Source organism: Mytilus galloprovincialis, chromosome 9 (genome assembly GCF_965363235.1).
Source record: "Mytilus galloprovincialis chromosome 9, xbMytGall1.hap1.1, whole genome shotgun sequence".
NCBI lineage: Eukaryota > Metazoa > Mollusca > Bivalvia > Mytilida > Mytilidae > Mytilus > Mytilus galloprovincialis.
In genome coordinates, this window is record NC_134846.1 from 5,926,667 (window position 1) to 5,998,755 (window position 72,089).

Consider the following 72,089-nt stretch of genomic DNA (forward strand, 5'->3'; position numbering starts at 1 on the left):
TTAAGCGTTTTACTCTTAACAGACGTATAACCAACCCGATTAACAGACCAATCGCCCATATAGCCGCATACTCAATATAGATTAACCGACCAATCTCTCGGTTAGCCGAGTGTCGGCCGTGCAAACCTAACAAAGAGCAGCGTAAACAGCCCAAGGCCACCGATGGGTCTTCAACGAAGTGAAGAAATCTCGCACCAAAAGAGGGTTTTCAACTTGCCCCAAACAATAATGTTTGCTAGCTCAGCGCATTTTACATGTATTCGCAGGATGAAACTGTTTTGTAAATATTATCATTCATTACGACAGCCAAAATTAGATAATCTTCATAGTACTACATCTTCATGCCAACATATATGATGTACTGGGTTACAGAAGTGGTTTCTTCTTATATATAAGCTGTATTTTCTTAACCCTTTTGAGTTGAATTAACAAAATAGAAAGCTAATCAAAACTTTATTTCAATCACTGTTATGACAAAAAAGATTTCATATACTGCCGAAAGAAAGTTGCAATGTGTTGCAATCACTACTGAGAATAACATGTACACAATGACTTGAATTTGCAATACAACTCATGAATTTTTCAACATAATTGGTAAACATGATGAATTTTTAAGCTTTCTTTGAAAGAACAAAAGACAAATTTAACTTTAAAAAAACACGTTGGAACTCAAATATTAAATCTCGTATGTTTACACATGGTTTTACCATATGCTTCGATCATATTTTCTACAGCAGCCGCCGACAGCCCGTTGTCGCACTCACGGATCATGGATGCACCATGTTCAGATTGTCAACAAACCATTAATTGTAAACGAATAAATAAAAGAGGTTGCTTTTTAAATTGTTCATCATAACACATGTCAGACGAAACTCGCTTTATATTTATTTACTAATTTTATCAATTACATTCTATACCTTTAGAATAAACCAATGTTAAGAATACAAAAACATTTCCTTTCATCTGTACGAAGGAATTATCGTTTATGTCAATTATCATACGAAATTTATATCCACGCAAGTGCAATAGTTGACAAAAAACGATACCTCGTCACATTATTTATGTTCGTGTCGCAAATCAAGTGCCTGTTACTCAGTGGTTTTCGTTGCTTCAGGTCTGTCACATTTGTTTTTCATAAATTGTTTTGTTATGAATTAAGCCGTTAGTTTTAAAAAATAACTAGTTTCATAATTTCCATCGCGGGGCCTTTAATAACCGACTTTACAGTTTTGATTTTCATTGTTGAAGGCCGTGCGGTTGCCTATAATTGCTAGCATCCACTTCATTTGAATTTGATGGACAGTTGTCTTTATGGCAGTTTTACCGACTCAAGTGCCATTTGGGAAATCAATAAAACAAAAAATTATTAATAAACATGTAACGGTCACAGAAAAAGTTTGCGCATCAAATGAAAATTAGTAGTATTTAACTTTTTTAACATTACATAAGCAAAAAATTGCTATCATTACATACAGATCAAATAAGGTGTTGCACTGGAAATAAAGATAATAGCGATTGTATTAAGGTGGTACCCAACACCTTCACTAAAATTAATTTGGCTCGGTTAATTTCATAAATTTTTGAGAAAGTATTTACTTTCACACTATGACAAAAAAATAAAAATTTCAAAAAATTTGAACCAACCATTTAATCAGAAAAAATACACTGGTTATATAATAGTTTGACAAACACTAATTTTGATTATTGAGAAGCTTAATATTCCGTTAACAACACAACGTAATTAAAACGTATAGCTGATTTTATTGTCAGGTACCACCTTAAGTACTGGTATCTGTATAAAATCAAGCACGTAGATGCACATGAGGGATGTTAGATTTGACTCATTCTTATTGTTTGCATGTTATTAGATAAGTCATTTATGATTTTTCTGTTTTTGGTATATTGTTCATCTGGTGCCATGGTACATGTAGCATCCATGCGCTTAGTTAGAGTGGTAAAAATGACAGAACTCTCGGCTAAAAATAGCATGTTTCATCACTTTATTCTCAAAAGACACAATCTTTGTAGGTATAATTATGAATTGCATATTGATCAATGTCTTTTATGATTTCAAAAAAACATATAATGAAAATATTAATCAAAGTTGCAATGGTAACCAACAAGTTATTACAGAGTTTAGAATTTCCTCAACATTTGAAAAAAACCGACATTTTTTTGCCATTTTTATTATATACCCCAAATAGCATTACATTTTTCATTGGTTTTTAAAGGGAAAAGTATTGCAAATAGAGTGTTTTTTTTTTATTTCTAATAAATTTTTCCACAATTTAAAAAACTGCTAATTGTACATAATTTCAGGATAAATTTTGATCAAATTTCAATTCAAGACTTGCAGACTCGACATTAGTACTGAGATTTTCCAAGAAAGGTATACAATTCAGTGTGTTAAGTATTTATATAGCATCATAATCAATAAACAACCATTTATTATAGCAACAGTTGTATTTTCAAAAATAACTGAACTCGATTTCATTGTAGTCATGTAAGTTCTTTCTTTAAAACTATGTACTAAAGTCTGATGATTAAAATACATGAAAAAGTCATGCTAAAATAATTATAGCAATAATTTCATTTTAGATAATAACTGGGAAATTGGGTAATCTTGCAAGTGGTACATGTTTCTATTGAACAAAAGTGAATATATATATATATTTGACATATGTGTAATATTAAGTAATAGGAATACAACCAGCATTAAAAAAACTGTCACTGATGTTATGGAGGGTTGAAATGAAAGAATACACATTCATTCAAAATCTGTCTAATTTATCACGTAAACTAATGAATGTTACTAATTCAAGTTAATTTAGCTCAGTCTGTTTTTTTTACTGATAATAATTTTTTCTCTCCCAAAAAAATTTCAACTGATATTGACACAAAATATAACTTTTAACTTTATTTCAATTACATACCAATATTTGCTTTGTCCTAATGACTGCAAGTTAATCTAGAATTAGCCAACCATAAAAAATTTATGTATAAATATACCTTGCATCCTACTTAGTATTGTTATAAGACCGCAAAAACTTGTGCGGTCGTATATTGGTATCACTTTGCGTCGTCCGAAGACGGATGGTTTCCAGATAATAACTTTAGAATAAGTTAATAGAAATCAATAAAATTTTAACACAATGTTTATAATCACAAAAAGAAGGTTGGGATTGATTTTGGGGGTTATGGTCCCATCGGGGGAATAAGGGGCCCAAAGGGGCCCCAAACATACATTTATGTTGTGTATAAGTATTTCAATTACTCTGAAATTGTACCACAATGTTCATACCTTTTAAGTAGAAGGTTGGGATTTATTTGAAGGGTTATGGGGCAAACAGTCTAGGAATTGAGGGTCAAAAAGGGGCCAAAAAAAGCATTTTTGAAGTTTTGGGACAATAACTTATGTACCACAAGGTTCCATATAATGAAGGGAAGGCTTGGTTTCAGTTTAGGATTAATATCTATTGACATTTAGTAATAAGGAGCCAAAAAAGGGCCAACAAGAAGCATTTTTGCAGTTTACAGATAATAACTTGTGTTTAAGTGTATGGATCTTTCTGAAACTATACTACAAGGTTTCTTACTACAAAGTAAAGGATTGAATTGAGTTTTGGGGTTCTTGCTCCAAGGGGGGTTTCAATAAGTGAGGGACCAAAAAGGGGCCCAAATAAGCATGTTTGTAGTTTTCAGTCAATAACCTGTGTTTAAGTGTATTAAACTCTCTGAAATTATACCACAAGTTTCCATACTACAAAGGGATGGCTATAGGGGTAATGGATGAAATTATTAAGCAATTAGGGGCAAAAAAGGGGAGGAAAAAAGGTTTTTCTGGACAATTTAAAAGCAGTGTAAGGGAGATAATCCAATTCCAATTAAAATTTAAAGAAAACTGTTATATATATGTTTGATTACTTGATTACCTCCCTTACACTGCTTGAAAATTATGTTAAAGGAAGTGATAGTTGTCTTGAGATGTCTAGCTGTAAATTTATTTTAAGAAGTTACTGTTAATTAATATTAATTTTAAACCATGACTGTAAGTTATTTTATATTTTAATACTTTATGATGAATTTAAATGAGTAGTTATTGTTGCTATAAATGCTTGAAATGAGAATATTTTTGGAATAAGGGATTGGGGGAAGTGAAAAAAATGGGGAGGGTAAGGGATTATATTTTTCTCATTTCAGATTTCAGAAATTAAAAAGAATTTTTCTTCAAATAGTTTTTTTTGAGGGGATTTATATTCAACAGCATAGTGTATTGCTCATAAGCCAAAAAAAAAATAAGTTCGTTAGACCACATACATTCTGTGTCAGAAACCTTTGCTGTGTCAAATATTTAATCACTATCCAAATTCAGAGCTGTATCAAGCTTGAAAGTTGTGTCCTTACTTGCCCCAACTGTTCAGGGTTCAACCTCTGCGGTTGTATAAAGCTGCGACCTGTGGAGCATCTAGTTGTTAAAAAGTGAATTTTATTTAAATGATTAAATTTGTCATGTTCATGATGCTGATTGGTTATATGTGTGGTGTGACACTTGAAGTTAGTTGCTTAATTGAAGCAGTTTTAATTTTTTTAGACAGATCTAATAAAAGAGGAACGAAAGATACCAAAGGGACAGTCAAACTCAGAAATCTAAAATAAACTGACAATGCCATGGCTAAAAATAAAAAGAAAAAGACAAACAATAATACACATGACACAACATAGAAAACTAAAGAATAAACAACACGAACCCCACCAAAAATTAGGGGTGATCTCAGGTGCTCCGGAAGGGTAAGCAGATCCTGCTCCACATGTGGTACCCGTCGTGTTGCTTATGTGATAACAAATCCGGTAAATAGTCTAATTCGGTAGGTCACATTCATGAAAGGGAAGGGGATTGTAGTTACGACGTAAGGAACATATCCGATATCATTACCAGAGGGGAATATTTTATTTAACTAAGTAGAAAGTTTTGTGTATATATTTATTTAAGTGCACTTCATACCAGTGTTTTTGTTAAATTTAAATAAAATAAACATTTTATGTAAGAAGTTGATTCGTGTTTGAAAGGAATGTTTTTTTTAGCTTACACAGCCCCAAAAGCCATGTGAGCTTTTGAAATCACTTGGCGTCTGCTGTAGTCGTCCCTTGTTTGCCTGTCTGTTGTAATTTACTTTTAGATAAAATCTATTATGGCTATTTTGTTCATTTTTCCTTTGATGTTTTTTTGTGATAATTTTTCACATCATGCTACTCGCTTTAGATGGAAACTAAGAAGACATGTGGCGTTGCTAATGAAATTGATATGAAATTGACAACTTCGTCATAGGTAAAATAGCGAAAAAAAGATTATCATTAGTCATCTCAACTCGATTGCTTTTCTCGCTTTCCCCGTAAAGGCTCAAGCGAAAAAATCAATTTTATTGAGATGATCAACAATAATCTATAATTCTCTGAAATAACTTTGCAAAGTGTAAGCAAACTTTAACTGAATGATGTTATGGTATTTTGTGTTAAATAATAATCTCAATTTGATTCATTAACAAGTATGTCTGCTGTTGATGGGTGAAATGCAGTTTCGGCTTATATAAACAAAAGTAGATAGAGCAAAGCTTATATCTAAAAAAAAAGCAGATAGAGCAAATGTGATTATGGTTAAAATTATCAGTAGGTCAAGGTCGACCTGGTGAATTTTCAGAAAAATATCACAAACCGCTTTGAAGTTATTGCCCATATAGCTTTAGATAGTAAAAATGTTTAACAAAATATGATCTTCAAGTCATCCAACATTGATGTTTTGTAAATTGACTCAATGTAGGATTTTTTGTAAATAAGAAGATGTGGTATGAGTGCCAATGAGACAACTCTCCATCTTAGTCATGTGTTAAAAGTAAAAACTATAATTTGAAGTATGGTCTTCAACATGGAGCTTTGGTCCTCAACGAACAACAAGCTATACATGGCCAACAATGACTTGTAGAAAACAATTCGAGCAGGAAAACCAAATGTTTTATCTATATTAAAAAGTCTGCCAACATGTTTACATCTGAAATTTGGATCTTCTAAGGTAGCACTGACCAACATTAACCAAAGATTAATTAGCTGAAATTAATAGTTGGGTTTCTTGTTACTTATGTTATTGGACGTTGCATCCACTGTTAAATTCAACATATCTTTAAGTTGAATTATATGACACATTATTCCAATTCGTTATAGTTTATGATTGATTCTTTACATCTAGAGGTTAAAAATATCAATTGGATATTCGAACTCACAATAAACTGAAAAACGATCAAAAGAAAAACAGTAAACAAAGCACAATATAGAAAACTGCAGACGGAGCACCAGGAGCCCCACTAAAAACCAGGGGTGATATCAGATGCTCCAGAAGGGTGAGCATAATTAGCCTGATTCACATATGACACTTGTCGTGTTGCTCATGCATTTACAAGCCCGGTGAAAATTTGGTAGGTCACATTCGAAGCAACCAGGACAACACTATGGTTACATTACTTTGAAGATATCTGACGTCATCCTTCAGCATATATACCATAACGATCAACCAACTCGTGATGGCGTCTGTAATCATCAAAGGAAGGATTTCAACTTCTCTTTTAACTATTGTATACTTAGCTTCCTTGTAAGCTATTTTTATCCTTTATTTCAAGTTTAAATATATTGAAGCTAGAGGATAATGATCGATTCTTTTTCATCCTTCCCAAGAAGCTTTTGTATGGAGTCTTATATGTATGACGCAACAAGTCTGGAAGAAGAAAACAACAGTTTGTTTCCATTAAAATGCTGATTGTTTTTGAAAACCACGTCCTCCAAACGTACAAAAATAGTCCGTTTCTATGCATGTTTGTGTTTGTTTTTGTAGCATTTCAGTACATGTTTTTGTTGTTCCATTGTTTTCTTCTTTTTTCAAAGTTATTGTGTTTCCTTTTTGAAATTTCCTCGGAGTTCAGTATCTTTGTAATTTTAACTTTTTCCTTCGGTTTTGGTTTGTGAAACAGATTAATTTTCGCTTAATCGATTTATGAGTATTGAACGGAGGTATACTTCTGTTTACTTTATATATCGATCAAGAAATCAAGGACGATGATGATCAGTCAGGGGCATTACTTAAACAAGTATTTTTTTTTAGTAACTTATATAGGTAAGTTTTGTTTTAAAAAATTATAAAATAACTCAATAGAGTTATTTTAAATTTCAATAGAAGCATGGACTAAATGTAGTTTTCATGAATTTTTACAGCATTTTATATCATAAAATGAAGAATTTATTAGATTTAAGAGGAGTATAGAGATTAAGGGTTACTTTAAAAATAATGACAAAAATATTACTTGAATAAGTTATTTTATACATCTTTGAAAGAATTATTTAACGAACATATATAATTGTTTTGGGTTACAAATTATAAATAACTTCAAGTCTTAATTAGTTCACAAGTTTCTATCTATTTATATCTGTCTACCTTTTAGATTTTTGAGGAAAATGATATTTTAATAGTCCCAAGATACCAATCTTTGACCCAAAAGCGTCGATATGAAAGATAAGTGCGTCAGAAAGGCAATTAGTGTTTCAGAAAGATAAGAATTCATATTTCCCTGGGAAAAATAACCAGATGACTGCGAAAATTTGTTAAAGCTAGTAAAATCTGTATAGTTGGACAGTTTTTGGTGGGGTTCGTGTTGCGTATTCTTTAGTTTCCTATGTTCTGTCATGTGTACTATCATTTGTCTGTTTGTCTTTTTCATTTTTAGCCATGCCGTTGTTAGCTTATTTTCTATTGATGAGTTTGACTGTCCCTCTGGTATCTTTCGTCCCTCTTTTACAGCTTTTTGCTGGTAAATAATAAACATGATTTAACGATATTTGTAAGAATATCATATTTTAAGTATCGCTTCTATTCTATGGAAAAAGTGAAATAACAAAAATACTGACCTCCGAGGAAAATTCAAAACAGAAACTCCCTAATCAAATAGCAAAATCAAAAGCTCAAACACATCAAACGAATGAACAACTGTCATATTCCTGACTTGGTACAGGCATTTTGTTATGTAGAAAATGGTGGATTGAACCTGGTTTCATAGCTAGCTAAACCTCTCACTTGTATGACAGTCACATCAAATTCCATTATATTGACAACGATGAGTGAACAAAACTAACAGAAATAATAGGTAAAAATGTCATAAATACAGCAGTCATCATTGTGTCATACTCTTAATCACGAAATAAAAACCATACACATATGTAACAAAGAAGCAAGTTGTATCCGCTGTAAAATTCAACATTTCTTACTTTGAATTATATGATATATTATTCCAATTCGTTTTAGTTTTGTTCACTCATCGTTGTCAAAAGACAAACAGTAAACAATGCACAATAGATAAAAATGTCATAAATACAGTTGTCAACATTGTGTTATAATCTTAAACACTAAAAACATACATATATGTAACAAAAAGGACAAAATGATATACAGACCAAGCATATAAGCAGAAATTAAAGACAAGAATACACAAATTTACCATATAACTACTATTGTATTCATGAATAGATTCTAATTGCTTTTTTAAAAGGTAAAGGACAAAATGATATACAGACCAAGCATATAAGCAGAAATTAAAGACAAGAATACACAAATTTACCATATAACTACTATTGTATTCATGAATAGATTCTAATTGCTATTTTAAAAGGTCTTGTACAAACGAAAAAGTTGCGCGAGCCTCGGAAAGGGACGGAAGGGGTAGAAAAAGAATCAATACGTGAAAGGTTATATTACATTACCTGTCTCCTTTGACTTACAAATGGTTTGTTTTGAGCGTTTATGTTGGTGGTAAATCAAAAAAGGGGCATTGAATTCATAAAGTATTTTCTTATAATTGAAACCCCGTTGACCTTGTCAATGTGATGTTCAAATTTGTACAGTTTGTTTTGGTGGAAACGGTGTAAACTATTTGTATAAAGATTTATATTTAGAAAGAAGAAGCCAAGTATGCTTCATACACTGTATGGATATACATTCTGCGTGGTTCAGTAACTACTTTTTCGCAGTTAAATACTCACTTATAAAAAGAAATTGTATATGGTATATGGTTCATTGAAACGTCTACATATCCATCAGGAAGGGTTTACCTGACAGCTACTTCATTTCATGGATCAGTGATCAGGGTTAAAGTTAGCGGTCAAGATCATATCTCGAATACTATAAGCAATATAATTGGTGTATGGAATTATTGTAAGGTGTACATGTCCAACTGGTAGGTTTAATTTGACCTTGACCCAAGTTTCATGATTCATTGGACAAGGTTTAGTTTTTGTGGTTTGGACTAGTATGAGCAATGTGTCAATCATACTGGTATATGGTAAGATTGTAACAGTTACTGTACACGTCTGTCTAACTGTCAAACATGATTCATCTGACCGTGACATAAATTCTATACATCTTTGATAATGCTTAGTATATATGATACTTGTAGAATAAACATTCATATTATTGACTTACAACATAAATGCACCATAAGTAAAGCGAGACATATCAGCATGAGCACTATTGAATTGAGTGATATCGCCAACACAACAACAGAAAAAACAATAAAAAAATTAAAATTGTATTTGAAAGTTAAAAACGAAACAAAATCAAATGGCATGTGTTCTGTAGACCAGACAATGAAAGAGAAGTCATAATAAACAACCAAGATAAATCTTCTAAAAAAGAGTTTGACAATTAATTTGTAGAACAAACAAATTCTCGGTGTTTAAATTTTATTTTTATTTATCGTAGATCAAAAGTCATCTAAGATTTTAGATTGCGCTGGAATCAAGGAGCTCCAATATTGATTTTGTGATGGTCGCATAAAATTGTACCATATTCTGTCAGCATATTCTCAACAGCAGATGCGTGTTGCTTTTCTCCACACTGTTGGAACATCAACGCACAGTTTTTCAGGCCGTCCACAAACCTGTAATTGAAACCAAAAAATGCAAAGGGCTTTTGTCGGCACATGAGCATTTAATCAGAAAATTTTGTCATTTTATTTCAATTGTTTGTTATGCATGCAGCCATCTTTTATAAAAGACGACACATCTTAATATCACATAGGTACACACTACTTACATGTATACACCAGTTAAAACTTTTACAAAGTGGTTGTAAAATAATTTGGTACATATCAAGTAACCATCGCTTCATGCTAAAAAATAACATAGGCCGAGTGCCCCTCTGTTTGAAATAAGAACAAACCCCCACATTATCATAGTAAACAAACATTCAAAACTTTAAAATGTTTTTCTTCACAACCAGTCTATGGAAGAAGCGAATCGATAAAAACTTTTCTTATATCACATAGCAATATTTTCTAATATCAGTTGTAAATATGCAGATGACCCCGTATATGACGCGTTATTGGTGACGTCGTCAATAAATTTTGTTGTGTTTCATTGTTTATTTTTCGACAAAACGCAGCAGAAAAAGTCCAGCTTGCGATAAATTCATTATACGGTTAAATACTGACCCCATACGGATCCTTATAGGGCGAATAAAATCCATAGGGAATTCGGCCTCCGGCCTCAACCCCTATGGAATTTCTTAAGGGGGTCAGTAGCAAACCATATAACTTATAATAGGATACCTCTATTGGATGTTTTGGTTTCTTGAAACATCTAAATGTGTGTCATCGAGGGTTTACCAGACCGCCTCCTCATTTCATTAATATGAGATCAAAGTTAAAATAAGGTCAAGTCCTTATCTCAGATAATATAAGCAGCTATATTTGGTGTAAGGAATGATTGCAAGGAGTGCATGAATGTAAGGTGTACATATAGATGAACTATATTTGGTGAAATGAATGATTGTAAGGTGTACATATCCGACTGGTAGGTATCATCTGAGCTTGAACTCATTTTTTGCTATTTTCAACACAATATGTCAATCATATACAATTGAAAGGTGTACATGCCTGTCTATCTGGCATGTTCATCTGACCGACAAGTCACACCACAGGAATAAATTACAATTGTATTTCAAAACAATACTATACAAAATCCTGATGCACCTTAGGATAGATAATATCTGAGCTTTAACTCATTTTTTGTCATTTTCAACACAAGAAAATGCCTGTACCAAGTCAGGAATATGACAGTTGCTAAACATACGTATAATGTGTTTACGATTTTTGTTTTGCCATTTGATTAGGGACTTATCGTTTTGAATTTTTCACTGAATTCAGTTTGTTTGTTGTTTTACTTGGTTCATTTGACGATTTTCATATTTTAATTTTGGACTGTTTCCCGGATACTACATGTACCAGTAATATGTCAATCATATACAATTGAAAGGTGTACATACGTGTCTATCTGGCATGTTCATCTGACCGACGAGTCATACCACAGGAATAAATTACAATTGTATTTCAAAACAATATTTTACAAAATCCTGATGCATCTTAGGATTCCTTAATTTTGAATATGATTAATACAACACACAGAGAAACGAACTATAATATACACTGCCATTTTCTTGACTCGGTACAAATGATGGGTTGAACCGGATTTTGTGGCTAGCCAAATTACGCGTTTTTATGCGGAAAGGCGTGTCCAATTTGAATACTTCATACCTTGTTTGCATAAAACTTATATTACAAAGTTTTCTTCCGTTTTTTTTACATTGTCCTTGACCTCATTTTCATGGTTAAGTGACTGCTTGAACACTTACTCAGTGACTATTATCGTATCGCGGGTTAATTATCACGTTATGATTGGTTTAACGCCGTCACGTTGTGACCCCGTATAAGACCCCGTATATGACGCGTTATTGGTGACGTCGTCAATAAATTTTGTTGTGTTTCATTGTTTATTTTTCAACAAAACGCAGCAGAAAAAGTCCAGCTTGCGATAAATTCATTATACGGTTAAATACTGACCCCCTACGGATCCTTATAGGGTGAATAAAATCCATAGGGAATTCGGCCTCCGACCTCAACCCCTATGGACTTTACTAAGGGGGTCAGTAGCAAACCATATAACTTATAATAGGATACCTCTATTGGATGTTTTGGTTTCTTGAAACATCTAAATGTGTGTCACCGAGGGTTTACCAGACCGCCTCCTCATTTCATATGAGATCAAAGTTAAAATAAGGTCAAGTCCTTATCTCAGATAATATAAGCAGCTATATTTGGTGTAAGGAATGATTGCAAGGAGTGCATGATTGTAAAGTGTACATTTAGATCAACTATTTTTGTTGAAATGAATGATTGTAAGGTGTACATATCCGACTGGTAGGTATCATCTGAGCTTGAACTCATTTTTTGCCATTTTCAACACAAGAAAATGCCTGTACCAAGTCAGGAATATGACAGTTGCTAAACATACGTATAATGTGTTTACGACTTTTGTTTTGCCATTTGATTAGGGACTTATCGTTTTGAATTTTCCACTGAATTCAGCATGTTTGTTATTTTACTTTGTTCATTTGACGATTTTCATATCTATTTCCTTAAGAAAATGAGAAAACTCCTGTCAAGGTTTGGTATCATTAAACTGTTGATTTATAATGATCTTAGAAATTTTGTTTTAAGACAGATCTAATAAATCATGTGTTTACTACCTAGAGGATGATTTTAATTGGATTTTGTTGAAAGTCTCGTGTATATATTTGTGTAGGTTCACTTGATACCAGTGCTGGTGTTTTTGTTAGATTTAAATAAAATAAACATTTTATGTAAGATGTTGATTTGTGTTTAAAAGAGAATGTATTTTTAGCTCACAGCCTAAAAAAGCGATGTGAGCTTTTGATATCACTTGACATCTGTCGTGGTGGTCCCTGATATCTCAAAAACAAAAGCAGATAATGCAAGTCTGGTTATGGTAAAAATGATCAGTAGGTCAAGGTTGAACTGTTGAATTTTCAGAAAAATAGGACAACCCATTTTGGAGTTATTGCCCATTTAATCTTTAGATAGTTAAAATGTTTAACAAAATACGATCCACAAGCCAACATCGATGTTTTGTCAATTGGCACCTTGTATATGATGTAGGAGTTATTGTAAATAAGAAGATGTGGTATGAGTGCCAATGAGACAACTCTCCATCCAAGTCACAATGTATAAAAAGTAATTATAGGTCAAAGTACGTCCTTCAACACGGAGCCTTGGTTCACACCGAAAATATATAGGACCCAAAAATGATTAGTGGAAAACAATTGAAACAGGAAAACCAACTGGATTATCTATATAAAAAAGTCTGTCAATCTTTACATCTGAAATTTGTATCTTCAAAGGAGAGCACTAACCGAATTTATCCAAAGATTAATTAACTGAAATTTATAGTTGGATTACTTGTGACTTGTGTTCATGGACATTGTATCCACTGTAAATTAAACATATCTTACAGTTAAATTTTGTGACACATTATTTTGTTTTGTTTTAGTTTTCGATAAAACCTTTACAATGAGAGGCGAAACATACCAAAGGGATATTCGAACTCAAAAGTCGAAAACAAATTGACAATTTCATTAAAGAAAATAAAAACGATCAAAAGACTAAACAAAATACAAGATAGAAAACTAAAGACGGAGCACCAGGAATCCCACCAAAAACCGGGGGAACTATCATTTTCTCAAGAAGGGTAAGCATAATTATCCTGCTACACATGTGACACTTGTCTTGTTGCTAATGTAAGTATAAGCCCGGTGATAAGTATAATTCAGAAGTACACATCCAATAAAAAGAGGAAGCATCATGGTTACCATGCACAATTGGAAGATATCATGTCATCCTGAAGCATATATACCATAAAGGTCAAACAACTCGTGATGGCGTCTGTAATCTTGAAGGGAGGATTTCAACTTCATCTCTTGTAACTTTTGGTTGATAAGCTTCCTTGTAAGCTTTTACTATCTTTGTATTCTTTATTTCAAGTTCGACGGAACAGATGCGTTGAACATAGTCCCCTAACTTTGAATTATATTGAATCTAGAGAATAATGCTTGCTTCTTTTCATTCTTCCTAAAAGCTTCTGTATGGAGTCAGCTTTATATGAATAACGTAGCAAGTCTGCAAGAAGAGGACCACAGTTGGTTCCCATTAAAAAGCCGATTGTTTGCTGAGAAAACACGTCCCCAAAACGTAGCAAATAGTCCGTTTCTATGTATGTTGGTGTTTGTTCTTGTAGAATTTCAGTGTTTTTGTTGTTCCGTTGGTTTCCTTTTAAAGTTGATGTGTTTCCCTCGGGTTTATTTGTGACCCGGATTCGTTTTCTCTTAATCGATTTATGACTGTCGAACAGCGGTATACTACTGTCGCCTTTATTTATCTTGATAGTGTCAGTTTCAGAGATTTTTTTTTAAAATTAGGATTTCTCCCTCCTAAAGACAAGATACAATGGTTTCTTTGATTTATTCAAGTGTTATGCATTAAAATACATAGTCTTTTAGTCAAAAGTATAACGGAATACATGCTCTTTTAGTCAAAAGTGTAACGGAATACATGTTCTTTTAGTCAAAAGTGTAACGGAATACATGTTCTTTTAGCATGTTTCGTCAAAGATATTACAAATCTTATTTATCACAAATCATTAAGGTGGACATATTAAAGACATTCTGAAAAATCAGCAAAATTAATCTCTCTTTACAGAGCAGCTTTTATTTTCAAATCTTATCTCATTACACAAGGATTCTTGTGACACACTCACAAAGCCTTTCATCTGTGTGTGTATCATGTATTTCTGCAAGTACGGTTATCAAATTCTAAAAATGTGATTAAGGATTTTAAGTAAGTAACTTATAATTTCAAACTGGTAGCTGCTTTCTGCTGTTAAATAATAAACATGATTTATCGAAATTTGTAACAATATCTTACTTTCAGAACAATTTAAACAAACAGAATACCACATATCAGGAAGAATGTTGTGTGGAATTCTTGCCAAGTGTTATTACAAATCCTTGAAAATTGGTATTTAATTGCTATGCACATGTCACGGATCACGGAGTCATAATTATGTTTCTGGGCAGGATATGCCTTCCTGCGGAATTTGTTAAGTAGCAATTATAAAATTATCCGGCTCACCTTGTGAACTTGCGCTTATAAAATCATCTGGCTCAGTGTTACAGTCTAGTACAAAGTATAGGTTTTAATTCATATCTCATAATCATCTTCTTGTCCTAAATATGCATTTAAGCTGCATAGCTCTTGACGTTAAAATATTTATGGTACCAATTTGCATGCTTCAGATTCTCATTTCGACTAAAAAAAGTCTCTTTAGTGATGCTTAAGGCTTAAGTGTTTGAAACACTGACATGACTGAAACGTTACTAAACAGACGTTGAATAACAAATCAAAATGGACCTAAAATATAGACAAATCCGCAAAATGAATACAAGTTTTTCATCACATTTTTGTTGATTTCTTGGGTACAGGTTTACCAACAAAGTACCTATAATCTACAAGCTTGTATGTAGACTTTGACAAAACCACTGTTAAAGTTGGGGTAAGAAGTGGCTTTTATCCTTGCCGTCCCATTAAACATGTTAAATGCAGTCATGGAAAAGGCCTTTCGACATGTCTTTGTTTAAATGAAATAGATTTTCCGATTATCTCCTTAAGGATGTTCGCTCCTCTGTTTCAAAATAACAAGCCCTGTAAAAGACTGTTATAAATTGATATTATATGAATAACGGAACTAAAATAACAGAAAAAAAGGACCGCGTCCTTGTTCTTGAGATACAGTCAATTATATTTGCGGGAAATAATTCTCTCTAGATTTTTCATGCATTTAACATTGGCACTTTTTTTTCTGTCAAAAACTATGAAAAAATAACAAGAATTTTATAAGATTTTCAAAAATAGCTTTTTAAACTATATGTAAAAAATTATGAAATAAAAAGTATGGGTTACTAGTAGCTGGCAAAATTATCATTGGTAATACATATATTAACCTTGAGGATTCAGGATATTTGACAAAAAGTCAAAAACAAAAGTAAAGAGTAGCAACCATCCTTAAATCTCTTCTATTATATAAAACATATAACTACAAATTGTTAAGATGAAAAACTCTGATTGCACTTATAAAAGGTCCTGCCCGCAACCTCGTTTCATGGATCAGTGATTAAGATTTAAGTTAAGTGGTCAAGTCTGTATCTCAGATACTATAAGCAATAAGTCGACCATATTTGGTGTTAAAGTGTATGTGATACTTGCAGTAAAACCTTTATACTACAGACTTCCAAAATATATTCAATCATAAGTAAAGCAGGCGAGACATACCAGTGTATGCACTCTAGAATTGAGTGACGTCGCTCTCAAAAAGAATTAAATTAAAACAAATAAAAATTGTAGTTGAAAGTGTCTAACGGTAGCAAAAACAGGTAAATGTGTATTTTTAGACTTGATTACAAGAAAGAAGTCAACATAACCAACCGAGATAAATTTAAAACAGTTTACTAATTAATTTGTTAAACACAAAGATTCACGGTGTTTCAGTTTTATTCTTATTTATGGTAGATCAAAATTCATCTAAGGTTTAAGATTGATCATGAGCAAAAATCAAACAGCTCCAATATTGAATTTGTGATGCTTGCATAGTGTTGTACCATATTCGCTGAGCATATTCGCAACAGCAGATGCGTGTTGCTTGTCTCCGCACTGCTGGAACATTGAAGCACAGTTTTTCAGGCCGTCCACAAACCTGTAATTGAAAATCAAAAATTGCCAAGGGTTTCTACCGGAACTTGTGCATTTAATCAGAGAATTCTCTAATTTGATTTTATTGGTTTGTCATGCAGCCATCTTTGTTTTTCATTTTCGTTTCGTTTCATTTCATCATGGCTGAAACTAAATTAAATCTAAGTAGAATAAACGCGTGCTCCAAAAGGGATATGGTACTGTTTCAGATTATGAGTAATTCCTCTTTGTTTTAAACGTATAACCGTACTAAACATGTGTAAACTCCAGACGTGTATTATCGGTAGCGGCAGTTAATTTTAAACAAAACAACATAAAATGTTGCTATAATGAAAATGAAAAACTGCAAAAAACTGATCCTATGGTGTCTTTCATGACTGAAGATAAATATTCTGCCATAAAATATGTTTTTAATTTACAAATGAAAAAAATTGACAAACTGGTAAAATGTTGTATAAAAAGAATTGTTTAAATACAAATTTGATCGCCTATTGTTGATATAAAACGCTAGTTGCCTGGAGTAAAACTTACCCACACGTATTTGGATTATAGTCTGTAAAGGAACCTTGTACACATTCCACGAACTTTGATCTGAACTCTGGTTCATTGTAGCATGGTGTTAAACCTTGAATGTCTGAAATGTTAACAGCATTATAAGTATAGGATAAACAACACTTGTAATCTAAATTGACGAACTGCGTCGGTTTTCAATACCCATAACTCACAGGATAACGATCAAAAGGATGACAAAACAATCCTACAAAAACATATATCATTCTAGTTCTGTCTGAGTCTTCCTTGTTCCTACATTGGCCACGTACTACAACAGACAAAGAGGAATCACCTGTAATTTAACATTAGTCAACCAGAGAATTCGACAAAAGGAGATTGAGTGGATTGGCTTAAAGAGATGATTTTTTTTCTCTCTGATAGTCTTTAATCAGGACTCTATGTATTCGGCATTTTCTCATTCTGAACTGATTTTAACTTTTCCACGCGGATGTTAATCTTATCTATATTTTTAAATAACGACTTGTTCCGACAATCTCAGCTTAAAGAATCGAAATCCAATTCTGAATTAAATTTCCTTTTTGTTCACTGGAACCGTATCTTAAGACAGGAAAACATAGATTTCAATACAAAATAGTAGACACACATAAAATCAATGGATATAAAACACTTAATATCAATACTCAGTATTCAATTAGTAATATTTTAGAAAATAAAAGATAAACTCATAATTATTTTCGATTTCAGTTTAAATTCAACTAGCCATAATTGTATACAAAATGTTACCAAAATTTGTGGCATTGCTCATTTACTGTATATTGACCGTAGCATGAAAATATAAATGTCATAGACTGTATACAAAGATCGTCGATGTCCTACAACAATACTAAAATAACTTAGAAAGACATGTCATTATAAAATCTTTAACAAATATAGTAGAAAGTGTAAACACACAAGTTCTAAATAAGACGTTATGAATTACGGTAACGCTGACTACTACAGGGTTAGTCTTTGATCTAATGCAAATGATATCCAAACCTTTTTTATACTCAACACAAACAGCTCTTTCTATATCAGCCATCATTTCAGTTACAAAATCCATCATTTTACACTTGTCTGCCTTCTTACAAATGGATTGTTTCTTCAAATGTCTGCAATACAATATGAAACATCAACATAACAATCTAAAGAATATGAGTAATGAAATAACTCTGGAAACCAACTTATTTTCGCAGATACTTTATTTGGCGTTAAACCCGTTTTAGCCGACTTCGTGGCGATTTATTTTTTACGATTTTCTTAGTTCCTTGATGAATTTATAGTGATGATTCAAATTTTACACAATCGCAACGTTTTATATACCCTTTATTTTTCTACTCTGGGAAAGTCTCGAAAATTAGTTGATTTACAGTAAGAATAATTTTCTACTATCATACTTGTTTTGTTGAAAACTGTAATACCGCAGTGTTGACGTCTAGAGGCTAACATTTTGTGTTGTTTTGGGCGCGCTTTTCCATTTTCGGATACCGCTCATCTTCTTTAATTAATTGCTTCAAAATTAAAAAAAAATACGAGATGAGGTATGATTGCCAATGAGACAGCTATCCACCAAAATTTAAATAAAATGGATATAAGCCGTTATAGGCAACAGTACGGTCTTCAACAGTGAAAAAAAACATAAAGTATAGTCGGCTATAAAAGGCCCGACATGAACAATATGAAACAATTCAATTTAGAAAACTAAAGGTCTAACTTATTACAAAACAATTAACGAAAATCATGGTTTGATTGTTCTTTTTAATTTTAAATGGAATGCTTATAAAACATTATTTAAAGTGTAAAAATGCAGATTAGCTCTTTTGTCAATTACAGCAAAATGATTTGAGTGTGTAGGTAAAGGTAACATCTTTGGTAAGCTTGCTTGCTAGCTGAACCATGAAATCGTATTTAGCTAAGGTATCATCTTCCTTTGGGCGGGGTCAATTATTACAGTTTTGAATTAAAGTAGATAACCAATTAAAAGTAAGGACTGTATAAACATTGTGAAACAAAGTTTGTAAATATGTTTTCAATCTAAATTCAAAATATAGTGTCAACTATAAGCTAAATCACAAGCATGTTGAAGGTGTATTTGATTTGTCGATTTTATTTTAATCGAATAGATGCAATACCTTTTCTATAATAGCATGTGTGAGAAGAACATTTCAAAGATTGGACCCGACTTTTTTACACCTTCTGTAGCACTCCTCTCAAAATAAAATGAAAATGCAAACAAGACAAAGATAATGATATCCATATTATATATATATATATACATATATAATAAGATATTTTTTTAATCGATTAAATCATAATGTTATGTAGAACTAAATATGTACAACATCTAGTTATAATTGAACAGAGGTTATTGATTGAAATGCAATTGACAAATCAAACTCACCTACAAACTGCAAACTTGTCTAACTTGCTGTTCCTCTATATGATTGGTTCCCTACTTTACAATTAAATCCGCCCAAAAGAAGGTAGTACCCTAGCTAATAATGATTTCATTGTTAAGATAGCAAGCAAGCAAACATAAGTCAATGTGGTATAAACTTAAGTAACATTATGCAAGGACTGAAAATAAGTCATAGATTAAATAATCATTTTGGTTGACAAAAAATAGCAACCATTTTCGTTTAGTAAGTTATATACATGTGTAAACTGAAATATAGTCAAATCTTAAAAACGAAAAACATAATGTGTAAACATTAGATAGTGTTCAATATTGTATCTTTTATATTGAAACCAACCAGATTAAAGTTCACGATATTCTGAATTGGAAAATGCTGATACCTTTATTTATTTCTACGGCTCAACATAATTTCAATACCGATGGTTTTTATTTTGTGACAAGTGAAAGAAATATACACATACTGGCATAGCTCGTCAACAGTTTCTGCACCGACATCCTTTAAAGCATCGCCATCATAGAAGAAGTTTCCAACATCTAGAAACTTGTAAGAACAACTAAACACTGGATAGCATTCTTCAGGAACACCCCAGGATGTACCTGCAACTATATGAACACGTTTTGTTAGAAAATTAATTTCTGTCATCACTGAGGTTGTGAGTACGAATCCCCCACGAGACAGGTGCGTTCGACTCATATCTTCATATCTTAATTTACTGGCATTGTGAGTTTTCCTACCGAAGGTCGGTGGTACTCTCCGGGCACTCCGGCTTCCGTCATCTATAAAAACTGAACGCCACAAAATAGCACACTAGTGATGAAACACTAACCAATCAATCAACCATGTAAGAACATTCTGTAACTTGTTAATGTAGGATTGTAGTGATGTTTATAAATTATCTGATATTCGAACAGTAACCAACGTCGAACTTTTGTCGAGGGTTTTTTTTAAAAATCAATTTAAATTATAAAAAGGAAATTTTATAAACAGTTACCTTTATTTGTCTCTTGATAATTAAATTACGATATTAGAACATCGGTACTTATGTTGCTTTAATTTGTTTTGTCTAATGCTTTGAGTTACAATGTAAATACTCATTAAGCATAACAGGCTAATATTTTTTTATACTCGGGTATTGTTAACAAAAGACTCATCAGTGACATTCGAATCAAAATAGTTGGAACGCCTTATCAAAAACCAAGTTAGGGAACATATATTTATTCTAGTCAGCTTCCTCCAGGCATGCTTGGAGGATGCTCCGAGCATTTTAGAGAAGCTAATATCGTTAATAAACCATTACACTCCCATTAATGTCAATCAAATAGAAGAGTTTATAGTTAAGAGCTTGTATGAGCTTTTTGTGAGCCTTTTGTTCGCCTGTAATAATAAAGTTTTACTATGTTGCCCTAGAAAATTAGTTAATTGACACAAAAATAGATACATTAAAACTTGAGGTTAAACAGTTTAGGGACATTTCATCAACATGAGATGAAAAAGCTCTAATTTAACTAAAACATCTTTATATAAATTCGATAAAAGTTACACAACGGTGGTTTCAAATAAATTTGATTACATCCAAACAGTAACAAGTCACCTTAACAGTTATAATTACATGAAAATAAATGTTAACGTTGTTGTCAAATCTATAAAAGATATTGTTGAAAACTATACAGGAAAAAAGAAGTAGATTCATAAACTTATACTTTTTTTAAGAATGATAACAAATCAAAACATGGACACATATTATACCTTCTTCTGAAAATTCATCAAATCAATCTAGAAATAATTAATGAGGCATTTCGAACTGGTCAAATAGGTAGCAACATAAACATTTCTTACTGACCAATCATCAATAAGTGTAACTCTACCACGAGACGTATTGAAAGATTACTGGATCTAATTCTAAAACCATTATTGAAGAGTCATCACTTTTACAATCAAGATACGAAAGACTTCATTTATAAAATAGAGTCACACAAGGTCAAGAAAGAATGCATTTTTTGCCTATGATGTAACGTCAATGTACACAAATATGAAGATTGATAACTAAGAAGAAACAGTTATCAATGCATTTTCATTAGTTGACAAACAAGAATATGCTTTAAAAATTTCAAACAAACAGAATAAACGGCATTTGTAAAGTTAAGTAACAATGAACTCGAATTAAACTGACAGTTATACAAACAAATTATTGGAGCACCTTTTGGTGGTATATTTTCTCCGACATGCAGATTTACATCTGTCTGTCCTATTAAAAATATCTTAGATAAGTTCCAATGGATAGAAAACATCAAATTGTACTGTCAATACCAAGACGACAATTTTATGTTCTTCACAGGCACATTAAAACAGATTGAAGATTTCTTTTACACAGCGAACAACATTGACCCTCTGCTTCAAATCACATTTGAGGTGTCTAGATTTAGTATGACCTATTTAGAATTTACCGAAGTGTACAAAGGTGAAAGATTCCATAATAATTACTTACTTTTTGTTAAATAAAATATACAAAAACACGAAACGTATCAATATTTACCAATCACTAGTGCCCATCCTAAACGCACATTAAAAAGTATTACAGTGTGTTAATATATATGTCATATTAGAAATAATAGTCACATCGCTGAATTAGATAAACATTTAACATTCAAATATTGATACGTTTCGTGTTTTTTTTTTTTTTATATTTGATTGAACATCAAGTATGTTATTATTATTGAATCTTTCACCTTTGTACACTTCGGTAAATAAATAGGTCATACTAAATCTAGACACTTCAAATGTGATTATAAGCAGAGGGTCAATGTTGTTCGCTGTGTTAAAATAATCTTCAGCCTGTTTTAATGTGCCTGTGAAGAACATAAAATTGTCGTCTTGGTATTGACAGTACAATTGGATGTTTTCTATCAATTGGAACTTAATATCTAAGATATGTTTAATAGACCAGACAGATGTAAAATCATATACCACCAGTAGGCGCTCGTATTATTTGTTTGTATAAATAAAATTGAGAAAGGAAATGGGGAATGTGCCAAAGCGACAACAACCCGACCATAGAGCAGACAACAGCCATGTCCATTTAATTCAAGTTCAATGTTTCTTAACTTAACAAATGCCGTTTATTCTGTTTGTTTGAAATTTTTAGAATATATACTTGTTTGTCAAATGATGAAAATGCATTGATAACTGTTGCATAACAGACAATGAGAATGCATTCTTAATGTACCTTCTGCGACTCTATTTTATAAATGAAGTCTTTGGTATCTTGAATGGAAAAGTGATTACTCTTCAATAATGGTTGTAGAATTAGATCCAGTAATCTTTCAATGCGTCTCGTGGTAGAGTTACACTTATGGATGATTGGTCGGTAAGAAATGTTTATGTTGCTAACTATGTGACCAGGTCAAAATGCCTCATTAATTATTTCTAAATTGATTTTTATGAATTTTCGGAAGAAGGTACATGTGTCTATGTTTTGATTCGTTATCATTCTTCAAAAAATTGTAAGTTTGTGAATCTATTTCTTTTTTCCTATATAGTTTTCAACAATATCTTTTATAGATTTGACAGCAACGTTAATATTTATTTTCAAGTAATGATAACTGTTAAGGTGACTTGTTTCTGGTTTGATTTAATCCTTTTTTTTACAACCACTGTTGTGTTATTTTGATCGGCTTTATATAAATATGCTTTAGTCATATTAGAACTTTTCGTTCTCATGTTGATGAAATGTCCCTAAACTGTTTAACCTCAAGTTTTGATTTATCTATTTTTGTGTCAATTAACTAGTTTTCGAGGGCAACATAGTAAAACTTTATTAATACAGGCGAACAAAAGGCTCACAAAAAGCTCATACAAGCTCTTAACTGTTACTTTTATATTTGATTGACATTAATGGGAATGTAATGGTGTATTAACGATATTAGCTTCTCTAAAATGCTCGGAGCATCCTCCAAGCATGCCTGGAGGAAGCTCACTAGAATAAATATATGTTCTCTTATAAATCAAACTGAAAATTACATAAAGTTATGCCAATAATGACAAATATCGCGTGGTTAATAAACTTTGCATTGCCAGAAACCTAACATTTTATAAACAGTAAAACAGATATTCTGTGTCAACATTAAAGTGCGGACTTTTGGGCTGTTGAAACACTCATGGATGAAACGTTCACCAGCCGTGTCATCGACCCAGTATAAAATCACCAACAGGCAAATAATCATCCCCTTGGACATTTGTATATTCTGTTACTAGTATTAGACAGTGTAATTTTAGCGGTACTCTTGCTTTTTCATTATGAACTTAAGAGTATACAATACTTTCTTGTCAAGTGGGAACTTCAATCATCTAACTAAAGAATATTAACAAACACGAAGTACGACATTACCATCCACAATTGGTTTGTCATGTCTTTTTAAAATAAAAAAGGCACATCTGAAAGCACCTCAAATTAAGCTTTGTACCACGAAATTCAGGTTTTCATGTTTGCCAACCACTCTGTTTATGCTTTTGTTCTACGCAACCAGTATTGATGGAAAGACAACGAGTTATTTATCAATAAATTATAATTCAAGCCAGCATGAAAGGGATGGCAATATTCTAAAAAAAATATATAAACATAGACACCAACTGAACACCATCTTCAAGCGCAATGAATCAGCAGCCTATATATACATGTACATGTACTAACGACCCTTTTCAATTCAGTAATAACATTAACGGTACCAATTTTTCTGCACCAGGTGCGCATTTCGGCAATACATGTCTCTTCATTGATGCTCGTGGCCAAAATATGTAAAATCCAAAGCTTATATAAAAAATGAAGAACTATAATCTTAAAGTCCCAAACAGTATAGTCAAATTCGTGTAAGGAATCAGAGCTTTGCATGAGGGAGAAACATTCCTTAATTTATAATGTTTTTTAATATTTTGTAACAGCAAATTTAATACCACAAAAAATCAGTAAATCCCACTGTATACAAATATGCCTAGATTGAATGTTGTTTGTTTAATGTCTAGTGGCATATATTTCATGTTCAGGACGAACACAAATTTTCAATAAATACAAAAGGTAGGTATTGTAAGGAAAGGGTAAAATGGGATAAAGAAATTGTTTTACTTGTTAATTATAGAGCGAAACAAATATTTTTACGACGAGAGATAACAATATTGACATAAATCAATTTTGTTTGGAAAAATATACGAAGAAACTGTTTTCTGAAATCGCAGCTACATTGAAATAGTTGATTTAGTATTTCATGAATGTTCCAAAAATGTATAAAAAGTAGAATATTTAATTTGTATTTTTGAAGAGCCGGCAATTTTTGTATTGTATTTATATAATATATGTATAACTTACACAAAATTCTTCTGTAGATAAAAAAGAACTGTTATGATGTATCTGGTTATCTGTATATAAAATCGTTTTTTCTCCATCAAGATAACGGTAGAACATGTTAAGTAAAATTAAAAAAATCTAGAATTTAAAGTTCATCTGTTCTAATTGACGGAAGGAACAAAATAAGATAAAAATATTGATAGGTTATGGAGCTCATTTTGGTGGGAACGGGCATATTCGGACTTTTACTTGATATTTGCTTTGGTATTATTCTGGTGTAAAATCGACAGAAAGGAATTCTCGAATCTGCTTAAATTTTGGTAAATGACCTTTCAAAAGCTATTGAAGTCTAATGTGAAAATAAAATGGGTGTTATTGGGCAAAATATTTACCCTGTAACGTTGGGAAAAACCAAGGAGTCCGAACATCTAACACAAATTCCTACACCTGACCTAAGTACATCCTTAATTGAAGTAATGCACCTTTTATTAGAGATGTTGCAGAACTGAAGTATTTAGATACGTATACGTATCAAGGTATCCATATACGTGCGATATAGTTTAAATGAGTATCTTTTATTCTGACCCGATAACTTAATCAATGTACATGTATTAATCAAATCAAAAAGTAGTAGTGTACTTGGTTTCTTCTTATTCTTAATTTGTATACAAAACATTGAAATACTGAAGAATGACATTTAAAGATATGAAACAGTACATAATGTAACTTCTAGATTCGAGTGTATCGTAATACTTTCGAGTGGACGTTAACTACTAAAGAATAATCCTAAACGTGTGTAGTTAAAATATATGCAGGTTTCCTTATGTATTAATAATTTAAGTAAGACTATTGAGAACAAGGTCATTCAGGCATTTTCACAAGAAATATCTTGGCAATATGTTAAATTATTCTCTTTTGTTATTCATAATTCATGCAGGTATGCAGGCGTAGGGCATTTCATATCTTGCAATTCGCTACGGTACATGTTTATGTTTGTTAAACAATACGTAAATATTTTGTTTTGCTTATTTATCCCTACATACTAGTTACTGTACTTTGACGAAATCCAGATAAAAAAATACAATCATTTTAATGAAAGATAGTCCGGCCGATTGGTGCAGATATAGAGCAGAATTGTTCACTTGATGAGGAAAGCACGAAACTTTGCATAGTAGTTCTTGGTTATATACCCTTTGATTTCAGCTATGGACCCACTCTGAAAAATCCAATATGGCTGCCATTTTCAAGATGGCGGAAAAACGGTATAAAAATCAAGATTGTCCTAAAGGTATTCTATATAATTTCGGAAATTAAAGTTATGATTCTTCAAAAATGGACTTCATGTTCTTGAATTTGTTATCAATTAATTTTAAAATATAAAAAAAAATAATTTGGTTATTTCTATTACACATACATTTGCAAATATGGCTGCACATACAAAAATAGTGAAATTCAAAATGTTAATCAATATGTTACATGTTATTCTTTAAACGCTTTCAGTTTTAATGGTTGGTATGAAATATGTTGAAACGAGTCGATTGAACGTTAATATAAGTCGGTTAAATGTGGTGGAATAGTAGATAACTCATCTGAACTTTGAGGCAGTGCCGAGGGCACCCTGTCTCGTGTCTCTTCAATGTAACGTCTTACGTCACTTATCGCGTTTTCATCTGCCGTACGCACTACATCGTCAAATTGTTCTATGTAATCAATAGGTGTACCTTTCTTCAGGCGGAATAGGCGATTCCCATCATTTAAAATGGTTAAGGGGCTACTATTTCCTTTTCCAACGACGTGCGAAACCAATTCGCAACTATTCAGCGAGCATGGTCCTAAAATGCACTCCTGAACAGCACTTTTATTAGTTTTAATGGTAACAGTCATTTCTGAGTTTGGTGGAACTGTGATGGTTCGTTTTATGCAAACTTGCTGAGTTGAAATCTCGTTTCCATCGTTAACAAATGCCGCATTTATCACTTTATTGTTGATGGTAATTGTGGGAGTACTCAGGTTTATCACTGCGCTCAGTATGTCCAAAATATCTAGCCTAAGTATAACATCGTCTGTTTACTCTATTAATGTCGAGAGTCGTTCTTTATAGTCTTCCCAATAACAAGCTGTTAACACAAACCACGTAGCATTACGTTCTCAAAATCTCCATTTTTTGCCGTAATTAATTTCTCATTTACTAATGTTATCATTGCAGCAGTGTCCACAATCATGCTCACATTCTGGTCATGTATAGTACCTCGTTCTGCTAAGCTCTTTCAAATGGTTCGTCTGATCACAATATCGGACGAGGCCGTGGGCCTCTGTTCGATTTTGTGATGAGGTGATGTTTCATGGCCAATGGACTTTGGAATCGTGCGTTGGCCTACTGGCCCGACCCTTTGCTGTTTAAAGACTCCATTGTTGGAGTAGCACTTTGATTTGTTCCGTATCCTTGTGAAGGTGATCGTTGTCTGAAATAACCGGGATTTCTGGAGTTTGCCCGTGGAGATGCTAACCGTTGTCTTTGGGGACTATATGATCTCTACCTTAGTGGGTGTGTTGCTGATCGATAGGCATTAAGCTTGGGTGTAATCTATCAGGCGATCTACCGCGAATGTATTGCTCAGGAGATCCTCCATGTGTATATTGATCAGGTGATCTTCCATGATTATTTGATCAGAAGATCCGAGGTTATACTGATCGGTCAATCCACGGCTATGCTGATTAGTTGAAAGCATAATATCAGCTAGTTTTGTGACAATTTGTGCGAGGTTATGCCCCTCATTATCCAAAGGTCTACTCATATTTCCTTTATCGGTCGGTGATACTGCGCCATCAGCAAAGTAGATTTGTCGATGGTTATAATTGGCACTTTTTGATTCATATATCGCCATCTGGTTTGCTATTGAGGTTTTTAGTTGATTCAATGCGTCGTTGAAATTTTCTGGGTTCCTCTTTATTACATGCCTTGAAGAATCTTTGTCTTTACATTCTCGATGGAATGCTTCGATTCCAATCAGGTTTGGTCGTCTGTCTTGCTGAAGCGCTGCTCCAAATGAATGCTTTTTTAAGGCCTTGGAATCATCATCTGTGCGAGCGTACTCAAAGCCAACATCGGCCTGCAATATGGGGCCTACACACATTTTTCTGTTTTCCCATTGTCATCTACCGGCAAATCGTTCAAATTGGCAAATGAACGCCTCCCAAGTCATGGATCCTCTCCAATTGAGTTTTTTGAATTTTTGGGAGCTGTGGGCTTCGTCTCCGGTCCCTTGTACCAAGATTTTCTTGCCATCGGGTATATTCTCTCTCCAATGAGGAGTCTGAAGAAGAGGTGTTGCCACACTCTTTTGGTTTCCTCTGCCCTTTCCTGGACCGCCTAGTGGAGTCAGCTTGCTGTTATGGGAAGCCTGTTAGAGTTCCAGGAGCTGACGAGGTTGTCATAATTGGAGTGATAAATGTGGGATTTGCCATTGACTCGACGGGGATGATACCGTAAGTAGGAACTGCATTCAGCATTGGAGAAACTTAATAGAATCCTCTTGCAGTCAATTGTTTCTGTAATGGTGTGCTGCTCTGAACCAAATATTATTGACTCATAGTAGATGGTAAGTGTGCGTAAGACGACACATAAGCCTGTTGCTGGTATCCTTGATAAGTACTAGAGGGTTTTAGTATGTTCTTAAAATTGTGGAGATTGTTGTTGAATAATTTGAACTGTTTCATGCAGGGCCAAAAACCCTGACATAGGACTTTTGACTTAAGGTGAAGACACCTTCAACAGAGTTGGCGCGGTTGCTGGTTCATACGAACTATAATTGGGGAAAGACCCAAGGCATGGATTTTGTTGTGAACTTTTGGTAAACTTGCGTTGTACTGGCTAAGGTCACATTTTGACTTAGATGGTGTGTCAATTTCAGGAATTTTAACTTCTTTGTTTCGATTGTCCACTAATTCATTTACAACAGATGCCAGTTGTTGGAAGGTACCCTGCTGTTCAAATGCCCTTTTAAATTGAACTGTGTCTACTTCCTCAGGAATTGTCAGCTTGTCCATTCGTCTCACAACAGCATTGAATATCTTATTGGTCTGACCATCAATTCCGCCAAGCAATTATTGTGGTCTATCCTGTCTTCAGACTGCTGAAGTTGCTGAGATATTGCTCTCATCTGTTCGTAATTAATATGCATTGCCTCTTTCTGTTCAGTTTGAAACGTAATGAGACCAACACATATTTTATCAATTCGCGATGATTCGCTCTGTTTTATATTGCGGTAATCTCAGCTGTTATTTGGGCATTAAATTTACTACCTGCTAAAAATTCTTGGTACAATTGTTTAATAGTCATTTCTGAGCTGTCCTCTATTAAAGCGTCCGAGTTCAGCTGTGAGTTTCTCCATATCCCCAAGTGATTAATGTTCTGCCATTTCAATGTTCTTGTCCTTGTTGTCCCCAATTCCTGCCATTTCACAGATATGTGTTTAAATGATTCTCAATTCACAGTTTGATATCTCAAATCACAGCTTTTATGTGTGACCCAAGACAACAAATAGTGTAGCTTTTAATGAAAGCTACTACTGCAGCTTTTTATGAAGGCTTCTACTGTGTGTATGAAATGACAAGCAAGGCAAAATCAAAAAGGACAGATACTAAATGACACTATATATCAATAAAATGCTTATATTCAGGTCAATTCTCAATAATGAATATTTGCTCCTTTATAAGGCGGCCATTTTGAAAATAGCCGCCATTTTGTATTTCAAAGATAGATCAAAACAAAATCTTGCAAGAGTACACCAAGTCATTCAAATATGTTGATTTTTGTGCTTCCAGCATCAAATCCACTGTGGTTTGTGTAATACTGGAAAATATTTTAGAACGTACGGCAGCCATCTTGAAATAAGCCGCCATATTGAATTTTGAGGGTGGGTCCATAGCTAATATTGCTCAGTACACAAAACTGTACCATCATGCAAAAACTGGTGCTTTCCTCATTATTTGAGCAATTTTTTCACCGATCGGCCGGACTAAGACAAATTGTCACAAAACTACTGATTTTGGTAGATTATATCATTTTTTATCTTAAAGATGCATATATAAAATTAAATTGAAATAAGTGTCCACATAAATGTATCAAAGGTACCAAGTTTATAATTTAGTACGCCAGACGCGCGTTTCGTCTACATTAGACTTATCAGTGACGCTCATATCAAAATATTTATAAAGCCAAACAAGTACGAAGTTGAAGAGCATTGAGGATCTAACATTCCAAAACGTTGTGCCAAATACGGCTAAGGTAATCTTTACCTGGGATAAGAAAATCCTTAGTTTTTCGAAAAATTTAAAGTTTTGTAAACAGGAAATTCATAAAAATGACCACGTTATTATAAGAGATATTTGAAACAAAATCCTTAAAATTGGTAACAATCTTATCATGTTAAGAACGTCAGGTACACAATACTTATTCAAGCGAGTTTGGGTCACCTGATTCGTCCTTAATTTTATAATACAGGAACAAAGCTAAATGTTTATATACTAACATTCAATTGTTGTATTACTAGAAAACAACTTTATATGGGTTAAATGAAATGTATTTGTAATGAGTCATCATAATATAGTAGGCGTGTTTGAATTTAAAAATAACCTTGTGCTAAATTGTTAAGAGTCTTAATGGTCAATGCATTCGATAACATTTGACATTTGACCAACTATTAAAATAAAATTAAGTCATACTAATTATCTTATTCATGAAAATGTACTTTCTATAGAAGCCGGATGTTCGTCCCTTCTTCCCTTTTTATGCCAAAAAACTTGACGAGTCTTTACGTTTGGATCTTTAAAAACAAATAACGTTTTGATGTGTTCAGTTACGTTTAGCCCTCAACTTTTGAACTTTTCTTGTCCACCCTTTCACGGAATATTTTCATAAAGTTTTTAAGAATAGTAGATTTTTATTGAAATTTCAAAAATTCGCCGTGACAAACAATAATACTTTGGGGCCTCGGTTGTCAAAGTTGTCGCTACTTTGACCTGGAGATCAATCTTCTGATATCTCTCCGGTTTGTTTGTTTCCGCCGAGTGTCCTGGTGGTTCTCTCTGAGTACTTCGGCTTCCTCCACCACAACAACAGACTTCCCGGTGTCCTAGCACTCGCTTGTGTTGGGTGGGGTTTGATTGTTTTTGTAAAAAATTGTTGTAGTTATACGTTAGTGACACATCCCCATTAATCCCGATAGGGAGTGTACATGGATACCACTGTACCCTCGCAGCTTTCGAGGGGTTCTTCGGATAACGGAGGCATTTACCAGTGCATACATACAATACAATAACTTTACGTATTACAAGGACATACACATATATTAAATGAAAAAAAAAACGTTTGCCTTTCCGAAAACAACTTTCACGTACGGATCATAATGAAACAATGCGAATACAATTAACGAAAACGTGTCATCTCTAAGTTCATCCTTAAGTATTAATTTTATCACATATTGAGGAAAGATAGAAACAATGCGTAGTGATATGACTAGATGTTCATTGTCGTCAAAGAGACTATTTTGAAAAAAAATGCTGACAATATAATATCATTTGTGATGAAATATCAGCATTTAGAAAAAGAAAAATATTTGACTTACCCAAAGCAAGGCCTATTTGAAGGATTACCAAAACCAACATAGTCTTACTTGTTGAAACGAGTTTGATCTGAATATTTCATGCTGAATATGAAAATGCCATTTATTTATATAAGCACGACAAAGTTTAAAAGTTATGAAGATAATTGACAAATGTTGATGTGTTAATTATATGATATTATTATCAAGTACAATATCTATGGAGGTGATTGCCAAATTTTGATGTGTTAGTTTGTGTTATGGTATATATTAAACACGCTGTGATTATCATAAATACCAGCACGTTTTATCCATTTAGTCTCATTTGTTTAAATACCAAAGTGTTTTTTTAATAAATGTAAACTTACTTGAGTATACTAATTACAAGGCATTTGATAAACAAGTATGTTAATTTGTTTTGTCACGATTATCCTAAAATTATCAAAAATATTTATTATTTCTAAATGGGATTTTTCATGGCTTGAAAAGTTCACTGCCAAAAAAAAAAACTCTTTATGCTTTGTATTGCTTGACATTTGTGGTTAGCAAGAATTTGATAGTCTTTCAACTTTTATGAATTGTAAATTGGTTAATTTAGGTCGATGTAAAAAAGTTGGATGAAGTATTATGATTACACGAAAATCGTATGCAAAAAAGCAATTTTATTTTTTCCATTTTTTTCTTCGTCTCTTATGATGTAAACGTTTATCAAAAACCAATCAACAGAACAGTTTAGGTTAAACAATAAACATACACCCAGGCAAAGCATAGCAAAAGCTAATATTGCAATATGATGTTTGCCAATTCGACCGTATACAATTGTTCCTGCTCTATTTAGAAAAATTTTATTTTGATTCGGCCTTCCAAAGTTTCGGTCACGAACTTATCCGATTAAATTTATTCCTGAAACACGCGTTGGCTGCCATTAATACTTTGAACAGAAAATTAAAGAATGAAATTAGATATTTAACATGTTTGAATAAGAAATATTATGGATAGGTTTAATTGCTACCAGAATTTTACATAATACTTCTATGGTCTTCATTTAATTCAAGTCATTTGGATACGGGGTGAACAGAAAATCTAAATTTCGGCTGATTTAAAAATTACGTATTTCTAAAAAAAAACTGTATAAGGCTGGTTGATTGAAGTTAGGGAGATTGTGTATTGTGTTTAGATATCATTGGATAATTGTAATTTTCGACAATAAAGACAACAATAGTTTACCGATATTAAAACTTCATCGATTGGTTTATGTATATAAAAAGTAAAATCACAAAAATACTAAACTTCAAAATCAATTCGGAAAGTCCATAATCACATGGCAAAAACAAATAAGAAAACGCATCAAAAACGAATGGACAAGAACTGTCATGTTACTGAGTTGGTAAAGGCATTTTCAAATGTAGAAAAGATATGAGGGGAATACAAAATAACGAAAATAATTACGTCATGGCATACGACAACAACTGATGCGGAACCTGACTTTGGATAGACTCATGAAAATGTGGTCTTATTTTACAAGGTTTTTGAAGATCCCAACTCTTACCTTTTATATATTGATCAGGAGATAAACAAAACGTACACATACAATTTAAAAACTCATTTAGATAAAACAAAATATCGTCTTAAACGTTGTACATTTATATGTTACATTTCAAATTTGGTTCCAGTACGATCCAGAACATGCAGAATACGTCTATTTCATTAGTACCGCAATGAAACGCAAGGTTAATAACCAGCAAGATATTCTAACGATATAAATACCCTTTTAAATAAACCATTTGATTATTGAAGGAAAAAGTTTGATAAGGCTACTTTTTTGAACCCGTTATTTGAAAATGAAAAAGTATTATGAATGGTCAGAATCTATTAAATAACACCTTTTAAATGTTCATAAGTCATACGAAATTAGTTTAGATATAAATGTTGAATTTTGCCTTAAATATTTGTATTTGGTCTTCAAACTTTAAACTTCTTGCATACATATACTTGTTTTTTTTTCATGCAAAAACACGAAAAACTGCAAACTGGTCTCATATAAAAGCGGAAATTTATAAAAAATATTTTTTTTATTAATAACATGCACATAGCTCAGGTCCTTGGTTTCCTTAATTGATTTTTTTTACCCTTATTATGTCAAGGATAATTATAGCTTACTAGATGCAGTATGGGTTTTGCTCATGTTTGAATCTGTGAGGTGACCATAGTTGCTAACATACCTGTCAATAGATGGATAGTTGTCTCATTGGCAATCAGACTACTGACATCTTCTTATTCTATATACATCTGTTAACAAATGTGAGTTAGTTTGAGAAGGAAACCAAAATTGCCTTCTACTATAAAGTGACTTTCACTGCGATTTTTTCAAAGTCATAGTATCAACCGTACAATTAAATCTAAATAGGTCTATTTATAGCTTCAAGATCTGGACGCACTGTTGCGTTAAAAGAGTATGGTGATGACAACAACAACATTGGTGACCTTGTCATTAGGGTCGACAGAAATCTCTTTGAGAACACAAATGATAATTAAATAAACAGAAATATCAGAAAAGATAAAAATATTTTAGAAAATCACAAACAGAGTAAGTTACGTTACAGTATAGAACAGAATAATATCTATATTAATAAGATTTGAAAATGATTATAGTTGATTTTTTTAAATGAGAATAATTAAGAAATAGTTCATGGGGGCTTGAATTTGTGTTGATTTTTACCACGGGTTGACCCTTTAAGCTAAATATTTTACAACGATCGACAGTGAGGGGGTAAAATATCGGCATAAAGGGCATACCCGTGGTAAAGGCCGTATAAATTCAAATCCCTATGAATTATTTCTATTCTAATAAGGCAAATACGGCAATTCTCTTGGATCGAAGCGCTCTAGGTGAAGGCAAATATACAAAAAACTGCCAAACTAGTTTCATTGTGGGCGAAATGCAAAAAAAAAAAAAAAAATAAACATAAGTTTATTGGTTTTCTTGCTTGAATTGTTTTACATTTTTTCATGTCTAGGATAATCATAGCTTACTATATGTAGTATGGGTTTTGCTAATGTTTGAATTATAGTTTAGACAATACTTAGTCATGTTTTTTGCAGATTTAAGCCCAAGGCGAAGTATTGTCTGACCAATTTAGAACATATTCACACTTTCGAGTGACCTTACAAAACTATCCTTTCCCATTGTAATATTCAAACCTAAATAAGAGTTCAACTTTTATAATGAACTAAATATAAAACATAGGTAATGATCATTTCAATGGATTAAATGAAATAGCACTGACATAGTTTGCGAAGGATAAATTGTTTTTCTTCTGCTTCAGGTAAAAGTTAATACTTATATATCTTGAGATTTTTTTTTATTTTAAAAGGCAACACAATGTTATATAAATCCCCTTTTTGAAATTTGACTTTTTATAAATATAAAACTCTCTGAATGAATATTTGAATTCAGACCCTTCAACATTAAATGCTTACTTTTTATTGATAGATTTTAATGTATTGTGTTTCTCTTAAAACAATCCTTTGCTTTATATATCAGCAGTCTGGCATTGTGTATTTTTGAAAGAAAAAAAAATATAATTCCCTCAAATGTAAGGTATATAGATTTAATAAATATCATTTTATTTATCCTTGCAAATTTGTTTTTTGTATATTCTATATATGTGTACCATTAGAAAATGCATGAAATTTTGCAAAATTCAAAATGTTTTTATTTTAATTTTCGCTCTTTCATCTTTAATCATTAGGCTATTTTCCCAAGGAAAATTCCTTAGGGGATTGTACACTTTGTAAATGAAGCTATTAAGAGTTCACTGTAATCAACTGACAATGAAAAGTCAATCATGTATAGAATTTCATAGTGCATGGAAAACCATGTACTATGAACATTAGAGGGGGAAAAACTGACTTTTCATTGGACGAGAAGGGGTGAGTATGTTCTAATCATTACGATCCGTATGTGAAAGTTGTATTTGGAAAGGTTAATAATTTTTGTTGTTGTTAATTAAATTATGTCCTTGTAATACTTAAATAGTTATCAAAGGTACCAGGCTTATATTTAATACGCCAGACGCGCGTTTCGTCTACATAAGACTCATTAGAGTTATTGTTTAATTGTATGTCACTGCGAACTTTGAAAAAATCAATAATTCTTAAAAATCTTATGAAAATATTCCATGAAAGGATCGACAAAAAAGTTCAGAAGTTATGGGATTAACGTTAATAAATACATCACAATGATTTTTGTTTTTAAACATCAAAAAGTAAAGACTTGTCAAGTTTTCCGCATAAAAAGGGAAGAAGGGACGAACTTCCGGCTTCAAATAGAACGAACAAATCATGAATAGGATTCTTAGTATGACTTGATTCTATCTAATAGTTGGTCAAATGAATGCATTGACTAATAAAACGTTTACCAGTTTAGCACAAAGTTATCTTTAGATTCAAACTATGTTATCATGACTCTTTACAAAAAAAATCATTTGACCAATATCAATTGTTACTAATAATACAACAATTCAATATAAGTATGCAAAACATTTAGCGTTAAGTTTTCTTTTTAAAATAATGGATTTTGAAGAAAGATGATATACTCTTGTACCTGTATAATAAATAAATGATGTACCTAACGTTCTTACCATGTCAATTTTAAGGATTTTGTTTAGAACACTGTTTCTGGGATAGAGATGCAAGTAAACACTTTTAACAGAACAATTTCTTACATTCTGAATAAAACTTATTTCAACGTAATTTTATATATGCATCTTTCAGAGAAAAAAATTAAATATCCTACCATAATAGATAGTTTTTTCTTAAATTAAAACGATTTTAGTATTTTATCTGAATTTCGTCAAAGTACAATAACTCTGTAGGAATAAGTAAGCACAGCAAAACACTAACATGTTGAATAATAAAAATAAATATGTACCGTAGCGAATTGCACGATATCAAATGCCCTACGCCTGCATACCTACATGAATTATGAGTTGCAAAAGAGAATAATTAAAATCCTGAAGTCCCATTATGTTCTGTTTTATGTCATTTTTCTGTACTTCAATGCTCTGCATACAAATAACACATAAGTAGAAACCAAGTACATTTTTTTTATTTGATCAATAAATTTATATTTATTGAGACATCGATTCAGAATAAAAAAGACAGATTATCTTAAGTCAGAATAAAAGATACTCATTTTAACTATATCGCATGTATATCATGTATATGGATACCTCGATACGTATATGTATCCAAATACTTCAGTTCTGTAACATCTGTAATAAGGGGTACATTACTTGAATTAAGGATATACTTAGGTTAGGTTTAAGAATTTGTGTCAGATATCCACATTGGACTTTACCACCAAATGGAGCTCTATAAACTATCAATATTTTTAGCATATTTTGTGCCTCTTTCGACATTTGGAATAGATCAATTTAAATTCCAGATTGTTTTAATTTTTCTAAAGTATATCCTGAAGTATTAACTTTATCATATATTAACGAAAGATAGAAACAATGTTAATTGATATGCCTAGATGTTCATTGTCGTCAAAGAGACTATTTGGTAAAAATGCTGACAATCTAATATTGTTTGTGATAAAAAGTAAAATCACAAAAAACATCGGAAAGTCCCTAATTACATGGGAAAATCAAATGACAAAACACATCAAACGAATGGAGGACAACTGTCATATTCCTGACTTGGTACAGGCCTTTTTGAATGTAGAAAATAGTGGATTGAACCTAGTTTTAAAGCGCTTAACCTCTCACTTGTACGACAGTCATATCAAATTCCATTATATTGACAATGATGCGTGAATAAAATGTCACAAATGGTACAATAACAACATGCAGCCAAAATATTAGTATTAAAAAAGAAAAAAAAAGATATGGCTTATTAAAGGCAAAGACTATTCTAAGGATTGCCAAAAACCGACATAGTCTTACTTTTTGAAACTAGTTTGATCTGAATGTTGTATGCTGAAGATGAAAATGCCATTTATTCATATATAACACGAAAAAGTATAACATTCATTAAGATAATTAAAAAAAATGTGATGAGTAAATTACATATCATTATAAACAAGTGTTATGGTATTTATTAAAAATGCTGTGATTATCATAAATGCCAGCACTTTTTATCCTTTTTTAGCTCACCTGGCCGAAAGGCCAAGTGAGCTTTTCTCATCACTTGGTGTCCGGCGTCCGTCGTCGTCCTGCGTTAACTTTTACAAAAATCTTCTCCTCTGAAACTACTGGGCCCAATTTAACCAAACTTGGCCACAATCATCATTGGGGTATCTAGTTTAAAAAATGTGTCCGGTGACCCGACCAACCAATAAAGATGGCCGCCATGGCTAAAAAGAGAACAAAGTGGTAAAATGCAGTTTTTGGCTGATAACTCAAAAACCAAAGCATTTAGAGCAAATCTGACATGGGGGTAAAATTGTTCATCAGGTCAAGATCTATCTGCCCTGAAATTTTGAGATGAATCGGACATTCTGTTGTTGGGTTGCTGCCCCTGAAATGGTAATTTGAAGGACATTTTGCTGTTTTTGGTTATTATCTTGAATACTATTATAGATAGAGATAAACTGTAAACAGCAATAATGTTCAGCAAAATAAGATCTACAAATAAGTCAACATGACCAAAATGGTCAGTTGACCACTTTAGGAGTTATTGCCCTTTATAGTCAATTTTTAACCATTTTTCGTAAATCTTAGTAATCTTTTAGAAAAATCTTCTCCTCTGAAACTACTGGGCCAAATTTAACCAAACTTAGCCATTATCATCATTGGGGTATCTAGTTTAAAAAATGTGTCCGGTAACTCGGCCAACAAACCAAAATGGCCGCCATGGCTAAAAATAGAACATGGGGGTTAAATGCAGTTTTTGGCTTATAACTCAAAAACCAAAGCATTAAGAGCAAATCTGACAGGAAGTAAAATTGTTGATCAGGTCACGATCTATCTGCCCTGGAATTTTCAGATGAATCGGATAATCGGTTGTTAGGTTGCTGCCTCTAAATTGGTAATTTTAAGGAAATTTTGCTGTTTTTTTGTTATTATCTTGAATATTATTATAGATAGAGATAAACTGTAAACAGCAATAATGTACAGCAAAGAAAGAACTAAAAATAAGTCAGTATGACCAAAATAGTCAATTGACCCCCTAAGGAGTTATTGCCCTTCATAGTCAATTTTTAACAATTTTCTTAAAATTTGAAGATTTTCAATAACATTTTCCACAGAAAGTACTGTTATAGATAGAGATAATTGTAAGCAGCAAGAATGTTTAGTAAAGTAAGATCTACAAACAAATCACCATCACCAAAACACAATTATGTCATGAATCCATCTGTGTCCATTGTTTAATATTCACATAGACCAAGGTGAGCGACACAGGCTCTTTAGAGCCTCTAGTTTTTGGTCTCATTTAATTAAATGCCAAAGTATTTGATAAAGATGTTAACTTGCTTCAGTATTTCAATTACAAGGCATTTGATAAACAAGTATGTTAAAATGATTATCCTAAAACTATCTAAATTATCTGTTATTTCTAAATGGAGTTTTCCATAACCTTTAAAGGTCATTTCACGATTGATTGCTTGATTTTTTTGGTAAGCAAGAATTTGATAGTCTTGAAATTGTTATGGATTGTAAATAGGTTTATTTAGGTCGATACAAAGAAAGTTTGATGATGTATTATGATAACAAGAAATTGGAATGCAAAACGTTTTATTTTTTTCCGTTTTTTTCTTCGTCTCTTATGATGTGAAAAACGTTTATAAAGACCAATCCACAAACCAGTTAAGGCTAAACAACATACATACACCCAGTCCAAACATAGCAAAAGCTATGATGACAAGACGATGTTTTCCAATTTGACCGTATACAGTTGTTTTTGCTCTGTTTTATGAAGAAACAGCATTGAGAATCCCAAATTCGAAAAAGTGGTTCTCACGTAGTAGTGAAAAAAAGTGAAAAGTTTACGGACGCCAAACGCAGTGCATTCGATATGAAATCTTTCTGTCAGATGCCTCAACAGAGGAAAAGAATAACAGCATGATATGTTTTTATATTGACGATACAAAAAAATCAACAAACATAATGAACACTGTTTGGAAAAGTGAACATTTGTAAAGAAACTTTTTAAATGATGCTGTAAACTTTTCAAAATGTTATCCTATATATTTTTTTAGTCAGGCGTTTTCTCATGTATAAATCTGTAAGATGACCTATAGTTGCTAATATCTCTACCAATTGACGGATAGTTCTCTCACTGGCAACCATGCCACTGACATCTGCCCATTCTATATACATCTGTAAACAAATGTGAGTTAGTTTAAGTACAAAATTAGAATTGCCTTCTACTATAATGTGACTTTATATTTTTCAAAGACATTATCACCCGTACATTCTAATATGACGTCCGTATTATGCGTTGTAAACAAGGCCGTGTTTTAATGAGCTCACAATATGTTTGACACATGCGCACACACTTACTGTTTTCATTCTCTTTATTTTCATTTATTACCCCATGAAGTATACATTTTAGCTACTTATTTAAACTTTCATTTTATATTGTTTATCAAACAACATATAATATTTACCCTGCTATTAGTTTTTAAGCTAAAAAAATATAAAAATCAAATTAACATTCTACACGGAGAGGAAACGGCAACAGCCGAACAAGTCTAGGGTATTTTCGTAGGCTTCGACCTATAGAAATACTAAGATATTCCAGAAAGTCTTTTAAAGAGTAGTAAATGACGCTACAGACTAAAACATGATAATGTCTGTATTAAATGGGTATCTATGAGAAAACCATGCAGATGGTGCTCCATGTAAGGTTGTTTGATTTTGATGAAACTTTGCTTAAATGATCAGGTTGACTTCATATGCAAGTCCAACAATTTTGATGGCCTTACATCAATGGTAACCATGGTAACGGTAAGAATTTGTTATTTTCTCTTGTTCATATATAGATGCTCCTAATGAAATACAGATACTTCATAGATTTCTCAAATAATAATAAAGACTATAATACTTCTGAGTGTTTAAATACTTTTATAGCATAGATAGCATGTGTATGAAGTATAAATCACATAATTTTATTAAACATAACAATAAATATAGAAATTAAGGGGGTTGCCCAACACATAAAATGATTGAAAATCTGACTTTTTCATCTAGTTGCACTAAAACAGACACTTCAGCCCAAAAGACGCTTTAATTAGTACTAATTTTTTTAAGAGCATTACATTGTATTTTGTTCAAAATATCTTAAAGGGAATTCGGTTGCAAATTAATTTTAAAGATAAATTTGGTCGTTCAGAGAGCCCCCCTTTTTTTTGTAATTTTACAATAAGATAATAGACAACCTCATATTTCCATGAAAAAAAAGCATTATAAAATAAGGAGATGAATTATATGGATTATTACATGCCATTTAGGTAACTTGAGTTGGAAATTTCAAGTTGAAAAGATTTTTAGGTCACAAAAAATAATGATCATTAGGCTAAAAAAAAAGGAGGAGCAGCAAAAGACGATTTTTGAAGGTAAATTTTTTTCACTTAAAATTCCTATAGTAAACTAGTCCTTTTCACCTTTGAGAGTAAAATCAATTACTTTCTTCCTAGAGATCATTGCAACATGCAAAAAACTCTCAAAACTTCCAAAATCTCAGTCCATTTAAAATTTAAACAGATTTGATCAGTGACAGAGTTTATAATGCATTTTATAATATATCATAAGTTTGCTCTTGTTTCAGTTATATAATTCTTGCAAAATGTCTCAATTTACAGTCTCTTAATTCTTAAGAGAATTAATTAATTTTTAAATATTAATTTGTACAAATGTAAATTTTACTTCTTGATTAAAGCATTTCTATATTAATCAAGTACAAAGTATGTAAACTAACTACCACAATAGAGGCCATAAATAATAATTTTCATGGTACAAAGGTAGATAATCCAATAAAATATGAATTTTAAAAAAAATGAGTTTTTTTTCTTCAATTGAAGTGTTCTGTTCTAGATCTGGACCCTTTAAAAAGAATGCAAGATGGCAAGTTCTGAAACAATACAAAAAAAACACCAATGTAAGCTGATGAATAACATTGTAATCTAAATTCAAAATGAATCTATTAGAATTTAGAATGATGATTGTTAATGAGACAACTTTACAACAGAGTCAAAATAACATGGATTGAAGCAATTAAATGTCATTGTACAACCTTAAACAGTGTACAAAATCCACACCATTTAGTAAGAATGAATGCATAACAATGACAAAATATGGTTTAACCATTCTGTCCAAAATCATACATAAGAAACATCAACATCATACAACAACTTCTACATAACTGGCTCCTGTCTAGATTATAACTATAGACATTAATCTTTTAAATAAATTTAAGCATTCAGAATATAGGTTCCAGTGACTAGCTTTTGGCTTGCTGCTGATGTACAAAAATACTTATATGTACTTACTGTATGCAAGATACATGCATATATACAATTTTGCATGCAGTTTTAAATGATCTTGAATATAAAACTGAAGTCAGTTAGGTGTGAAATGTAGGTCAAACTTTGATTTTTTTTTTAAAGAAATGGACTTTCCAAACATGTGTATTTGGTTGTTCCTGACCCTTTATGATTTTTACTTTGATGTTATCTTTTAATATCAAATCTTTGTAAATCAACCAAATTAAATTGCAATAATTAGATTAAAATATTACCAAGTTTACATCTATATTGAGTTAATTAATCATGACTTAGCAGCTAACAAGACACCAATTGTTGAATTAGTTAAGGAATTTATAGAACATGTAGTAATGAATTGTTTCTTTACTGTCTAATATATATCATAACTAAGAATAAGATCAATAAAACTAATTGGTCAATCCAGTAACAATTTCTGATAAAACATTATTGTGTTCATTTGCAATTAAATGGCTCAGTACATTTTGAAGATCTTCATCATCTTCTTGATCATATTCTATTTTGACGACCTCTACAGATGGATTTTTGGACTTCTCTACTTTCTGTTTTTTGATGCACAAGTTTCCAAAGAAACTTCTTATTTGTTGATGGGACAACCACTCTGGTGGTGAGAAAAGTCTGTTTCCTTGTGAATCAATCTCATTTCGCATTTGATTGGAAACTGTGTATGGACTTGTTTTTTTACCAGACAGTTCGCCAGCATTAAATAAAACTGCCAAATAGTCCTTCACTTTTGGAGAGAATCTCACAGCCTTTTTTCTTTTCTTCAAAGCATAACCATGCTGTTCTTTGATATTTGTTTTTGTTTGATCTTGCGATTCTTCAAAACCAACAGAAGAAAGCAAAGGTTGATTAAATCTAATATCTTGGCATTTGGCCGACCAAAGCCTTTTGGAAGTATCTATGATACTATCTTGCTTTTCATCATCAACAACATGTTTACCGACAGACAGGTGTTTCAATAAATGGTCTTCTTTCTTGAACTCCAGTATGCAATTTGGATCAAAACATGGAAAACTTGCATTGTACCTCAATGTTTTGATGGAAGCTGGTTTAGTTTCTGGTATTTTGGAATCACCAAATGTCTGTAAAAAATAATTATAAAAAGGTTATTTTCCTGAGACTTATCAAGTGGAGTTGAAAAAAAATCCTGAAAAGAAATAAATTATCAGCTGAGTACAAGATATGGTTCCTTTTAAATTCAACATTAGATTCTTAAAGAATAACTATTCTAAGAGTTCAAATCTAGAAAAAATTTCAACAAGTGACCAAACAAGACATTAATTTACGAATTTGCATACTGCATTAGTTGTTCTGCCAGTAGTCAGTAAACATAGTGCTGATCAACATCCGCTGACACCGTAGTTTTATAGATTCTCATAATCATATTATTTGACCTCATTAGGCGTTTTTATTGTTTATGTTTACTTCAGCGTCACTGATGATTATTTTTGAAACGAAATGCACTAGTGGGTTTACAATTTTAATCCTGGTATCTATGATGATTTATTTTGGTTGTTATCTCATTGACTCATATATCCAATATCTGCCCTACATCATGTATGTCTTTAAACAGAAATGCTTTTAAAATAAAATTTTAAAAAGGCTTAAGCTTAGTTAAGTTTTAGGCTATCTATAATGTGTTAGGAGAACATTCTACTTGACGATTGTTTGTGAATTCTATGAAACAGCCCTATTGTTTTAGTCTTTGGAGGTTTTGCTTCTAGATCTGTTAATTGGTACCAGTTTTTTTTTTATCTACAGACATGACAGAAATAAATAAATTCTTACCAAATTAGAATAAAATAAAGTTAACTTGTTGGAAATCCTGGTCATGTCCGTTGCTTTGACAAGTTCCCCTCCAATGACATATGCCTTGTAAACTCTCATGCCTTCATCATCAAACTTGAAATTGTTGAACTGCGTAATTTGGAAATTCTTTATCGTGCCACATAATAAAGGTTGTGTTTCACATGATACATTTACCACTGAAATATAAGTGTTTTTTATACCGCCATGGCTTTCAAGTGCTTCCTTCATCTGTTTACCATTGGTTATGTCATTTCCTTCATTTATATAGTTCAACATGTGAAGTCTACAAGTGCCTGTTCTTGAGTCACAGAGATCTTTGCCGGATTGTGCTTCACTGAAATCATACTGTTTTACATCTAATGACAATTCATTACGAAACTTCCAAAGATATCCCATCAGTGGCAAGGCATGATAACAACCGGCATTATCAGATCTTATATAAGCATGGTTTAGGTGTGGGTTAATTGATTTCAGTATTTTAAATGCACTGCTGAAAATTTGTGACACAATATGCAATCCTTGCTTCTGCTCCTCAACAATGTGTACCATTGAGTATATATCAAAGTTCTTATCATCATCATTTTCATCTCCCTCAGTTTGTGGCCTACAAACAAGAACACAAATCATGTGCCAGCTGTTGCCCTGCTTCCCGAACCATTCACTCTGAGTTTCACGGAAAGTTTGTGGTAATTACTTCATGGCCCAATTAGCAATAATCAATACTTCATGAGACTGCAAGTTTTGTAGAATATCTTTTTTGCATGAATCTTGATTTACAGTTCTAATAGAATGATCCCTCCAAGCCCAATTTTTTTCTGTAGAAACTAAGATGTCATGTTCAAGTTCTTCTTTCTCTTGAATTTCGATGTTTGAAAAATTTGATGTCATAACATTTTGGATTTCATCTCTGATTTGGTACATTCTATCGCAAGGTTGACATATATTGCTGTGGGTATGCTCACAGCCTTTTTCCGATAATGCAAAGTGCATGCAATGTTGACTGCAATCACTTTCTGTAGACAAGTGACTTCTAAATTCATTCTTGAGATGTAATTTCAATGTGTAAAAGCTTTGAATAAGATCGGATACTTTACTTGTTTGCAAGCCTTTTGTACCAAGATTTGAAACAACTTTCTTTAAAGTATCAATACTTTCCATGCCATCACTTATGTAGTTGTCAAGGCCATGCAGGGATTTGAGTTGAGAGGCTGCGCAAGCTTTTATGATCTTATACTGAGTTGCTCTACATGAAGGCAGTATGGTGTTATCCTTGCAATAGTTGTTGTATGCTGTTATAAGGAGAGATGCAATCATTGTTCTTATTACCTTTGGTATCTTTACAGTCAAACCTGATCATAATTTAAGGTGTCTTGATCCAAATCCGATTACTTGGAGATAACATGGAGCAGAAATAAATTCAATGAAATAATGAATTTTCTGTTTTGAAAGGCGAAGGCGTGTGATCTTTGGTGGAGTAACATACTGTCCTGGTCCATGAGTTGAAGCAAATTTTGACTTGCATCAATTTTGTAAATAGTCAACCCTTCTATAAAACTTAAAAGTTCAGATTTAGAATATTTCTCCACTATCAAAGACAAAATCTGGACTTTAGTTGTGTAATCTTCAGCCTTCTTGTAAGCATATATGATTGTGTCTGTAACTGCATCTTTTTGTTTGGTTTCAGCAGTCTTCAATTTCATGCTTTGGTACACTTGAGTCAGCAATTCTATACCTTGAGATGGAGCAATGCTTTCACATACAATTTCACATGCTAACCTTGCTTGACGTATATAATACATTTTTGTAGAGTACTGTAGGTCTTCTAGGTTTAATGATGCTTGGGATTTGAGAGGTAAGTATTGCCCATGAGACATCATTTCCATTGCCCAGTTAAATGTATCTTTCTGTAACCTTTCGTCTTTGGACCAATAAGAATAAACTGTTGTTTGTGATGAAAACATATCAGGGTCTGAAAATAGCAAAAATAAAATACATGACTATTTTGAAGGAAAACAGAATCAGAGAGCTTACACAACTACTGCTGAGGTACTTAAATAGAGGTGGTAATTTTTATCACATGTGGACCTATTCAGAAAATGGGTAAAAAAAAAATGCTCCGCAGGGCACAACTTTATACAACGGCAGAGGGAGAACCCTGAACAGTTGGGGCATGACAGTATGGACACAACATTCAAGCTTGATACAGCTCTGAATTTGGATTGTGATTAAATAATTGACATAGCATAGGTTTCTGATACAGAATGTAATTGGTCTAAGAACTTAACTGGATGTGCCAAAGCGACACGAATGGCCCTGTCTCAAAAAGTTGAAAAATTGGCAATTTCAATAACACATGTGGACACAAATATGATGGTAATCACATAAAAAAATCAGCACAAAATCTGGAGGCGTATAGAAAAATGTTCATATAACTGTGATTTTCAACAATTTTCAAAGTTGTAAACCCTTAAATTTGTCAAAAGTTTGCAGAGCAGAACCAAACTCAAACTTGATCTGTTACTCATCATGAGTAACTCACATACCAAGAATCTGGCCAATATTTGAAAGCATTAAGAAAATAGGTCTGTATGACTGTGACTCTCAAAAATTTATCAAGGTCAGAAGCCTGAAATTACCCTAAAATCAGCCAAGCGGAACGAAACTTAAACTTTACTTGATCTGTAACTCATCATGAGTAACTCACATACAAAAAATCAGCCCAATATCTGAAAGCGTTTAGAAAAAAAGTCTGTTTAACTGTGATTTTCAACAATTTATCAAAGTCAATAGCCCATAATTTCGGCAAAAGTTAGCAAAGCGGATCAAAACTTAAACTTGATCTGTAACTCATCTTGGTTAACTCACATGCCAAAAAGTATCCCAATATCTGAAAGCATTTAGAAAAAAATCTGTATAACTGTGATTTTCAACAATTTATTTTTGTTGAAATCAAACAAGGTTTAATTTTAAACCCTGGTTTGGACCAACTTGAAAATTAGGCCCATAATCAGAAATCTAAATAAGCGCTCAGGTTTGGCATATCAAAAAACCCAAATAAATCAAGTTTTGATGAAATCAAACAAAGTTTAATTTTCGATCCTTTGGACCTCACTGCGGACCAATTTAAGAACGGAACCCAAAATCCAAAAATTTATAACATGTTTAGATTCAGATTATTCATGTTAGTTAAGAACTCCAGAAAATAAACCATTTATGTAAGGTATAAGAAGTCTTGTTTTGGCCAAAATGCTTATTAGGACCCCCTTTTAGGCCCTTAATTCCTAAACTGATGGGCCCATAATCCCAAAAATCAATTGCAACCTTACTTTTGGTAGTTTCAAACGTTGTGTTTAAATTTAAGAGATCAATTCACTACAACTAAAGTTCATGTCCAGAAATTAAGTGTCTTCGGACAAGGACAAAGTTATACCAATAAACAACATTTTTGCAGTCGTCTAAAAAATACTCAATTAGATTTACCATAATAAAGAACCCCAAAAGTATTCCCTATTAAATTTGTAATAAGAATGTTGGCACCTGTACCATTACAGGTAGAAAAAAATAACAGGTGCATTCTTTTAGATATAATCAATTGAAAATTTGTCAGGAAATGACTTTCTCTAAAGTTTTCATGCATTTAACATCCACACAGGTTTTTCTTTACAAAAGGTTTGCAAAAATTACAAGAGTTTTGTGAGAATTTCAAATATGCGTTTAACTATACATATGTATATGCAGGTGAGATAACAATTGTTTACCTGAATCCACAGACATTGCTAATTCTAGGCATTCTTCATATATGCTTTCAGACACCAGTTCTGTAAAAAAACAAGTTGCTTTCTTTAAAAAAAGAAAAGCAATACATGAACCTAAGAGGTCACCAAAAGATTGTTGCTGAATTTGTGTTCGCTTTTGAATTGAAATAATTGACTGTGAATATAAGAAGCCAGTTGAAAGTTTATATTTACAGCTTCTATTTGAATAGTTATTTTAAAGCTCGACTATTTTATTTATTACTTGGGAATGTACATAATTTTTCCGATTATAACCCTTTGGCAAATCCTAATTTCTACTAACCGGATGACTTATGCAAATTGCACAAACCTACTCAGTTTGCTTTATAATGTGGAATTCTGGATGCATTTATCTATCATATCTTTAAATTTTGTTTCCTACATGAATGCCTTTATATACTCAACTCGTATTTGAAGCTGTCTTTACTCATGGTAGATGTTGTATGCGGTGAAACCTGTGGCATACAATTGATTGGGACCTCTTATGAAGCGACTGATTTTGGTCTCATAAAACATCTCAAATGTTTTAAACGGATTTCCTGATTTTACTTAAATCAATTCAAACAGTGAAACTTAGTTTTGCCGAAGAATTTCTTAATTCAGAAGTTTATGAATACCTGTACACACTTTCAAAATAACCAATTTATATAAAAAGGTATATAGATATAAAAAGATACCAGAAATAAAATGATGTACGCCAGACACGAGTTCAGTAGACACAAAAAAGCACCATGCCAGTGACGCTCGAATGAAAAAAGTTAAAAGGCTTAATACATTACAAAGTTATGGAATCTATTCCTTGTGTAGACAATCCTTAGCTTTTCGAAAAGGTCAAAGTTTATAATAGGACAGTGACTCAAAAAAGAAACAACTCGAGGTCAGAATACCGTTAGAAATGATGACCGTGCTTGAAAGTCATATGTGAAGCTCTTTCTTCCGTGTCCTGAATTTAGATAACAAAAACGAAAATAAGCTTTCACGAATGAATTTAATAGTATTGCATGCAAGTAGTATCTTAGCGCACGAAATAGTAAATAGAAAGCATCTCACTGATACCAAGGAAAAGAATACGCATTTGCATCATCACATATCTTAATCTAATAGTTGAATTCGAATGTCAAACGGACTACATTAAATGTTTTGACTCCGGATTTATTGACATTTTATCCGGAATTTTTGAGAACGCAAACCGATAGTGTGCTTTTGAAATGTGATCTATAATGTGAATGCATCAAGAGGTGTAGGATAGTTGGTCAACACGTGGAATACAATTTTCAAAACCGTACCATATAGTACAAATATGTAGATGCTATACGGTTAAACTATTTAAACAAACAAACAAAAATTGAATTAAAACTTTATAAAAAACTAACGTTCCTGTTATTATTTTATTTTCAAATTCTTTTGAATATACATTGTATATAATATCAATAAACACGAACGTCAAGTATTTACGGATGGACATTTATTTATCGAATGAATCTACTTTTAAATTCTAACATTCCACTATGTGAATATCATATTACTATACAAAATATAAGCAAAGACTTTTAAATCCATACTAAAACGGTATGAAATAATCAACATTATGGTTGTACATTTTTTTAATTAAATTTTGTTGTGATTATTGTAAATTATTTTTACGCTTGTTGTGAGTTGCACGGATTTAAAATCATGCTTTATGAATTGAAAACACACAAGTATTTTTATTCACGGCCGATTAAAATTTAAATATTTACTAAATTTATCGTATTTTCCGTTTTATGGATATATTACAATACAAAAAATAAATAATAATTACTCATAAAACCTAAATACTAAAATGGTATGAAATAATTAACGTAGAAATATAATGATTATTGTTTATAAACATTTTTTTTGTAGGATGCAAGAATTTATTTACATTTAATTTTTATGTTTTCTTTACAAAAGAATATTTAAAAATACCACAGCAGAGTATCTTGTAATATAAAATACTTATTTCTTAATTGCAACTCTGAAAATATTCAGATTTCAATCATTGTTAGTTTCTTCAGAAACATAAATACAGTATATATTTTGTATATATTTCTTTGATTCCGATTGAATACTTTTGATAAGAATATTGTTATGATATTATAATTATTGTATTTATTTATGTTGGCCTGATTTGTGTTGTGTGGCCTGATAGTTGTTTACAGAATAATCTTAGAACTGTGCAGTTTAGAAATCACTGGAACAATTACAGAATGATTGGAACTTTCCAGAATGATCCTAATAAAAGATGCATTATATAAACTTCTACATTTTACTAGAAACTTCTGTTGTAACTTTCTAGGATGTTCCATTATAGACTGTTCTAGAATCTTCCATGACAAATATATATATATACAGACACTAAAGTTACACGCTCACTCTTGCACTTGGACTTAGACGTCGATAGACATTAATATTCATAGCATTTGGATTGACATTTTTATTCTACAAACAACATCATACTGGATTGTGACCTTAGTAGTGAACGTGATATTCAGATTGGATTCCTAGAAGATTTCCGGATACAGATAAAGATAAAAGATTGGACTCATATTTTGATAGTTAAGTTGACAGTAATATTTGTGTAATACTTCTTGTAAACTTTTGTATAATAAATATTGTTGAATTTTACTATTGATTTGTGTCTTTTGTTGGCTACAATTTAAAAGGCGATTTCTGGCCGTAACAATATTATCTTTCTTTTTTCCGATCTAATACTAATATGTTAACCAGAATCTTCTCTCCCATAAGTCTATGATGAAATACACACTCAGTATCCCGTGGTTAAATCTTCAAACATAATTAGTTCACATGTTATCGAGACAACATACAATACCACGTTATAATTGACCCAGATACACACAGTGTACTGTGGTCGTTTTAAAACAAATATAATTGTGTCGTCAAGGGCCATCAAGGGACCGTATCAAAGACGTAGATAACAACCTGTTAAAACCTGTATAAATGACCGAAAACTTTCGAGACGTTCCGAGAATTTTATTCTGACTTCCGGCCGAGAGATATCGAGTGACCCATAGACACATCCAAAACTCGCCAATATATAAGCATGAACCCCTCAGGGGGTTCATGCAATAAATAATAGTAAATTATAATGCAATATTAGCAAATCATGCTCGAACTGTAAAGGAAGACATGATCACAATATAATATTTTGTCTCTTGACACTCACACTACATCTTTATATTTATATGAAACAGAAACAGCCATAAAATCTTCAGATAAAACAAAACACTGATTTCTTGTATAAACATTATATTTTTTTATAAAATAAAAACAAACTTTTATATTGTTGCTGGTACATGTAGTATTTATTTCCCACTCAAATATATTTCTTGTATCAAGTGCATCACACTAATCAGACTTTTTTATGTTGATATGAAAAAATATTAGAAAACTGACAACATTGTTAATGTTGTGAGGTGCCCTTATTGCACATTATGAAGTAACATATGTATACATGTATTATTTACAAATATAATACAAACAAAACACTGATTTCTTGTATAAACATTATATTTTTTATAAAATAAAAACAAACCTCTTCTAGGAAATCGTTTTATCTTGAGAAAATAACTTTTTTGTTCTTAAAGGATTTATCTTAGTTTCCATATTAAAATAGAAAGCTTTGGATAATTCTTTGACATAAAGAAGCATAGTGAAATAATTACAAAAAAAGCTTGAGGAAAGCACAAGTCTAGTATTTGAATAAAAAACGTTTCTTGTTTATACAAGTCCTCATTAAATTTAAGGTTCCAATATGAATAATTGTTTTCATTAAACTGTTTTTTAGCTGATTAAAATGTAATTTCGAATTTGATTGCGGATCAAAAGATTTGACTAAGACTGCAGCAACAACACCATCTCAGCCTAGTCAACTCAACACACCCTGTTACCAGTGTCCAGATTGTGATAAGACGTACAAGTAAATTGCTGGGTTCAGATCTAGAGGTCATGTACGACAAAAGCATGGCATTACAAGTATAAAAGGTATTTGGTTTTTTCACATCTATATATACATATATTAATGCGTGTTCTTTACTGAGTGCTTTTAAAACCTAATGAGACAAGATGTGGTATGATTGCCCATGAGCTTACTTTTATTGTTTGACAAGTTTGTGCAAGCTTTTCACTTTTCCTAAGGAATGTGTTGAACAATTTGTTTGGGTATCTCAGCTCCTTAATATATACATAAATTTCCAAAAAAGCCGTAGGTTTTGTTGTGCTTGAAAGGCAGATTTGCAATGCGAATGCTTATCAATTATGAATGTTTTTTTTTTGTCCCTTGAATATTTTACTATGGAAAATCTTAAACCTCAATCATGACAAGTTCTTTGGTATATATTTTAAGTCTTCATATCCAAGTTTAATAGATTCAATGACTAACAAGCAGGAGACTGTAATTCATTGGTTGCCGTTTGTTTATGTATTACATATTTGTTTTTCATTCACTCATTCTTTGTACATAAAAAAAGACCATTTGTTTTTTGTTTGAATTTTGACCTTTTATAGCTGACTATGCGGTATTCACTTTGCTCCTTGTTGAAGCCCATACAATCCTATAGTTGATAATTTCTTTGTCATTTGGTCTCTTGTGGATAGTTGTCTCGTGTGCAATCATACCACATCTCCTTTTATATTGCTAGCTTTTATGAATGTGATAAATTGCAGCATAATGAGATAAATTTGCTTCATTTAGTTGCAAATATAAATATTGGTTCTTTGATCTCTGGTGAAAATAAGTCTCATTGGCAATCATAATGTGTTTCAGGTTTTTATTTTATGCATAGTTTTGACTGCTATACAATTCTTGCAGTGATGGATAAGCGTTTTCCATTTGTGATGATACCAATTAGACTATTTATTGAATATGATATAAATAACAAACAAACTGGTATATTGCTATGCTCTCTTTAATACAGAAAGCAGTTATTAATACTGCAGTGTGTATATATAAAACATACCAATATAAAATAATATCATACATTATATAAAACATACCAATATAAAATAATATCATACATTACAGAAGTATTTATATACAAAAGAATAAAGCTTAAGCATGGAAAACTTTTAATGAAATATTTTTTCTAAACATTCATTAATGAATATAATGCATACTGTAAAATTATATAAATAAACACAGCAGTTCTATATTTAATATTAGGCCTAAAGGATCAAAAAGGCTAAATGTACAGATTGACCAGAGAGAGTAAATTTGTCATCATTTTATGAACTATTAATATTCCATATTTGGTTAGATATACTGTTCCCAGATTTATAATAATTGAATTGAATTCATCCATAATGTGACGGCGTTAATATTATGTGGTATGATTGCCAATGAGACAACTCTCCACAAGAGACCAAAATGACACAGAAATTAACAATTATAGATAACGGTACGGTCTTCAACAATGAGCAAAGCCCATACTGCAGTCAACTATAAAGGCCCAGAAATGACAATGTGAAACAATTCAAACGAGAAAACTCAGGGCCTTATTTATATTAAAAAAATGATAGTGGGATCCACACCATCCCCCTAACCTGGCACAGTGGTAGGGTACTTGTACATTCCAACAACAAAAGGACACTTGATACAATATAAGCATGATACATATCTGCATAAGTTTGTTCATATTTTTTTTTTAATAAAAGTAGCAATTGGAATCATAGGGAAAAGACCCATTGCAAATATGAAGTAAGGCAAACAACTAATACCCCAAAATATTCCCCCCTTTTTTTTGAAGATATATGGACAGTGTTTTTATCTTTTTATATATCATATATATATGAATTTCTAGCTGATGAGAGTATTTTTTGTGGTGTCATTTTGCTTTTCTCTTCATTAATTTCGAAATAATCTTACCAGAACCAACTGAAACACTCAAGTTAAACTTGACCCAGATCTCTCTGCTTTGGATAAAGTTCACTCCCTTTGCTACTTTTGAAGATTTTGAAAGGTCATGCAGTGAATGGCAACATGTTCTTTTTCTTCTTGTCCACTGCAAACCAAACTCTTGTCTATGTTTAAGGCAAATATGTTTTGAAAAGTTTGAGAGTCTCAGGCCCAGTCCGACACAGTTGAGGATTAGCAATGATTCTGGTATTGTAATGTCTGTGCCACATTTAAAGAATCTAAAATGATTGGTGGTATCTTTTCTGCATTTTCTTAAAATATATAGGTTGTCTGATTCACAGTTGTCATCGAAAATACAACTTTCTCCTTTCTCAGCCATTATCCATCCTTGAAAGTATGTCCTTCTGCTCATTTGTTTATTTCCCTCCTTCTAATCTAAACAGTAAATCTACCTTGTGTTTGGAGAGTTTTACAAAGGGAAGTAATCGAAGGTATATTTTTTTCAGATTTTTAATTTTTATTCCAAAAAATTAAAATTAATTTGCAACAGAATTCCAGTTCAGGAATTTTATTTCATTTTGAGTGACTTTTGAGGATTTATGGACATTTGAAGTGCAGGCTACAATCAAATTTGTGAAAAAAAACTTTTGTTCAATAGAAAATACTAACAAAAATAAAAGGCGAAATAAGATTCAGCTTGCACAAAATTTTTTAGTTTAAAATCTAAATTTTAAGGCAAAACAAAAAGATTTGACATGTAATACTAGGAACAATTCAATAAAAAAAAATTTAAAAATGTCCATTTTCATTAAGATTTCAAGCAAATTTGGTACCAAAATAGAATTACCCTGTATTTACTGTATTCGCCCTATATTGTCATTTTTCAACCATGGATCTATTAGATGTACTTAATACTTTGTCAGGAACCCAAAATCAGTTGGAATCTCCACCACCCCTTTCATGATTTTTTTTGGATTTTGCATGGTTTTCTGCCGGTAGACACCCATTTAAGGAGATTTATAATTTTTCAGAATGATTCAGAATGATTCTAGCATATTTTTGTATAGAAGAACAATTCCAAATTTAAACTTATTATTTTTTCTTAATTATCAAATGATTCTATTTCCTAAATTATTAAATTGATTAAAAGATACATAATTTCCTTTTGCAAATTGAAAAAAGTACATTGTATATATGAATAAACTAAATATCAAAAAGTGTATTAAACGGGAAAAAGCATTTTGCAATGCTTTAGTGTGAAAGTTATATTGAGCGTAAAAAAAACCCCACATTCTGTATGTATGTGCCTGTCCCAAGTCAGGAGCCCGTTATTTGTGAATATTTTGTACATAAATTAGGCCGTTAAGTTTTTTGTTTGGACTGTTTTCCATTGTCATATCGGGTCCTGACTATGCGGTATGAGCTTTGCTAATTGCTGAAGGCTGGAAGTGACCTGTACCTGTTAATTTCTGTGTCATTTGGTCTCTTGTGGTGAGTAAATCTTATAGAACTGGAAGCATCAACAATTATTCAATTTTAGATCAGGTTACAAAGGCAACACAGATCTGAAAGTCTGTAGAGTTTTTTTTAAGATATATTTCTGTAATTTAAAAAAAATCAGAATAAAACCAATTCAGCAAACTCTAAATATAATTATCAAGTGTTAAAATGAAAGATCAAACATTATACATTTCATCATACTTAACATTGTTATTGATCAGCATTATTAAGTTAAACAAGTTTTAACAAGTAGTAACTATTTTATTTAAAAGTACAATAGCCTTTCAAGTGTTTCAAAGTTAGATCAAATCAGTTTAACATAACTATGTAAAGGATAATTACATAAACAAATATTTAGAAAAAATACCGCTTGTTTGAATTTTACATATTCTTGATGCTGTTTGGTTGAATAATTGATTTGACATTTGAGGTATATTGCGTAATTGGACCATTTTTTTTTGCTGGTAACGGTTTGAAAGCATAATTGAACTGACTAGGTGGAATACAATTAGAAAACACATTTCTCGATTTGGTGTCCTTAAACTGTTGATTTATAAAAAACCTTAGAAATTTGTTTTAAACCGGATATAATAAATCATGTGTGGAAAGTCTATAGCTAGTGTAAATTTCCCTACAATAAACACTTAATGTAAAATGTACATTTGTGTTTGAAAAGAATGTATTTCTAGCTCGCATGGTCAAAAATATATTGAGAGCCTTTGCTATCTCTTGTCGTCTGTCACTCATCTTTCATTGACTTAAAGTGCAATCAAAATGCAATATTTTTCACTGTTTGAGATGTTTAGATTGCAGCAAAATATAAAGTGATCATAGTCAATGTTTTTCATCTGCTTCACCTCAAAAGCCAACAGCTGAACTTCATCTTGTTCAGAATCTCAATAAACTTAGGAAATTGAACAACTCCAATTCACGTTATCACAACTTATACCATGGTTAATCTGGGACTTTAGTGGGCACAATCTTTTAAATATACCAATATATTTACAAAACAATCTAAAACCGAGGAAAAACTTAAATATCATCGAAAGTGCATTTTCCTCATTCCACGAATATTTCATAAATTTCCCACTTGGTGAGTACAGGGACTTGTTGCATTTGTTTTCTGCCATTTCGAGTTTAATAGTGAAAAGATGAAATTATATTGTTATAATTTCAGTTCTCACCATAATTTGATTATGTCTGTTAGTGCTCAATTGAAAAAATACTATACAAAATCCTGATGCATTTTAGGATTCCTTAATTTTGAAAATGATTAATGCATCACACACAGAAACAAACTATACGATAGCAACTGCTATTTTCTTGACCCGGTACAAATGATGGGTTGAACCGGATTTTGTGTCTAGCCAAACCTCGCGCTTTTATGCGGAAAGGCGTGCCCAATTTGAATGTGTCATACCTTGTTCGCATAAAACTTATGTTACAAAGTTTCCTTCCGTTTTTTACATTGTCCTTGACCTCATTTTCATGATTAAGAGACAGCTTGAACACTTACCCAGTGACTATTATCGCACCGCGGGTAAATTATCACGTTATGATTGGTTTAACGCCGTCACGTGGTGACCCCGTATGAGACCGGGTTTGTTAATTTCATAGGGGGTTAATGACGCGTTATTGGTCACGTCGTCAATAAATTTTGTTGTGTTTCATTGTTTATTTTTCAACAAAACGCAGCAGAAAAAGTCCAGCGTGCGATAAATTCATTTTACAGTTAAATACTGACCCCCTACGGATCCATAAAGGGTGAATAAAATCCATAGGGGATTCGGCCTCCGGCCTCAACCCCTATGGACTTACTAAGGGGGGAATCGCAAACCATATAACTTATAATAGGATACCTCTATTGGATGTTTTGGTTTCTTGAAACATCTAAATGTGTGTCATCGAGGGTTTACCAGACCGCCTCCTCATTTCATTAATATGAGATCAAAGTTAAAATAAGGTCAAGTCCTTATCTCAGATAATATAAGCAGCTATACTTGGTGTAAGGAATGATTGCAAGGAGTGCATGTTTGTAAGGTGTACATATAGATCAACTATATTTGGTGAAATGAATGATTGTAAGGTGTACATATCCGACTGGTAGGTATCATCTAAGCTTGAACTCATTTTCGCCATTTTCAACACAAGAAAATGCCTGTACCAAGTCAGGAATATGACAGTTGCTAAACATACGTATAATGTGTGTACGATTTCTGTTTTGTTATTTGATTAGTGACTTATCGTTTTGAATTTTCCACTGTCTGTTATTTTACTTGGTTCATTTGACGATTTTCATATTTTAAGTTTGGACTATTTCCCGGATACTACATGTACCAGTAATATGTCAATCATATACAATTTAAAGGTGTACATGCCTGTCTATCTGGCATGTTCATCTGACCGACGAGTCACACCATAAGAATAAAATACAATTGTATTTCAAAGTGTATAACGGTAGCAAAGGCAGATTATATTTGCACTAGTATTTAAGATTTGATTATGAGAAGGGAATCAACATAAGCAAACGTCATATATCAACTAAGATAGTTTACTAATTAATTCGTTTACAAAGATCTCGGTGTTACAAAATGTTTTTTTTTTATTTATGGTAGATAAATAATCATCTTAGTTTTACGAGTGAGCTGAAATCAAGCTCCAACATTAAATTTGTGAAGTTTGCAAAGTGTTTTCCCATATTTTCCGAGCATGGTTTCAACAAGAGATGCGTGTTGTCTTGGTCTACAGTGCTGTAACATGGAGGCACATTTTTTCAGTTGGTCCACAAATCTGTAATTCAAAATTAAGAATTTCCAGTATCATATAATGAATCATGGTCTTATGGGTTTGTCTTGCAGTCACAAATAATAGAAAATTGTAAATATCAAATTTCTAGATTACTTTTGATTTCGATTTCGTTTGATTTTCGTATAAGTTGAAATAATTTTAATCTCAGTAGAAGAGACACGAACTCCACAATGAATATAGTACTGTTTCAGATTGTGAAAGATTCCTCTTTGGTTTTGACATATAACCATCCTTACCATTGATAACCTCATCAAGTATATTTACGCTAGTGAACGTAAATCTTAAACAAACTAACTTTATAACAAAGATAGACCAGTGTTATTATAAAAAAAAATTACGGATCCTAAAGCATTTATAAAATTGAAAGAAAAATTATCGACCACAAAATATGTCATTAAAAAATAGATGACCAATGGCAAATAATTCTATAAAAAGAATTGTTAAAATACAAATTTGATCAAATAATGTTGATAGAAATCACTAATAACCTGCCTGAAGTAAAACTTACCCACAAGTAGATGGATTACTGAATATAAAAGAATCTTGGACACATTCCACGAATTTAGATCTGAACTCTGGTTCATTGTAGCATGTTGTTAAACTTTGAATGACTGAAATGTTCAAATTATAATTTGTGTAGAATTAACTAATTGCTAGATGCTTTATAATATCTTGTTGAATATATATAAGTCGAAGGGAGGATAAAACATAATACCGAGGCCTATCCTTGTGAGTTTAACTTCAATCTTTATAATTCCTACATGTGCAACGTAATGCAACAGTCAAACATCAGGCAACTGTTCGACGTTTCACTGAACGAGAGAAATCGACAAAAAAGATATGTTAAAATTCAGGACTTTATATAGATATCTATAAGATACGAGCTTTTCTCTTTGTTGAAGGCCGTGCGGTGACCTGTAGTAGTAAGTTCTGTCATTTGGTCACTTATAGCAAACATATCACATCTTTATTTTATATAATGAAATAGAATTTCATAAAAGACTTAACATAGAATTTTCTCTCAAACTTATTTTAAACAGGTTGCTTAGTACTCATAACTTTTCATTCTTAGCGGATTTACACTTCTCCAATTGGATGTTTATTATATTGGAGCATAAATAAATGTAAAACCTTCAAAACCAATAATATTCTCTGGAATTTACAACGTTCACCTGGTTTCCCTTAACACGAACTCATTTGAACAGTGTGTTAAAACAACACCTGTGATCATCGATACAGATCTGATAGTTTTATTGTGTAACTACAATTTAATCGGAGAAAATTCTCTTTGCTACTGTTTTGTTCTATTATTCAGTTATTTATATTTTGATATTAACGGCACATCAGCGAAATTAAATACATGCGAATTCATCGGCAATACCAATTGCGCGAAAATAAGTACACGCGACAAAAAGTACATGTACAGTAGTATATATATATATATAACGTCAATGCATATGACACACTAAATATTAAAGTTGAAAAAAAGATACATTTATAATTTCGATTAAAACTCAACTGGCAAAAGTTGTATGTAAAATTGTACTATCTTTGACGGCACGTGTACTGTACATCGACCATAACACGATAATATAAATGTCAATGATTGAATACAAAGATTCGTTGTTATTACAAAACAAAACTGAAATCGAAAAAAAGACATGTTAAAATAAAATGTATAAATAAATAGATAATTTAGAGAACGTAAGAGGAACGTAAATCATGGACATTGTGGCATACTATAAATGAAAGTTTAGATCAATACAGATATATACGTGTGAAAGTGGTTTTTGGTGTTGTTATTTTTCATTAAATGCTTATTGTTCAGATTATGATACTTTTCAATACAATAGCTCGTCACAATTAACACCTAATAGCTGTGTTGTCAAAAGGTGCGACATAATGAGTAGCCATTTTAATTATTATGTAAAAAGAGATTTTAGTTAAGTAAGCGCATTCATTAAATCTGCTTAACAACATACAAGATTCCATATTAGCTGTATAATGTACAAAAACTTTAATGTTTTGATTTACAATGTATCTTGGATTATACAGGTAAATTTAAGCGGAGTCAAATTTTGGCGTTTATTTAGCCAGCGAGAAAAAAGCGAAAATTAAAAACACGAGAACCAAACCCCGATATTCAATTATCTTATGCAAATGATATACAAACATTTTTTATACTGAACACAAACAACTGTTTCTATTTCAACCATTATATCAGTAACAAAACGCATCTCTTTACACTTCTCTGCCTCCTTACAAATCGAGTTTGTCTTCATATGTCTGCAATGCAACATACAATATTAGAGTATAAATCTATAGAATATGACAGCGCAATGATTCTGTAAATCAACTTATGGATATTTCATTTCTGGTTATCCATTTCTATCAATATTTACGGATATATAGTTTTTCGCGATTTTTCTTAAAAGTTTGACACATTTGCCTTATTGTGATACTCACGAACAAAATTCGATCTTGAAAATTAGTGGTCACACAGTAATTATTATCTTTACTTCCATATCTGTCTGCTTTTGAAAACTATAATACTATGTTAACCTAGTGCTCAATTCCTATTCTTGTTTGATTATTTGTTCATTTATGTATGCCACACATATTCTTATTGCTTCAAACTAATACTGTCTTATCTGAAGTTAAGTTACGATTTTGCACTCATGTTTATATTACAATTTCAACATTCTCAAGTGTTATACACAGAAAGAAAATTTATTATTGACACAAAAACATATTTTAATTGCTTTTTTTTAACTATCAATGGAATGCTTTATTTAAAGTTTAAACACACTGGTTAACATTTACTCAACCTTGAAAAAAAAAACACAAAAACACAACAACGTTTTAGTCTCCATGGCGTGGCTATGTATTAAATGAACTGTAGGCCCTAATCGACGGAGGGTCTGGGGGCTGCTTAAGGCCCCCAGTAGGTCATGGGCAGAGCCTTGGTAGTGAATTCAGGGGGTCGAAGCCCACCAACGGAAACCGCTTTTCAGCACTTTAGTTGCATAATTTTGTGTACAAAAATATCAAATTTACTTTTTTTTATCATGATAATATTCATGAAGTAAAGTTCGAAGAAATATGATAAATTTTATATTAACATCTGACTGGTGAATAACCACAGTACAATAAAAAATATTTTAAAAAGTATGCCAAGTGTAGATCAGAGTAGCCCTTTTATTAAGTACAAAATGTAGTACACCTTATTGGGTATTTTACTTATCCCTTACTTTCTGATTGAGGATAGTCGATATATACGATGATTAATAGAACATTTTCATTAAAAAAATAAACACGGAGATTACTATAATTATGATAATTTTATCCTTTTGACTAGACATCAACCAATGATCTTTTGGTTCTTAAACCTTCACCCAGCCTACACAAACACAAACACACAGTCGATGCCTATAATGTAGAAGTTCTGTTCTGTTCAAACTATACACAAACACATACACACGCACACAGTCGATGCCTATAATGAAGAAGTTCTGTTCATACTATACTAATAATGGTGGAGAAATTCATATTTTCTTACAGCCTCTTCTGTAGATAGGAATTTGAATAAATGTGGCCATTACATGCAGATCTGAGATTACTGAAATAGTTATCAAAAGTACCAGGATTATAATTTTATACGCCAGACGCGCGTTTCGTCTACATAAGACTCATCAGTGACGCTCAGATCAAAATAGTTAAAAAGCCAAACAAATACAAAGTTGAAGAGCATTGAGGACCCAAAATTCCAAAAAGTTGTGCCAAATACGGCTAAGGTAATCTACTAAGCTAGATGATTGATTAATTACCGAATTCCAGTGGTAAATGGTTATGAATGATCAGGACGAAAAGAAATTTACAATTGATTTGTACTAGTAAATACAACAGTTAGCCTCAATGTCCTGTAATAGAGGTCGTCAATGATGAAGGTCTGAATATTTAAAAATGCTATCGGAAAACGATTTTCAACTTTTTTGAACTAATCTTTTAACTCATTGGGCAAAAATTTGTTAAACAAATCTAAAATTTCTGACATTTTATGATCTTTTGTGAATGACTGTCAGTAAAAGCTTCATACACAAGCCTGCATGTCAATGAAACACTTTTCAAAGTCAAGTCGATCGTTTTTCTGCCAATAAAATCAGTAATACTCTCATCAACAACCACATAGAGGTGTCGGTGGATACGAAGAACAGATTAATTAGAAAGTCGCTCGTTCCCCATTGTCCGTGATCTCGGGTAGGACTTGACACGTCGCACCGCGCTGAAGAATCTTTCACTATAGACTATAGTTGCGGACGACACGGGTATTGTAAATAAAATCCTAATCATCATAGGCACTGAAGGGTACAGATCGACGGGCCATGTATTAATAATGGTTAGAATTTTTTCTTTTTATTCCAAAGTGGTATTTATGTATAGGCACGTGCCTAGTCGAGTCTTAGGTAGCTACGCCCCTAGCTGGTCTCAATCACCAAAGTTACATTAGTTTCTTTACATACCAATGGTTAGCAATTTGTGACAAGATCTTGCAATATTTATATAATTGTTGTGCAAAGTTGTATTCTTCCTTCGCTGGGATTAAAACTCATTCTATTGGGATATCGAGACTGTATTTTTAACTATCTAATGACAGAAATGTACACATACTGACATAGCTCGTCAACTGTTTCTTCGCTGACATCTTTTAAAGTATTGCCATCATAGAAGAAGTTTCTAATATCTAGAAATCTGTTAGAACAAGTAAGCAATGGATAGCATTCTCTCGAAACATACCATGATGTACCTGAAACTATAATAATATTTTGAAAATTCACTAGACTATAACCATTGAGGTTATGAGGTGGAATTCCGCAAGGAGCAGTTGTGCTCGCCACATTCAACTTAATTGACTTGCATTGGTAGGTTTTCTCCCAGGTTTCGCCTGTTTCCTCTATCAATATAACCTGACCGCCACGAAATAGCAAGATATAGTACTGACATCGGCTTTAAACACTGATCAATCATATTAGAAAATTCGATAACTTTTTAATAATGGATTTTTTAAGATGATAAATGTTTATACATTATCTGACATGCTCACAATGTAAAAACTCATCAAGCATACCAGGCTTATGATTTGTTACATGAGACTCGTATAGTCAATAGCAAACTCTTCAGTGACTCTCGAATTAAAATACTAGGGAGGCTTTATCGTAAAAGATGTAATAGGGCATTTAACCCCACAAATTAAAAAGTTATGCCAAATGTGACCAATAACTTGTGGTAGAAAAACCCTGTTATTACGAGACATTGGACATTCTATCCAACAGTTTATAGAAAAAGAGCATATAAATGATATGTTTTACTTGTTACTGGACTGATTTTGTTACGTCTTTATTAAACTTTTCCTTTGATTTATCATATTTTGAAATATTAACAGATCTTCAATCCGAAATCACAATCGGCACTTGATGTGCAAGAAAAAAAAGCATAATTTATCTGCATTTGACTCAAATAACGCTTTTTACCACTGTTATTTTACATGAAATTCAGATTGTTATAAGCATATTACTCCGTTTAGTCCAGCATTCTACGTTAGTTCACAGGCTAGCCAGTCATTTAAAAATTATAATACAAGCCATTTTTTATATAGACTAGACCGTTGGATTTTCCGTTTGAATGGTTTTACATAAAGGCAACAGTAGTATACCGCTGTTCATAACTCATAAATCTATGGACAAAAACAAAATCGGGATAACAAACTAAAACTGAGGGAAACGCATTTAATATTAGAGGAGAACAACGACACAACATTAAAATGTAACACACACAGTAACGGACTAAGCATTAGACAAAATCCGATGAGAATAACCAATATAACATCAAAACCAAATACATGAATTTGGGATAGAAAAGTACCGTGACTCGTCTTACAGTAATGTGAATATACTCAATATTGACGAATTATGATGTGTTAATTACATAATATAACGTACAATACTTATTGAGATAATTCCGACTAAATGTTTACACTAGTAATTTTATATCTTGTGCGGTGTGAGCCAAGACTCTGTGTTGAAGACCGTATATTGACCTATAATGGTTTACTCTTAAAAATTGTTATTTAATGGAGAGTTGTCTCATTTGCACTGATACCACATCTTCCTATATCTATTAAGGGATGAACGGTACAGAACTAACTAAGGTTGAGTATATTCTGTAAAAACTAACACAAATACGTAGTGATATGATATTGTTACCATAAAAGCTATTAACAATGTAGAAAATACATTATTGTTTGTGATCAAATATTAGTACTTAGAAAAAGATTTAACTTACCCGAGGCAAAACCGACGAGAACGAGTACTAAGGCAATCATAGTTGTACTAGTCAAATTTGACGTAAATGTGTTGTGCTGAATATGAAATTTCATTTATTTATATATGTGAGCACATAATAAGCACGATATTAATAGAAATAATTGACGAATTATGATGTGTTAATTACATAATATAAAGTACAATACTTATTGCGATAATTCCGACTAAATGTTTATGTGTTCGCTTGTTTAATATTGTATAGTAAACACGGTGTTATTATTATAAATACCAAGGTTTTCCAATAAAGCTTATCTTGCTTGAATTTACAGACAACAATGTTTTAATTTGATATTATGTTCATTAATTTGTCTAAAAAATGTAAAAAAAGTATTTTTCTCAATTGTTTTTTTTCCAGGGCTTGACAAGTTCATAGCCAAATATATTATCTATGCCTGATATAGCCTTAACATTTATGAATTACTGCGTTTAGTTAAGAATTTAGTATTTAGCAAGATTTCGATAAATAGTTTTGAAGGTCGTACTTACATATTTGTCTGTGTGTTTTTTTGTCCAACTAAATAACGGTTGTTTAACTGCTTCTAATATTTTGCAGATTTGTGCCTTACAAATTGATTGATATTACAAAAAAAAATCTCGTTTAAGATCCCTAAACAGGAGATTTAAATAGAAGAAGACAATATGTATGAATTCTTATGATTTCACCAAAATCGTATGTATAAGAGCAAACTCCATTTTATCAATTTTTGTCTTATAGAAAAAATGTATTAAACAAAAGCAACAAATCGAAAGGAGTTTGGTTAAGGTAGCACAACAGTCTAACAGTGAGTTTTTAAAGATATTTTTTTATCACATAATTTTGAAGTAAGTTTTATTCTGCAAAGTTTGTAAAAATTCAAAAATCATTATCATATCACAACAGGGAGTAAATTGATACTGCACTTATGTAAATAAAAGCATATGGTAATTAATCTAAATATATAGGCATTTAGGAGGGTCTAATATGTCAATCATCTGTTGATGCCAGTGACCAGCTGTTGATCACTGACCACATGATAAATTGTGTGGTCTTATCTCATTGTATCATGTGTATTGCAACAAAAGTAATTTATATAACTTTGAAGTTAATAGAGAAAAGGGAAAAGTTATTAAAAAGGAGAAAATCTAAAGAGAAAAAAAAATAACAAAAAATGAACAAAACTATATATATAAGGATAAGATGGTGAAAATATCTTTGAAAGCCTCTGACAAACTTTAAACAGTTAAGGTTCTTACTACAAACAATAAGAATATGGCTCTGAATATGTCTTATGTTAGGGGTTTAAAGCACTTTAAACAATTTTAAGTTTATGTGAATATGTGGGACAGTCTATTTTCAGTAAGGGGATGGTCTTGATCTTTTTTGAACATGTCTTTTATTGCATAATTGTAATATTCTAGCTAATTTCATAGTTTTTTCTTTAAAAAATACAAATGAAACTCATTATTTATATTGATAATAGTGATGTTAAGTATTGATTTTATGAAGCTTGTCATTCCTGTTATTTTCTTATCTTTTTTGGATAATTTGTTTCTGAATGAATTTATACATGTTATAGGTGTCCATATAAGATTCATCAGTGACGCTCATATCAATATATTTATAAAGCCAAACAAGTATAAAGTTAAAGAGCATTGATGATTCAAAATTCCAAACAATTGTGCCAAATACAGCTAAGGTATGCCTGGAATAAGAAAATCCTTAGTTTTTTGAAAAAAATAAAACTTTTGTAAACAGGAAATCTATAAAAATGACCACATTATTGATATTCATGTCAACACCGAAGTGTTGACTATTGGGCTGGTAACACCCTCGGGGACGAAACGTCCACTAACAGTGGCATCTACCCAGTGGTGTAAATAGTTACCACAGCTAACCAGAATTATAATCTAGTACACCAGACGCGCGTTTTGTCTACATAAGACTCATCAGTGACGCTCATATCAAGATATTGTTGAAAATCATTGAGGATCCAAAATTCCAAAAAGTTGTGCCAAATACGGCTAAGGTAATCTATGCCTGGGATAAGAAAATCCTTAGTTGATATTCAGTGTAGGTGAATTAAGGAATGACTGTAAAAAAAATCTGTCTATGAAGTGTGCACCTCATTTGTTATATATGGTTTATTGGATCGATAGATAAAAATATTACAGTCGTTCCTTATAACCTTATGCTCGGAGTAAATCTTGAAAATACGCAGATGAGGTCACTGTCTCATGACAAAATTATGTCAATGTGAGCTGAAAGAAAAAAATATATTGTTGGCCTTGATTATTATAGAGAAGAACAAGTACAGAAATTACAATTTGTTTTATCATGCAACTCAGATTGACCACAAAACAGAATTAGGAAATAAGAAGAGATTGGAAATCTAACTATGGGTTTAGATAATATAATACCGACTGTAGCTTGATTTACCTTTCGGAAAGATCATCAAGCGTTAAAAGTTCATACAAGTTAAAACGAAATTAATTCCGTATTTAGGAGAGGAAATTCAGATATCACGTTTCATTCAAGTTTTTATAAACAAAGTTGATTCAATTAGTAAAAAAAATGAAATGTTTACAAAAAAAATTTGACAGAAAAACCCTCGGGAAAGCAAAGTTTATAAAACGCGTAAGAGTAATTGGATCCAATACTATGTGAAATATAGAACCTATGTTGGACGAGTTACTTTTGAAACTGAATGTATGAACGCTTTGTTATTGAAAAATTGGGAATAATTTTGTGATGTATTTCATTTGATAATAAGTTTGGTATGACATGTTAAATTTATACATGTTACAAAATTGTAGAAAAATAAGCCTAGATGTAATTCAAAATGTGCTTCTAAAAGAAAGATTTCTTCACAAAGCCAATCGAAAAGAAAAGAAAAAAATATAAGTATTTTAAATTCTGTAAAAACCCCCCAAAAACAAGAATTTGTCCACAGTACATGAATGAACCACTCACATTTTCATTTTCTATGTTCATTGGACCGTGAAATTTGGATAAAAACTCTTAATTTAGCATTAGATAAGACAGATCATATCATAGGGAACATGTGTACTAAGTTTCAAATTGATTGAACTTCAACTTCACCAAAAAACTACCATGACGAAAAACTTTAATCTAAAGTGGGACAGACGGACAAACAGACGGACGGATGGATGAACGAACGGACGCACATACCAGAAGACATAATACCCATCTACTATCGTAGGTTGGGCATAAAAAGGAGAAGGCCTGTACATAGTGAAAACGATAGATGAACAAGAATTTTTAAGATGATCAAATGCATACTGCTAGAAATGCACATAAGCCCATAACAATTATATTAAACTGATCCTAGAAGTCATATGAAAATTCGAATTTGACTAAAAAGTTGAACATGTTACAACTATATACACTTGAATGCGTAACTTTCACTCTAAAAGAATTGAATGTTAACTATTTTTTTAAAAAGAAAATCCTTTATTTTAAGGATTTTATTTAATATTTATAACAGTTAATGTAAATGGCCTTTAGTTTTGTGAGTCTTTGTTTACTCCTCTGTTTTGCTTGTTATTGTCTTGTATTATCAAAATCTTCATAAATGTACCTACATTTATTTTTTGACTTCGAAGACACTAATTTGAAGATGTTTTCTCTGTTTGCAGTGACCTTAACTACGAGACCTATCGTCATTGCTTCGGCCACCGAATAGAGCAATTGTGCATGTAAAACCGCAATTTAAGAATGTAAATACACGACAGTCGTGCTTTTGAAAGAAAATAGAAATAACAGATTCTTTAAAAACAAATTCAACAACTATAAATGTATAGTTTTATTACAAAATATGAACACATAGTAAATTAAAAAAAACAAACAAACACGCCTTTTAACGTTTCTTTATACATATGACGTGGGTCTCGACTTATAAATCCCGTCATTGCGTTATTGTTGTTTGGTCAAAGAGTGACGAAAGATACCAAAGGGACAGTCAAACTCACAAATCGAAATTAAACTGACAACGCCATGGCTGAAAATGAAAAAGACAAACAGACAAACAATAGTACACATGACACAACATAGAAAACTAAAGAATAAACAACACGAACCCCACCAAAAACTTGGGGTGATCTCAGGTGCTTCGGAAGGGTAAGCAGATCCTGCTCCACATGTGGCACCCGTCGTGTTGCTTATGCAATAACAAATCCGGTAAATAGTCTATTCGGTAGGTCACATTCATGAAAGGGAAGGGGATTGTAGTTACGACGTAAGGAACATATCCGATATCATTTGTGAAACGGTTATTTCATAACGGTCAACCATCTCGTGATGGCGTCCGTAAAATTTACAAAGGGATGATTTCAACTTCACCATTTGGAACTCTTGGTGTAATAGCTTCCTTGTGAGCAGCAACCCTCTATCAAGAAAATCATGATAGGAAATGCAAGCACGTGAATATCGTATCAATTGGGAGATATATACACCGTATGCAGGTGCTGCTGGAATGTTGCTACTTAGAAATGGAAAGTTCACAATTGGAAAGCTGAAATCATCTCTTTTGTCGTAAAGTTTTGTTTTCAACCGACCGTCAGTGTCAATTTCTAGATGTAAGTCAAGATATGAGGCTGCCGTAACTGTATCTGTAGTATCCTTTTTCTCTATAGCTAGTGCGATGGGATAGATACGTTCCACATAGTCACCAAATTTTGAATTATTTAGTGAAAGAACATCATCTATATAGCGGAAAGTAAAGTAAAAGGATATTGCTAACTTCTTGTCTTTCTTCCTAAGAAGTTCCTGCATGAAGTCAGCCTCATAATAATAAAGAAATAAGTCGGCAAATTATGGTATTATTGTCTTTAATTTTTGATAATGTACTTTGTCTAAATGTTGACATTTGTACCTTTTATATATACCAAAAAGAAGATTTAGTATGATTGCCAATGAGACAATTCTCCACAAATTGTCTTTGTTTTATTCACACATTGTTGTCAATATAATGAAGTTGTACGCGATTGTCATACAATTAAGGGGTGTAGCTAGCTATAAAACAAGGTTAAATCCACAATTTTCTACATAAGAAAATGTATGTACCAAGTCAGGAGTCTGACATTTGTTATCCATTCGTTGATGGGTTTTTACAAATCTATTTTTTTTACACCCAAGAGCCCATATTTCCCTCGCATTTGCGTTTGCGTGGTGGCCGAAGATGTAACGACAGTTCTCCTAGATAAGATCACTGTATAATGTAAAAAAATCGTCGAATTAGTGCCTGGAAAGTCATTAACTCAATAACAGTACATTTATAAAGATTTTGATAATAAATAGTTAGTCCCATATCCTTCATGATCATCTTACTAAAAAGATTTTAACCGGACATGATTTTTTCCGTAAGAGAAAAAGATGTCCAGATGACCAGTTTCCTACAAAAAAATCTCTGTTTAGAAATATTGGACATGTTTCTATTTCATGCACCTAGAGTGCTTCGATACAAAATAATTGCCGTATTTGTCCTATTAGAATCGAAATAATTCATGGGGACAACAACTGTCATATTCCTGTCTTGGTACATGTACTTTCTTATGTAGCTAGACAATGGTGTATTAGACCTGTTTTTATAGTTAGCTAAACCTCTCACTTTTATAAATAAAGGCAACAGTAGTATACCGATGTTTAAAACTCATAAATCTATGGACAAAAATCAAAATCGGGTTAACAAACTAAAACTGAGGGAAACGCATTAAATATTAGAGGAGAACAACGACACAACATTAAAATGTAACACACACAGCAACGGACTAAGCATTAGACAAAATCCGATGAGAATAACCAATATAACATCAAAACTAAATACATGAATGTATGACAGTTGCATATAATTTTAGTATTCCGGTGTTCAAAAATCACAAATCGATTGAGAAAAAAAAAACAAAAACAAATCCGGGTTACAAACCAAAATTGAGGGAAACACATCAACTATAGTTATTCTCAAAGATAGAATAAGCCTAGTAGTAAGCACTTTTTATATTGAACCGTCTACAATTTTTGAAATGATGATTAAACAGGTAAGCAAACACAACCATATTACCCTTATCTTATAAGATCTTATAAAGATTTTAAATGGCGATTGGTGATCCTAAAGCAAAAAAATATAACTAACAAAAACTCAGTTATATCTATGATTGATAAACATTTATTTAACATCTCACTATCTCACATAGGAACTCCGATATTAAACTTGTGATGATTGCATATTGTTTCTCTATATTCTTCAACCATAGTTTCTACGGCAGATGCTTGCTGTTCTTTTTTACACTGATGGAACATGGCTACACAGTTTTTCAGACGGTCTACAAACCTGTAATTGAAAACAAACAATTTCAAAGACTGGCTATTGAAATAGAAATAAGGGAATGTGGTATGATTGCCAATGAGGTAACTATCCATCAAAGTTCAAATAAAGTATAAGTCTTGATATTCAATGGTTAATAATCAGGCGGAAATCACTTAAACAAGTCAAATAAGATAAAGCCTATAAATTGAACGAAAATTTATGCATACTTGGGGTATTTTCAATGTAAACATGGTTAAAGGATTTGTTAACGATAATTTTTACATATCGGCAGGTCAAATGATATATGTTAGTTTTAACAGGATGAATGCCTAATTGCATCGTACATAAATGCATTTTTATAAAATGACTGTCAGGTGTGTATACCGTTATAAATATGTAAACTGGAAAATGGTTATGGGTTATATGTCAAAAAGACAACAACCCAACAAAAGCGCAGACAACAGCTGAATGCCACATATGGGTCTTCAACGTAGTTAGAAAATATCGCACCTGGAGGTAGTCCTCAGCTGGCCCCTGAATAAAATTTTGGTCTAGTTCACTGAAAATGGACGTCAACCTAAACCCAAAGACATATCAATAAACTGAAATAAAAAAAAACAAAAAAAAACATAAAAGACTAACAATAGACACTTATTTTAAGGTTTAAGTTTACAGCCACTGCTGGTGGACGTTTCGTCCCCGTGGATATATTCAGACCAGTAATCAGCACTTGCCTATCAATGGATGGTATTTTTTAAATAAAAGATGGACGAAAGATACCAAAGGGACAGTCAAACTCATAAATCTAAAATAAACTGTTTGCCAAAGTATGAATTATTCGATATACAAAGGACATTCTTATTCCAGGCATGGATTAGCCGTGGTTGTTACAACTTTTTTTTTCAATTTTGAGTCCCCAATGCTCTTCTCCTGTTTAATTGCTTGGCTTTCGAACGTTTTTGACCTAAGCGTGACTGATGAGTCTTATGTAGACGAAACGCGCGTCTGCAGTTTCAAATTATAAGCCTTTTACCTTTGATAACTATTGATAACTTTTTAACTCCATCAATTTCGGTATCCACCAACATGTTTAATTGAGGTTAAAGAATCAACCAAATTAAAACCTCCAGAAGTTTTCGTAATTTTTATTGCCAATAAATCGAGAAATTTTACATCCGCAAAAATAACCCGCTATACAGTACTATGATATGATGTTTACAAGGTTTTTGATGCAAGATTCGATAATTTTATTGTCACATTTACCATTTATGTCTATTTTGGTTGCTAAGCAAAGCATTCACTTAGTTTAGTTAGACCTCCCTTTTTTAATTTATCTTGAAGTTCTGTACTTTTGTTATGTTCTATTTACTCTTTGCCTTAGATTTAGGGAATGACCAGTTGAAAGCTTATAATGAATAAAAGTTGGAGGATTTGTTCTGCACAAAAACAAGTGCCTAAAGTATACAACTCTTTTTATTTGAAATTTTAGCCGGTTAAGGTGG

At 32.0% G+C, this 72,089-nt stretch overlaps 1 protein-coding gene, 2 long non-coding RNA genes and 1 pseudogene across 4 annotated transcripts in view; all 4 read right to left on the reverse strand.

Annotated features, from left to right (window-relative positions):
* Positions 1 to 16,426: 16,426 nt before the first annotated feature.
* LOC143046604 (uncharacterized) lies at positions 16,427 to 31,754 on the reverse strand. The gene is made up of 5 exons (XM_076219752.1): positions 31,613 to 31,754; positions 20,112 to 20,253; positions 18,234 to 18,346; positions 17,217 to 17,319; positions 16,427 to 16,689 (listed from the first exon to the last, which is right to left on the reverse strand). The coding sequence occupies exons 1-5, from the start codon at positions 31,650 to 31,652 to the stop codon at positions 16,548 to 16,550; spliced, it is 540 nt and encodes a 179-aa protein (XP_076075867.1). The 5' UTR covers positions 31,653 to 31,754; the 3' UTR covers positions 16,427 to 16,547.
* Positions 31,755 to 42,348: 10,594 nt separating this feature from the next.
* Positions 42,349 to 47,684, reverse strand: LOC143046467 (uncharacterized; annotated as a pseudogene).
* A 9,950-nt stretch (positions 47,685 to 57,634) lies between these two features.
* On the reverse strand, positions 57,635 to 64,368 carry LOC143044312 (uncharacterized). Of its 2 annotated transcripts, none has more exons than XR_012968630.1 (5): positions 64,245 to 64,368; positions 62,574 to 62,715; positions 60,079 to 60,191; positions 58,414 to 58,516; positions 57,635 to 57,887 (listed from the first exon to the last, which is right to left on the reverse strand). It is a non-coding gene; the product is annotated as an uncharacterized LOC143044312 (long non-coding RNA). The 2 variants fall into 2 exon arrangements; XR_012968631.1 differs by having other exon boundaries at positions 62,574 to 62,709; positions 64,245 to 64,336.
* Positions 64,369 to 70,450: 6,082 nt separating this feature from the next.
* The window catches only part of LOC143044316 (uncharacterized), a 7,509-nt gene continuing 5,870 nt past the window's right edge, over positions 70,451 to 72,089 (reverse strand). Inside the window, exon 4 of the long non-coding RNA XR_012968633.1 lies at positions 70,451 to 70,611. This is a non-coding gene — a long non-coding RNA (uncharacterized LOC143044316). The remainder of the gene's footprint in view (positions 70,612 to 72,089) is intronic.

Bases quoted from the DNA above. Each gene is read 5' to 3' on its own strand.
- LOC143046604 (XM_076219752.1), bottom strand. From the start codon at position 31,652: ATGTTGGTTTTGGTAATCCTTCAAATAGGCCTTGCTTTGG. The intron at 20,254-31,612 runs GTAAGTCAAATA...GTGTTCATATAG, and splicing joins TCAAATAGGCCTTGCTTTGG to TTGCAGGTACATCCTGGGGT. The intron at 18,347-20,111 runs GTATGTGTATAT...ATTGTATTGCAG, and splicing joins ACTGTTGACGAGCTATGCCA to ACATTTGAAGAAACAATCCA.